The 67078-nt window shown below is 38.0% G+C and overlaps 2 protein-coding genes across 2 annotated transcripts; one reads left to right on the top strand and one right to left on the bottom strand.

Moving 5' to 3' along the window:
• Positions 1 to 9842: 9842 nt before the first annotated feature.
• LOC139738889 (protein Abitram-like) lies at positions 9843 to 18413 on the top strand (the record flags this gene model as incomplete). The annotated part of the gene is made up of 3 exons (XM_071649520.1): positions 9843 to 9972; positions 12730 to 12876; positions 17892 to 18413. Coding segments are annotated over 3 exons (472 nt in total), but the record flags the coding sequence as incomplete, so codon positions are not given.
• Positions 18414 to 24694: 6281 nt separating this feature from the next.
• Positions 24695 to 43736, bottom strand: LOC139738888 (growth/differentiation factor 8-like). Its single transcript, XM_071649518.1, has 3 exons — positions 43205 to 43736; positions 27891 to 28270; positions 24695 to 26838 (listed from the first exon to the last, which is right to left on the bottom strand). Exons 1-3 carry the CDS (start codon positions 43734 to 43736, stop codon positions 26455 to 26457), a joined length of 1296 nt encoding a protein of 431 aa, XP_071505619.1. The 3' UTR covers positions 24695 to 26454.
• Between the last annotated feature and the right edge of the window lie 23342 nt (positions 43737 to 67078).

The raw sequence follows: 67078 nt of genomic DNA, 5'->3' as shown, positions 1-67078 counted from the left end.
TTCTTCTCTTAGACAATATAGCCAGATATCCATTCATCCTATGAAACCTAGTTCAAGGAAAGTGAGCGTTCAACACATTTGTGACAAACATGTCATTTAGATATTTTGCCAGTTATATGAAACTGTTGTGAAGACATACCATAGACCTATTGGGAGAACCATGCATTACTGCGGAGCATACCAGTCGCCATAGCGACATTTCTAGTTTACTATGTGTTGATCCACAGTTGATTTGAAGCATTAACTTAAAATTTTAATGAAACAGACATGACCCTATCGGCACATGTTTCCAGTTTGTTTGCTTTTTTATTGTGTGTTTGTTTTTTTGTTTTTTGTCGTTCCGTGAATCAATCTTTAATTAGATATATGATTCTCGAACTCAAGTCATGCTTTCGGGTACTCTCGCGAGTGGATGGATTATAGTAAGTGACATCAAGCACAGTCCATGGTAAATTGTTTCGAAAAAAAGATTGTGATAATTCATCAATTGAATATGTCTGTTTTACATTCCGGTAGGAACCCAAAATATCCACGCTCGCATGAACAGGGTTTTTTTTATTTTTTTTATTTACTTATTTATGACAACAAATATGAACAAAGAAGTGAGTTAACGTCTTATATGACTTCCAATATCGTGCACTCGGCTGTACGTATGACTGCATCTGAATACGTTAATAGCTCCAGATATCTGTTTGACGATTGCTTAACGTATAGGTAATTTTGTTCGATAGCCATTTACATTAAAGACTATTATTTGTCATCATCGTTTATAGCTAAGTATACCCATATCCAACGATTACGACCTTAATATAACAATGGAATGACGAGGAATCAGTTAAAATGGACATCACTTGGTATGACGCTAGGGAGATCTCTGACTTCCGCCATTAAAGGCATTTACCATTTGCAGATGAAACAGAAACCCAGCTTTAGTGCTTCAAAATAGTTCTAAAATGTGAGTTAGGGATAGAAACAACCAATGTAAAAATTTTGATCTGTTTGATTGATGTTAAGTATTGTTGAATATACAATATGTGAACAATCGTTATGATAAAATTGTTTCTCTAATAAAAAATAAATAAACCGTCTACAGTTATGGTTTATTGATAAAAAAGCAGTGATACCTCCTTATATTTCAGGCTTTATCGCAAAATTTGTATAAAAAAATGGTAGGATTTTTTTTTTTTTTTTTTGGACAATTGACCTACACATAATGCATCAAATGTGATAACTCGATTTTTTTTTCAGTCACTGCTCCCAATGGTAAACAGTACCTTTAGGAAATGTAGGTCTCATGTATGATTTTGTTGCTCTTGATAAAGTGCATCGAGTCTTTCTCTCACATCGTTGCCGGAATTTCGAAAGTCTATCATTTCTCAATGTCAAACCGAAATGCTTTGCAACATGCACTGACAAATTTTACGTGTTCATGCATGATTGTCTTTAGTATTTCCTTTTGTCACGTACACTTATTTAAAGGTGAGTACACTATCTTAAAATAGGAGAGTTCCTTTTGTAGGAAAAAAAAAAGGCTTCCGAAACCGCTCACATCTAGAGCTATGAATATTGGTATAGGTGAGTCTGATGAATGGAAAGGGTGAACGTATAGTTGTTTATGCTTATTCATTATACCTTTACAATATCTTAGACTCACTGTCTTAACTTTTGTTCTTGCTAGTTCCGAAATTTGCAAATTTTAAAAAAAAAAGTTTTTATTTTTCCCCTTTTTTTCGGGGTTACCACTGTATCTTAGATCAACCTTCTGACGAGAAGGAGTCGAGAGTATTGAAAGAGGGTGTATCCCTTTGGCACGTTCAATTTTTGTTCTGGCCATGTGTATATTACCTGCTTCTCTTACAAAAGATTGGACGTGTGAATCGACTTAGCACGTCTGTATTTTTTTTTTCTTTTTTTATGTATGATGTGTGAAGAGGCTGAGCGCGTGGGCACGATTTCCTGGATTGTCGCAAAGAAGGAGGAAGAAAAGAGCAAAGAATGAGTGAAGGACTCGATCTTACACGTTTAGTAGTCGCATTCTGTAATTTGACGGCGCCGCAAGTTGTGTAAATATAGCGTCGGGGATTATGTGCTGATGAAGATGCTACCCCAAAGACCAGTGTAGACGGTGCCGGGGGGGGGGGGGGGGGGGGGGGGGGGATGGGGGATGGGGGAGGCGGGAGTGGTGGAGGATGGTTGTGTTGATCTCTAGGGTCGGGAAGACATGGTGCTTTTGAAAGACGTCGGGTTGGAGCGCCATACTGCCTTATAACGCCATATAGGAGAACTTCGCCATCACAAATCTGAAAGAAAAAAGGGAGACGCGTGATGATTTGCATATTGATATAGAGATTTGGTGGAGAGGGTCGGCCGAAATTTGGTGGGATGTATGGGGACGTGTATGACGTCAAAACCCGTCATAGTGTTGATGAAACTCCCTCTCTACTGACGTCACTACACTGGTGATAAAAGAGACTATACATTGTACATTTTGATTAAGAGCCATTCAGTAGCTCCGTCCTCTACACATAAATGGATGGACAATATATGTATATATATATATATATATATATATATATATAGCGAAAACTTTGCTCAAAGTTTTCGCTATTTATTATTACAATTGTTTCTGGTCAGTTTTTTCCTGCCTTGTTTCAAAATATATTACAAAAAGCTGCATCGCTTCGGCGATCCCTCACATTTATTCCAAAGTTGATATACATCATTTGGGTTTATGTCAGGTTAATGTGTGTATGTGTGTGTGTGTGTGTGGCACACATACACACACTATAGCTTCTGACCACACGAGCAAAGAGAGTTAAGGGTTTGGGACGAATACCGATCTAGGGCTTTCAATAGCTCAGTCGGTAGAGCACCGGTCTAGTAATCCGGAGGTCTCGGGTTCGAATCCCGATGAAAACCCATTTTCTTTCTTGGGACGTTTTCGCTATTTATTATTACAATTGTTCCTGGTCAGTTTTTCCTTCCTTGTTTCAATATATATATATATATATAACAGTTTAGTACCCCTGCCTTTCGTTAAGCCCAGTACCAGTGTCATTATCAACTTTATTGTGTTGTTAAGTAGCCACGTGCATGTATCTTTTGTTTGCTTGCTTGAGTGCACCAGAGCCGTATGTCTTACATTGTACTTTAACAAGAAACTGATTTAGTTGCTGACGAGGCTTCGGCCGAAACAGACTGTCCAGCTAAGTCACTAATAAAGCAACGCCTTCGATCCTACTATATATTGTACTACATGGGCTCCTATATAGTTGAGCACTGTCAGCCATATTGCAGTTCACATTCTACTTACGTATATATATATATATATATATATATATATATATATATATATATAGTACAACTCCTATCTCCTCCCCCCCCCCCCCCAACGCGCACACACACACACACATTAAAAATAATGATAATGAAATTACCGAGTAAAATGTTCAGCCAGAGCAGAGAAACTTGCGTTACTGGGAACTAGGACGCGAATATCCTTAAAGGCAGGAACATTCATTCAATGTGTCGCCAATGGTTTCTCTAGCTACAACTGTACCGGAATCCGCTATATGCCACTCTGAATTCGACAAGAGACGGAATCAAGAGGAATAAATCGACTGTGACAGGTTCATCAAGCACAGTTGATAATTAACCTAAATATTTTATTACTTGCGTCTATCATCGTTTATACCAGGCTTTGGAACGACATAAACGGGTCACGGAAAGCCCTTTTTCCCTTTCGGTACATACAATTTTGGGGATTTTTCTATTATCCTTGACATTTAATTGCATTTCCCAAGACCTCGCAACTACTAGGGAGCGGGGGTGAAAGTGCCAACTGCCAGTGGTTTATAAAGAAATTATCAAGTTTGAGAGGATATTACAATTTATTGGGTGGTTGCACGTGGCAGATGTTGTACATTGGATTCTTAAGAATTTTAATCTAAACCTCCAGAGAAAATGCCATATTTTTCCATCGAGATGAATAAAGGTACAACCATCAGAAGTCAAAGAATAAGTAAGCAGTGGCTAGTTGAAGGGAGTTATCGATACGAAAGAAAAGTGGATAATCTTTATCTATTAAACCTGAAGAAAGTGTTTCCATATAAGTTTATGGTGTGAAAGGCCACTCCACAACATCGACAGGAATACGCAACAAGGAATCCTTATTTCATATTTCACGGGAGCAATTTATGTTACTCTGGAGTCGAATTATATAATCGTTTCATAATTATGCAGGCTTGATAATCATCGATCAACTCGAAATCATGTTGTTTCAGGTAAAATCATTTTCCACTTTCAGTGAATGGAATGATCCAGTCATTAAAACATAAACAGATTGAATTAATGTGATTTAGGTTTAAGTATGAAAAGAAATAACCGGAGGGCCAAACCCCAAAAAGTCGCTTACTTAACGAGTGAGTTGCACTCTCTCTACAAACTAAGTAGACCATTCTTATTTTCAAGTTTTTATTGTAACAAACAACATTCCACTGGTCTACCTCAAAAAATTTGTTGCGAAAGCCTCCAAATCCAAGATGGCGTCCAAGATGGCCGCCATATTTACTGAATTTGTTATTTGAAAGATAGAATTTGATTGAAAGATCAAATTTCAACAAATGTGATGTCATATGAAAGAGAAGAAAATTTTCTACAAGTTGATACCATTTTTGTGGGTTATTAGGATAAGTGGATTGAGATTTTAAGGAAAAAACACTCATTTTTTGATATTTTTCTGAAAAAATGAAAATCATGAAAATGCTTGATTCAGCATAAATCAAAGAAGGACTGAAGGATTATCTTGAAACGTTCTAAGAATTTTGTTTGACATATAATTAATATTTGGAGAAAATTAGGGGTCAGTACCGTTTTTGGTTCAGGAGTTATAATGTCTCAAACTTGAAAACTCACTATGTAAAAATGGCCACTTTAGTTGTGACAATACCTTGTTGGTCGTAAAAAGAGCCTGCGCGCGCCAAGACTACTACACGCACCACTGACACTGGCGCTTGTAGCAGTGCCAGTGGTGCGTGTAGTAGTCTTGGCAAACGCAGACATTTTCTTTGACAAACAAGGGTTTGTGCCTGCAAACTAACTTTTCATACCAAGTGGTAGCTCAGGTGACGCTGATTGCTATTATTTCAAAGTAGATTGTTCTGAAGCAGATGAGATGAAGCAAAAATATCTTTCAAATAGAGGTAGAAACTTGAAACAACCTTGCTATAGAAAGTTTAAAACAAAATCTGGATCAATCACTCAAAAAATTCAAGATTGCAGGCCATCAAAGCTGACATAGTGTATTGCGCCAAAGTAAATGTATCATTTCGATTTTGATACAATTTTGTCTGTTTTGCTGTCTATTTATATGGTTTTTATATATTCTGAACATTTTAATGCTATTTCAAACCATCTTAGGTTTTTACGGAGACATTTTTTTTTCAGAATGCACAATGAATATTTCTCTAAAAAGTTAGAAAAAATTACATTAAAAATGTTTATGAAAACCATGCAGAAATTAACATCTTTCCCATATAATCAATATTTGGAGAAAATTAGAGGTCAGTATTGTATTTGGTTCAAGAGTTATAATGTCTCAAACTTGAAATCCCATTTTACATAATATGCATTTACACGCATCTGTTCCCAAAGACGTCACAGAGGGTCAAATCCAAGATCGTGCTTACTTTTCGAGTTCCACTCTCTCTATAAACAAGACCATACATAATATTAAGCATACTAAGCAATGTTCCGTAAGTACACCTCAATAGATTTGTTGCAAAAACCTCCAAAGTACAGATGCAGTCCAATAGGGCCGCCATTTTTATTGAAGTTAACATTTCAAACATAAAATTTGATAGAGACATTGGATTGCAACACATTTGATGTCATATGAAGGAGAGTAAAACTTCCTAAAAGTTGATACCACTTTAGCTGTGTATTGTGATAAATTGGGGGGGGGGGAATCCATATTTTATATTGTTTTGAAAAAAGGAAGAAATGTGAAAATGCATGATTTTAGTATTTATCAAAGAAGAACTGAAGAATTATTTTGAAACCTGCGATTGAGATTGAGACATAATTCATATTAGATTTTCTGGAATTACAGGCAATATCATACACTATTGACAAGTTAACGTCTAAAACTTGAAAAAATTACATTTATGCATTATAAATTTTGCATACAATGTGTTTACATGGTCACATGTAATACTGTAACGGTCTAGTGACTTGCAAGTACCTGCAAACTAACTTTTCATGCCAAGTGGTAGGTGACGCTGATCGCTATTACTGTAGCATTTCATCATAGTAGATTGTTCTGAGGCAGATAAAATTGAAAAGAAAGTATTTTCCAAAAAAGAGATAGGAGCTTGGAATTTGGCACAAATTTTGCCAATGTGAAATTTTGCCAATGTGTAATATTTAGCGATAAAAATAGTATCCACACAAAATTCAAGATGGCGGCAATTAATCGAGGTTGTCGTTCAAGGCATTATTTACCATTAGTGCACGTAAAACAAAAACCCAGCTTTACTTAATTCCTCAAACTAGTTCTAAACTGTGAGTTAGGGATAGAACAACTAATGTACAAACTGAAATCAGTATAATTAATGCTAAATATTGTTAGATATACTAAATAGATCTGATAAGAATTTTTTTTTTTATATACTAAATTGTAAACAGTTATGGCTATGGTTTCTCGAAAAGCAATGGTGATATCTTCGTATGTTTTAGGCTTTATTACAATTTTTTTACATGGTAGAATGTTTGGTAATACAACTAACCTGCACATATAAATCGAATGTGATATCTCTCCCAATGGTAGAATACCTTTAGTGTGTTGCGTCAAAGTTAAATCTCAACTTATAACTTATAATTTGATATATGTTTTTAATCTTCTTATATTGCTGTCTATTACATGTTCCAATACATCCAAACGATATTGTGCTAGTGTAAACCATATTGAGGGTCTTTTTTTTGGGGGGGGGGGGAGGGGGGATGGAGCTCATTCCAGTGTTAGGGTAAGGCCCAATCTTTGATAAAAAAGAAATGCTTCTGTATCAAAGATATGCTTTTTTACTTGTATGTTACTCTGCTGTTGTAGAAACGCCTGATTGATGATGGTATATGTGTAATAATGTCTGATCCGTAGATGTCCTTGAAAGCCCTTCTGATCCGAACCCCCCCCCCCCCAAAAAAAAAAAAAAAAAAATCCGACATGGCGGCAATTTCTCAACTTTGTTGTGCGAAATGTGTTGTGCGAAATTGCTTTTCAGTATATTGTTCGTATAAAATTGTCCAAATTGATTATTCGTGCTGTATATTCACATTTACAAATAAGCATGCTGAAACTGTATTTTCTGTTACCAGATTTTTCTTACATTGTTTTTAGGCTGATTTCATGTGGGTTATAGTGTCACAATTGATCTGAGCTTATGCCATTGGTAGATGCTTTCCCATATTAGATATCAGGATCACTCGAGAGTGAAAATGTTCATTTTCATTCATTTTAGAGTGACCTCGGGATCACTCGAAGAGTGACAAGTGATCCCTAAGGCAGGGCTCGACAATAACGGTGGTCCGGTGGCCCGGGGCCACCAAAATGTCAGAAATGAAGAACATAGGTGGCCCGATCGGGCCACCAAAAAAGATCGGATATTTGCCTTTGGGCCACCAAAAATAAAAGTTAGTGTGGAGCCCTGCCTATTAAGGTCACTCTAAAATGAGTGAAAATGAACATTTTCACTCAAAAGTCACTCCAATTTCACTCTAAATTCACCGTTTTCTTGTTATTCACTCCTCACATCAAAAGCAAAAACTTCCACTCGATTTGGGTTGGTTTTTTTTTTCTTTTTCGGAGAGTAGAATATCACTGGTTCTATAAATGTGTCCATAAAAACCTTAGACGGTTTAAGATAGCACAACAGACAAAATTGTATCAAAAACGAAATAATACATTTACTTTGGCGCAATTTTATACACTATGTCAGCTTTGATGGCCTGCAATCTCGAATTTTTTGAGTGATTGATCCAGATTTTGTTTTAAACTTTCTATAGCAAGGTTGTTTCAAGCTTCTACTTCTATTTGAAAGATATTTTCGCTTCATCTCATCTGCTTCAGAACAATCTACTTCGAAAAAATAGCAATCAGCGTCACCTGAGCTACCACTTGGTATGAAAAGTTAGTTTGCAGGCACAAACCCTTGTTTGTCAAAGAAAATGTCTGCGTTTGCCAAGACTACTACACGCACCACTGGCACTGCTACAAGCGCCAGTGTCAGTGGTGCGTGTAGTAGTCTTGGCGCGCGCAGGCTCTTTTTACGACCAACAAGGTATTGTCACAACTAAAGTGGCCATTTTTACATAGTGAGTTTTCAAGTTTGAGACATTATAACTCCTGAACCAAAAATGGTACTGACCCCTAATTTTCTCCAAATATTAATTATATGTCAAACAAAATTCTTGGAACGTTTCAAGATAATCCTTCAGTCGTTCTCTGATTTATGCTGAATCAAGCATTTTCATGATTTTCATTTTTTCAGAAAAATATCAAAAAATGAGTGTTTTTTCCTTAAAATCTCAATCCACTTATCCTAATAACCCACAAAAATGGTATCAACTTGTAGAAAATTTTCTTCTCTTTCATATGACATCACATTTGTTGAAATCTGATCTTTCAATCAAATTCTATCTTTCAAATAACAAATTCAGTAAATATGGCGGCCATCTTGGACGCCATCTTGGATTTGGAGGCTTTCGCAACAAATTTTTTGAGGTAGACCAGTGGAATGTTGTTTGTTACAATAAAAACTTGAAAATAAGCAAGGTCTACTTAGTTTGTAGAGAGAGTGCAACTCGACCTCTGTTTTTAGCTTTTGGCCCCCCGGTTAAAGCTTGTTGCTAGGGAAAGGCTGAATGAGAAACATGATTTTTTATGTGTAATGTATATAACTGCGTAGACAAAACGATGTGTAAGTGAAATTTTGATCTTTCAGTTGGACAATTTTTTTCTTGTCTGTACAGAAGTATTCAGAATAATGTACACTGTGTATGAAGCTGCAGCAGTTGTTAATGAATAAATGATTGTTATGGTCATATTATTGTAAATGATATCATATTGCAATGGTGTGTGAATGGTGCTATCAATATCACTACATCAAATGATTTTTTTTTATTGCAGCCATACCCAAGTGGTATTAGCAACTTCCCTTTAAAATATAGATCAGGGTGGAAAATATGAAGTTTTAGTTAAAACACAAAAATCAAAAGCATATGGTTAAGATTAGCAAGGTCGTAACATGTCCGTAACTAGGGCATACAGAAAATTAAGATTTTCTTTGAGTATGTATACTGTGGATTCGTCCGAATTTTGACTCGAAATTAGGCTAAGTGAGATTATATCATTAAATAATATTGGCAGTCTGAAAATTAATTTTGAAAGAATGTCTAAATTCCATGCAATATATCCATACTTGGCTGTTATCGAACCTAACTACTGCGCTGGCACATTTGTTTTATTGAGTGAATTAGCAGAATTTGTCAGTGAGCAAAATTTTCCACAAATTTCTACCTGTTCGCACGGATTCACCTAATTCAACTGAATCGACACACCGCCTTTACAAGATACAGATACAAGGGAGCAGTAATTCTGATGCACTTATACTTGTCCAGGGAGCGTCTTCAATTTAAAGTCTATAATTATGTAGACCTACTTCTTCTACCTTATTTCTACATTAAGGATTAATCAAAAGGAAAGTAATCAATTCTCCCGTCATCGCTTGTCCGTGTTTTCTAATGTCGTACATTCTTGGTGTTTGCTCCCCCCCCCCCCCCCCATGCAGGATCTGTGTCATAGCTCTCGCTAGAGGGCACCCTATATTGCGAGACAAACACTTGGTGGACCAGGTAGACTTCCAGGTCAGCCCAAACACCAACAGAATAGACAACAAGGTCATCGGAAAGAGCAAGAAGGTCGGTAGTGCGATAGCGCAGCCGTGTGAATACTTGCGCGAGCAAAAAGACATAGAAATTGAAAACATAATGACGTCATGTCTGTTTATGTCTGTGTTTTACTAATGTTCAGTCCCTTTTTGTTTTGCTGAAAAAAAGAAGTATTTTGTTTTTTGATTATTTGCTTTTACTGTAGTCTTCGATGCATTATCAGATGTTGCTAAGGCTTCATGAAAGGTTGTCTGTATTTTCAATGTCTTTGACTCCAGTTTCCTTCTTACCTTTTTTGTTATTTGCTCTACTTTAATCGCTTCGTGGCAATGAAGCCTCAAATTCCAATCTGGGATCCTTTGTTTTCTCACGAAAGCATCAAACGCAAACACGGGCGCACATAATTATACACACACGTACGCAACACTCTTATTGAGCATTCGTTCACTTTATACAGACTGACCTAATATGATGCGACTGATAACGTGACACAACCCTTATATAAAGATCCAAAGATGTGCAGCCCGCCCGCCTACCAGTCGTGCTCAAACCAGGTTGTGGAGATGACTTTCACCCTTGCCCCGCCCATCGGGTTGATAGCCTTGGCTGTCGCCCGTCCAATGGTTACATTTTATCACGTCCTCTACTGGCAAGACAAAATCCGAGCAGACGGATGGCCAAAGAGGAGCGAAAGAAAGAGGAAAAAACCGCCGAGATCCGCACGAATAGCCTTGACACCACGAGTGCTCATTAATGCAGAGCACGACGCACTGCAGATGAAAAATTCACACCAGTTGCCATTATTACGCTGTTGGGTAAACCCAGTGGTAAAGACGGTCGTAAAAATTGCGCTAAAAATAAACACTTCTCCCCCGGGCAACATAGTCTAAGTGACACTAAAAGGTTGTTATGGCATTATGCCGAGTCATCTGTGCATCAAAATGTACATGCTCGTGACAATGTAGTGCTTATTAAATGCAACATATTTTCAAGATGAAATCACAGCAGAAGATGTGCGCCTGTTACAATTCGGTCGGTATTTGGATTTCCTTGACAACGCCATAGCGACTAGTTCATCCTCCAATGCATCATCGATTATAGCAGTACGGTATTTGCGAGTTCCCTGTGGCAGAAACCTGCGCTGTAGGGCTAGGGATCCAGACACGTCTGATACCAAATAGTCAAAAATTCTCAACCTCACACGACGGTATATAGGCCTACTTCAGTCAGTGGTCTGAACACCACATGATAGTTGATACTCGTGTCTCTTTATGAACTTAGTTGAGTTTCGAAACCGCCACTGCCCCCCATTGCCGATGTTAAACAAATTAATTGCTCTGAAACGTTTATGTTTTGAAATGATGAGATGTATCAGTGACACTGTCATGGAACGTGAATAAAGCTCATTTTCAAGATCAGCTTTTTAGCTGGTATGAGATTGAGATGAATGCCTGAAGTGAGCCATTGCCATCGGTCAATGTCCGTCGTCCGCCGTGCGTTGTGCGTAACCCCCCCCCCCCCCCCCCCACACACACACACATTTTCATATTCTTTGAAAAACGGGTGGCTCAATTTGACCAAACACGGCAGGAATCATAAATTTTTTATTATCATCACCTTCTTGAGAAGTGGTAGTTGGATTATGACCAATCATGGCAGGAATCATTAAGAGGGAGGGGATTGTATGTACAAAATAATGGTGGCGGCGCCGCCAGGGGGGTTTCAAATGACTCCAAATTAAGAGGTTGATGCTCAGGAGCCTGCAACAATCCCCAAATGTCCAGATTTCTTGACATGGTTTTCCTCGGGAGGATTGCCCAGAAGGCAGAGTGCGATGCTCAGATGAGCGTCGGACCCGCTGGTCTCTTCAAAGAAATAACGAAGGTAGAGAAGCATAATGGTATACGTTTCATTTCAAGTGAACATCATAAGAGAATCTTGGATTCTTTTTGGACATGTTTAAAGGGATGTGGTATAGTTTTCGTTGAGATCTGGGTTTCAGATTTCAACTGTTTGCGAGAATATTTGAAACTACTTATGATAGCTTGCAATTCTAAGAGGCATTGAAAATTTATTTGATAAAAATCGATTTCGAAATGGCCGAAATATCCAAAAACGAAGTAATACAAAGTGGTCCTAATGAAAAGTAGGTCCCACCTTTTATTATGACCTCTTTGTTTTTGGATATAGCAGCCATTTCAAAACCAATTTTCATCAAATAAACTTTGACTTTCTCGTAGAATTATATGCTCTGTCACATTTCATAAGAGGTTCTCATTATCTCACAAACACAGTTGGAACCGGAAGCCCAATCTCGACGAAAACTTCACCATCCCTTTAACCGAATCGTAGCATATGTGTATGTGTTCAGATGAGGTGATGATACCATCAAATTATAATCACTAATTAGCTTGTACATAAAAATATGAAATCATGTTAATCATGATAATTCTTCCCTTATATTCTTGAAGGTTTCCATGGCATGAGCCATAGCTAACAGGTTATTTCTTGTCCGCCATTTATTATGCACCGAATTCGTCCTGGAGTGAGAATTGGTCCATTTCAGGGCCGGTGCTTGGTGGATGGAAATATACCTAAGTCTTCTCCCCCCCCCCCCCCCCCCCCTCCCTTTTTTTTTCCATTTGTCATTGATACGTTTCTAGATCATTTTTGTTGTTGCTGTCGCTGCATTTTATAAACGTCATCTACCGTATGTTTACTAGAAATTCAAGTGATATGCATGCATGAACTTTTTATTTTGTTTCCTTCACCTAATGCATAATGTAGGGCGCTCAGTATCTTCACGAGGACTCGCCACTCTGCACTGTGCGATGTACTGATGGCGCGTCGTTCGTCGTTTATCCATGTGTTCGCGGGAAATTGGTGGAAGTCAATGAAATGCTCGTGCACCAGCCACAACTGTTAACAACTAAGGTATGCATTCTTGATCAAAATGTCTTAAATTGATGAAATGGCGAAGGGGAAGAGAATCGGAAGTTATGGTTGAGAAAGTAGATGATTTGGTATGTGTTTGAGCGTATGTATACGTGTGTAAGTGTGTGTGTGTTGCAGTCAATAGAATGCAAGCGCCACTCACGGCTAAAATAGTAATGAAAGGTCCGTGCATGTTAAAAAGTAACCTTCTTTGTAGATTCATCCTGACGGTATAAATAAGAAGGAAGGGAAAGAAGGTGAGTGGATGAGGAAGAGCGGTGGACAAATTTTTGTTGGATTAATGCGTTAGCGTGTGTGTGTGCGTGCGCGCGCGTGGAGGAGTTTCTTTTTATTATACAGTCAGCCTCGCCTAAGTTGAATCCAAAAGTGACAGGAGAAAATCTTTCGACTGACATGAATTTCGACATTACACAATATCAATTACACAAGTTTTAAATGTCTCCATCCGGGCATACTTTACTTCGACTTTGATAGCTTTAATGTTTCGACTTGTTCGAGATCGACTGTATAACCGTGGCGGTTGAGTATATCCTTTCGTGTGTGTTTTTATTTTTTATATTAATATTTATATTTATATTTACATCTACATTTACATTTACATTTACATTTATATTTATATTCATATTCATATTCATATTCATATTCATATTCATGTTCATATTCATATTCATATTCATATTCATATTCATATTCATGATATGCGTTCGTGAGTCCATCGTTCATATAGAACTTTCGGTTGAATGACTTAAACAATTTTCTTGTGTAAAATCAATTTCAAACCATGTGCTGCTTCAGCAGCAACAAGATTTTTTTTTATCGTAGATTATCACAATATATATCTGAAGCTAAATCATTTCCAACGGAAGAAAAAAAATGCACTTAGTTCATTTGTAATATCAGAAGGATTTTTCAACTCTTTATCAAATATATTTATATACATACCATCAACTTTATCATATGATCTTATTTTATTTATTATTTCACTTATTACTTTCCAAGTTCAAATTATATCACCCTCTGACTTTTGCAATTCTTTTGAATAATCCATTATCTTAGATTTATCAGATTTTTTTTCGTAAGCTTATTTTGATATTGTTCATACTTATTCAATTCAAAACATTTGTTTTACACATTATATAAATCATATAACTGATTTTATCGTAATAATCTTACTCTGTCATTTCCCTTATTACTTTCTATGTTGAATTCATATTACCTCCTGCTTTTTCCAGTTCTTTTATACAATACATTATCTTAGATCTACGAATTATTTCATTAAGCTGATTTTGATATTATACTATTATTCAAAACATTTGGTTTACACATGTATAATTTGTAAAAGATATTACGGGTATTCATTGAATTTAACATTCATTGTGTTATCAAAGGGATTTAGGGTATGCACTTTCAAAACTGAAATAGTATGTATCAACATTTGAAACGGTGTCACTCATCCAACCTTTTGCTAAATGTTAAGTTTAACACTCAAAATGTTGGATTTAACATATCTGAAATAGTAGTTCAACATAATTATTTAGTGTTAATTTGACATTATCGGTGTTAGATTTAACATTTTACAAAAGGTCGGAGGAGTGACATTTATAATTTTGATTTACTATTTCATTTTTAGAGTATTTTTCCCCGTGACTGAGTTTTACCAAAGATATGTTCTTATCATAATATCGCTTTGTATTTAGCGATAAACTTTTACATGCTCTATTACATTTTTTTTTTTCGTCATAGACATTCAACCACTGTTCATATGCCAAGTCAAAGCTGTAACATTTTCAATCCTTTCTCTCCTATACATCCCAGCTTGGTTTGGAATCAATGGTCCTTAGAAGTAATTGTGAAGATATAAGAAAAACGTGCAAATGATCGGATACATAATAAAAGGGACCACTATGATTATCTGTGTCAAAAGTATTGGTAAATATTTTGTCGATAAGTCATGAAAACGATGTGGATATCCAGGGTTTTTTGTAATCAATGGTTGGAAAAAACTGCATAGTATATCTGGAAATTTACTGTTATCATTAACGTTTTGATCAGTTGAATAAATGATATTTAACAAGGTTTAAGAGACTTCTGAAACCAAAATCAACAGATTTTGTAAAGTCAATATTGAAATTTCCCAGGAGAAAATACGTTTATTTTCTCGGGATATTTTATCCCAAATTTGATCAAAATACCCCCCCCCCCCCAAAAAAAAAAAAAAAAAAAATCACGTCATTTCTTGGAGGTCTGTATAAAGCTCCAACTATTACATTAATTTTTGCTAGTCATTCTTTGTTTCTATAGTAAGACTTTCAATTCCTTATAAACACACATCTTTTCTTATTTTGAAATTAGGTGGGTGTGTGTGTATGTTTGTATTTACGTACATACAGAGCAACACATCCTTTTCCTTTGTATTTCTATCGATATGTAACATTTCATAATCCGGAATATTGTATATGTTCGGAGAAATTTGGTGGGGCCAGGTTTCAAGTCTTCCAATAACGAAAAAAAAAGAAGAAGAAGATATTAGATAAGGAATGAAGGAGGGTTTCAGATGAGTCAGTTTTTTGGAAATAATTCTTAAATTAATCATCCAAAATCTAAAATTATCATAAGAACAATCTTTGATACGATTTGCATACAGGTAAGTACCTCGGATATGTCGTAACATTAAAAGTGAATTTTGCTGGTCTCATATCAAATACTTTTCATATTGATGATAGGGACAAATAAATATGACACATCATTCACATTCTGTACGAGCATAACATAAACCCTACAAATAGTGTATATTTGAAATGTACACGTACTATTGATGACATTGTTCTCAAATATTTTGTGAATTCAGATTATCAATCATGACGGCTATATATGTGTACAGACTTGGTGCATCCTATAGGGTCATAAAAGACTCGAATTGATAAGAACCGTAATTATATGCACATGTAATTACAGACATACAGAAGTAGCGACTTCAATGAATTTGAATAAGATATAATTTGACTTCGAGTCAAGCTGTTTCTATGATTAAAGGTTTTTGCAAACTCTCCTTCAGGACTCGTTCAAATGAATCGTAGACATTGAAGTATATTTACTAAGTATTTTCCCTTTAAGGGCAAAGTCGTTCAATCTTGACAACATCTTGTCATTCCCCGCCTTGTTCATTTCATTGCATAATTTGATTTGATGTATCGTGAACGCATGCATTCGTGTTGATTAAGTGCACCACCTGCATGCTTGACAATATGTGCAATTCTGTCTCGGTTAATCTTTAATCATGTGTACACGGAATGTGCATGCGTATTGCAGTTTGAAAGTACATGTATGTCTCGTTCTTCTCTCACTAGAGACAAGTAGATAGGATGAGTCACACTGGCTTAATTGATATACAGCGAAGAACGTCAGAAGGTCTGTGAGGATTTCTTTCGCATTAACGAAAATGATTAGGCTGTCAGCATGATGTCTACCAATCCCCCTCGATATATAGTACTCTACAAAAGAAAGCTTTTTTCTTTCTTTCTTTATGTTATCTACTTGAGGGGCAATCAATTGAAACGTTCTTCTTCTTTTTTTTTTCCTCCTTGAAAAAAAAAGGAAAACTCAAAGCCTTGTTTGTCAAATCTAGTCGACGAGATATCATCGATTAGCTGGCCTTTGTAACGCGATACCCCATTGTTGGTTTTCTTCAAAGCCAGCCAAGAGGTGTATGTGGCAGACCCTGGGCATAAAAGTGACTAATAAGTTGAGATCAGCACGAGGGTTTGACTCTGCTTGGGCACTTGTTAGTTATGCACTCAAACCGCATAACGGAATCAACTAGTACATCAAATGAAACTGAACATTTTTACGCTTCGAGAAGCAGTGTTCCGAAGTGTTGCAAAATATTATATATTTATTATATACATATAAACTTATAAATTTCATATGCAACTATATGATATGTATCCGTAAATGTATAGATATATGTATATGTATATATATATATATATATATATATATATATATACATTCTTCAATGTTATTTATATAGATATATATACATATATTTATTAATGTTATATGTATAGATTATGCAGTTTGTGTGTGTGTGCCTGTAGCATTGGTGTAAACATGAACGATTAATTGCATTGCCGAAGAGACGGGGGTCTTCCTCGAGTCATTGAAAAATATCCAGAAGCTGTTGAATATATACTACATCCGATTTGTCATTCTTTCGATAGTTTTTGCTTTGTTTTGTTTTGATTTTTCTTGGGGGGGAGGACAGTGCATTAGTAAAATTATCAGGTGCAGATGCGGAAGTCGCCTTCTAGGCCGGAGTTAAATCCTATTGTCTCATTCCATATCCTATACCTAAATTCCGTAAAGTAAACCGGAGTACCGCAGACGGAGAAAGCGTCAAGCTTAAAGACTCATTCTGTGTCGAGGTCCGGGTTGAAAATCCGACCCTTAGCCACAAGCCTTTCCCATTTCCTTTCAGTGATACCGTAAACTAAACAAAAAACAAGCCAAACGTATCAGACATTGTTGAGCAAGAAATAAATTTCCCCGACTACTGAGCCTCACTAAATATCGCCTTCATTCCTATTATAGGTTGCATCTAGTGTTTAACATTTCTAATGTAACATAGAGTCAAGAAAGAATCGACTGGACTTGATTTGTGTGTGTGTATTTCAGCAAAAGAAAATAGGGCGATTCATGGAATACTCCTAGGAAGTAATTGGCTTTTTTATGCAAATACTTTCACCCTCCTTTTATCCTCGTTTGGACCCTCCTCTTACCCTCCTTTTATCCTATTACCCGCCGTTTTAATTACAGCATAATCCATTACGTCATAAAATGATAACATGGACTAATGATTATGGAAGAGTAATATCTTGAATATGAGTTTCGATTGCCTTACATTAGACGGCTTGCTCATTCAGTCGTAATCATGTGCGGATTTATGGTCTCATTTTTTTCTTCTTTTTTGTGTCACCTCCCATAAAATTCAACAGCCAAACACCGAGGGATATGTGGCCATTGTCCTACTTCGGCTCGGCGATTGCGACCAGCAGTTGCAGGGTCTTCTCTCCGAAGAGGAGTATGGGCAGATCATGCTGAGACGTGAACGTCAGACCACTGAGACGCCAGATGCTCCCGGCCAAGACGCTCCGTCTTCCCGTGGCACCTGTGCAGCATTACCGAGCTGACAACGTCCTTAAGGAAAACAAAAAGCAAAAACACAAACAAACAAAAAACACTTCTTTGACCAGCGCACCAATCGTTGAGCGGATCTGAGATGGATCCGTTCGGAGAGACCCACATGAACTCAGTTGGATACAGTATAATGGGTGCGACTTTACACCCATCCAGAGGAGTTCCTGTGTTAGAAATCTCGCACAGCGCTTCCATCCTCGGACAAGATGTTGTAACCACATAACTTCTCCTTGAGACCCAGGCGTGTAGGCGGGTATCTTCTTCGATGCCCCATCCAGGCTGTTCCCTAGGGACACTTTAAACTGATTTCGGAATGTCTGTGCCAGCTTCGCAATAACGTCTTAAAGTCGTATTGATTCTCGTGACGTAGAAGGCATTGTTCAACAGTGATTCCATATTCTAAGATTTGATCACTTTTATGATGTAAGCGTCTCTGATATTGTATAATGATAATCCATGAAAAAAAAAAATGTAAATGTGCGTGAGATGCTTTAAAAATGCGTAATGTAGGAACTGACTCACCATACTAAACTAACTTTGCAAACGTGTTCGGCTCTACCATTTCGGAAAATGTTTACGAGCAAGATGATGTTTATTCACATCTATCTTAATGAAGAAAGGACTTCCAAGAGTTTTGAGTGTTCGACTATGTCTTTATCATGATACAGCTCAGTCAAAAAAGTTTGACAATTTACGATGCCTGTGCCACAATGTTTAATAGTGCTCTTGACAGAAGGATAGGTCAATGTTTGATCGCACTTTCGTCGTCATGATATCTCCCGAAATAACTACATATCGAGTTTTACATGGGGACTGACGCGAATGAGTAATTCATGTCGCACAACCGGGTCCAATTAGTGTTTGATTTGATGACATTTGTAAATGGTAGCAGCACAACGAAAATTTTGTTAGTTATTAATGTTATCAGCAAAGGACGAAATGCCATCGAAGTTGCCTTTCTAAAACACACTTATTATAAACAAACAAACAAAAAGTCAGAGAAACGATGCATGTGTGTTTTGTCTTTTGCGTAGCAAACTCGTGTTGTCACTTTCACCAAGACTTTACCCCACGGCCAAAGAAAACAGAGCAGCGGATATCAGTGATCTCGCTTTGCTGTTTCTTGTTTCAATATTGTTGAGCTAATTTTGGCTCGATTTCGTGCCACTGTGTTAAGTACAATCACAGCCCCTCCAGAGTGAGCTGACCCATCATTTTTTATTATTTTTTTTTTATTTGTTGGTTGATGTAAGACGTCGAGAAACTTCCAAATTCATTCCAATACGTGTTTTCGTGCAGACACGGATACAGGCTTCTCGCCGCTTCTCTTAAAGCTATTCTTTACTAGTGGGAGCAGTGATTTAAAGAATGTTCGAGTTATCACATTTGATGCATATGTGTGGGTCAGTTGTATCACAAAACATCTACCATATTATATTTTGCAATAAAGCCTAATATGTAAGGAGATATCGCCATTTTTCTCAGTAAACCATAACTGTAGATGATTTATTCTAGAAACAGTTTTATCATAACTATTGTTCACATTTATTAACATCTACATTGGTTATTTTTACCACTAACTCACATTTTAGAACTAGTTTGAAGCAAGAAAGCTGAGTTTTTGTTTCACTTGCAAATGGTAAATCACGCCTTTAAAGGAGCAGTCCAGCGTAAAGTTACATGTATCTCATTATGCCGATCACTGCATGTAACATACTACTCGAAGAACCGCTTGCCCTGACTACTAGTAGTGTTTGTCTCGGGGAAACAAATGCAAATGAAGATGCAGTTACTTTTGAAAAATTGCTAAGCTTCTCGTCCACTCGTGTGTGGTTTCACCATAAATAAAAACAAACAAAAATAAATGACCAAATATTTAGGAGTACAATGCAAAGTAACGTCTTGGTCGTGGCATAAGGTATTTCATGAAGTAAGAAACTTCGGCATATGCACACCCGCACACTTTACTCCAATTGTATGTTGGAATAAGTTGAATACTATAACAGTTTCTTTCAAGAGAGTCAGATTACCGTGATCCGACGCCTCCGCTTTGCAATATGTTTTTGAAAAGTTATAAAATTGTTCCTGATGACTTTGCATGCATTGTTTAACAATGTTCAGAATTTTCATGTTGAGATAAGAATTATTATTTAACAAAAATAAATAAATAAAATCATGGGGTTGTCATTCAGGAGAGTCAATCCTTAAATGTGTGACACCAATCCTGAATTAGTATATCAAATTTTCCTCTTCATTATTTTGCCTGCCGTCGATAATGTGAAATGACTTCAAGTCGAAATCTTGAATGATGTTCTTTTTTCTTTTTTCTTTTTTTTTTTGTAGGGGGATGGGAGGATTTCCCTGTCACTCTTTATGATGGATGTCGTTAGGGCCCGAAGGCATTGTCAGCGTAATTTTGTATGTAATCTTGAGGAAAAGAAAAATATTCGACAATAAACACTTTTTTATATAATGCACAGTGCCTGTGATATTGTATTTTGATGCATCAAACAGTCATATTGTGTGTCGCATTCAATTTCTTTCAGTAGGTATCAAGATTCGATGTCAACGGCAGATATTGACTTGTCGTGGCTAATGTGGGGCTTTCGTCTCGGTATTAAGAAGATAAATGAATCGTGACTCATACGCATTTTTCCAAATGAACAGATAAATACTCATATTACGTTCGTCAAAGAATGACAAACAAACAATCAGATGATATGTTGAATGCAACAGCAATTATTATTTCAATGACATTACATGAAAAACAAAACAAAACACGAAGTTAACCCCCACAACAGTTTGGGCATGCTCAGAATGTAAGATGGGAATATGAAGAGACTCTACCATATAGGACCTTATGATTTACGTACGATTATGGTCATTTTGCTCATTCTAAAACTCTCCTTTACAGAAAATAACTATATTTTGTCACTTCTAGTATGCGATCTATGTGGAGAAAACTGGAGGAAAACCTTTAATGGGAGTAACGACGGGCATCTATATTGAGGTAAACCCGAACCTTACAATAACCGTGATGATTTAAGAAAAACTTTGTACGGACGGATGCCCAAATTCGTTCATGGTTCCTTCATATTTTCCATCATTATGTCCAAATTACGGGAAGAAGTATTGTGTATAGATATCAAAATCGCCACGTATAGAATACCTCGATTTCGCCTTTAAGTGTGTCAGCTAGATGTGTTAGTCTGAGTCACTGCTTGCTCTGTACGGATCAGGGCCATTCCGTCGCGTCACGTTTAGCTGGGGTCGCCACCGACATCCATCGCGTATAAAGGGGGTCGCCCCGCCTCTGGAGGGCAATCAGCTGTTAGCGTCTCAGAGCGAACAATGGATGTTTACCGCAAAACCGTCACGGGGAGAAATTCTACGGGCCCTCAGGCGATCTCCATATCATAATAATACCTATCAATATATCCCTTTACTGTAATCTCTCTCTTTCTCTTCGTCTATATATCTGTCTCTGTCTTCTTCTTTTTTTCCCTGCCTCGGTTTCGAAAAACAGACGTGTAGATGGTTGAATATACGTACCCCCTCTTGTTCTATTTCTTATTCGTAACCCTTTATGGTTTCTTCGTCATGGTTCATTACGAGGAAGCAATAAGAGCCGTAGACAAGGGAGAAGCGATACGCCTTTATTTCAACGTGAGCCATCAGCCCTGCCTTCATGTTTTGTCCACTCTCTTGTTCAATTCCCCAGAGGGCTGTTTTGTGGGCACGGTCGATTAGAGGTTGTTTGTAAACCGTTTTAACGATTCCTAGTCTTATAGAAATGAATGTCCATTGGATTGATTCGGGTCCTTTGTGTTTACGACGGCTGATGCTCTATTTCGTCATGTTTAGTCAATTCAATTCCTACTGATTATCTATGGGAGATGGGGAAGCTCCTTTCGTCACCCTCCCAGGTATACGATAATTTTCCCTCTTTAGCCACTTTTAGCGGGAACAAGAGAAGGCAATCAGTTATACAAATGTATTTAGTTTGTTTCGTTGGAGATAAAGTTGTGTCAATACTTTTCAGATTGAAGAGACTATTAAAGATGTGTATGCATATTATATAGTATATATATATATATATATAGTATATATATATATATATATATTATACAATTTGGACGTGGTGAGTTCAGAGGCATTCTTTTTTAAATTCAAGCTTAAATGCCTCCACTTTTCTCCTTCCATGTCCGAACGAAAATGGTCAACCCTCCGTAAATGCTGAAGCTGCCCGTCGCCCTTTCCACTGCATTGAATGTATAACAAAGGTTCTCTTGCGAAACTAACTCGTTAACAGCTTTCTTTCTCTTTGCACAAACACACACACACACACATATATACATATATATATATATATATATATATATATACGTGTATATATATATATATATATATATATATATATATATATATATATATTCATATTTGATTTGGCGCATTAGGCAATCTTTTAATTACTAATAAGCCAGTATGCTTCCACTTTACTCCTTCAATGCATCGATGATTACCGTCAACCCTTTGTCAATGCTGAAGCTGTCCGAAGCCCTTTCTATTCCATTGAATGTGTAACAAAGGTTCTCTGGCGAAACTAACTCGTAAACAGCTCTCCGTCCCTTCCACATTGAATTATTTTGTCAATAAAAGCAGTGCTTGCCCAGAGTGTATAATATGACGACCTTTTGGAATCGCCGCCTTTGTCTCGAAATTGTTTTTGTTGGCTTGACGCCGGCTATAATAGAATGAGGTTATGGGATCAAAAAGTGTGTGTGTTTTGTGTGTGTGTTTCCCCCCTTAGTTGCTTTTGTTGTCCTTAGTTTGGAAACACCGTGGTGTGGTGAACCAAAAAAAAAAAAAAAGGAAGAAAAGAAGCCAAGTTCATCTGATATAGAAGCGCTGCATATTACGTATGAACTCACGTGGTCGCATCCTTCGTTAAGCTGCATACATCTGTTATCCAGCGTGCCACATGTCATTATCTCAGGGAGTCCCGTCTTTTATATAGGTGGATAAATATTAATTAACCTTCCAAGTTGATAAGACCGCAACATTTCTTGTTCTTTTTTGCACAAGAAAGTCATGTTATCAAACAATGGACACATACATCGCATTTGATCAATATTTATTGGGCGATTGCATTTTTTTTTCTTTTGCATTTGTTAACATTTCCTATGGTAACATTCCACAAGACAAACCGGCAATACAATTATTTAAAACTTCTCATCATTCACATTTCAATCATGATGCAACAGTGTTGAAACACTTCTTAATTTCGATCCTCTTCTTAGGAAGCATATTACATAAAAGTCATCATGCATAATACTAGGTAAAACAGTACTCATAACAAATTTAATGTTGGCGTCGATATAGTAACGAAAATAAAACTTTTTTTCGTCAACTCAATCCTTCTCAAGGATGTTCTCTAACAAATGAGACTAGAATACATTTCATACGAACAGCGTTATCACAAAAATATTTAAGGCAGGGAATGCTGTTTTCACACACATATCAGCATAATAAATGATATCCAACAACATTAAGAGAAGTTTTTTATTGTTGTCTGTACTGTGCATCTTCTTGAGATAATTTCTAATGAATGATGCATGATATGTCTTCACGATTACATTCCCACCACAGAAAACATTTTTGTCATTTTTTACATCCTTTGGTAATGACGTTACGATTGGAATACCTCATCAAAGTTTAAATCAAAATGAATTATAAGGATTTATGGTAAAAACATTATTATAAACGTAATGAAGCTGTCCTCTTAATCATCCTTTGTAATGATTTGGGTAAATGGTGTCGCACGATCACGGGCGGACGACAGTGTTCAACGCCAGAGTACAATTTCACACACCATGTTTATGATTATGTTTATGTTTCGATAGATAGATTAAAGTCTTGCACACATTTGGTGGATGTTGTATCTAAACAATGAGACAGTTTTTAGTCTTTGCAGTTTACATGTGTAAATAAAACGTAATCATTTTGTTTCAGCCACTGTGACAATAATGAGGTGATAATGTATTTACCTCATAAAAACTCCATTTATCTACAAAAAAAAATCATAAAGTTTACTATTGTGGTGGTGATGGGGGGGGGGGGGGGAGTGTGGCATGACGTAAATTATAAAAGTTCTAAACCATCAGGTATAGGAGCGTTGTGTTACCAGCGGTACCATCACCATATCTAACAACCATTCTACATCAACAACCTATAGTTCTGTTCCGGGAAAATTTATAAATTCTTGATTTAATCAATTCATGTGCGATTTCCACAAGACTTCTGTATTTCTGTGTGTTTGGCAACACTATTTTTGTTAAAGTTGTCTTGAACATTATCATATGGAGTGTCTATGCACTTATGAATGAATACAAATTGGTATTTTTTCACAAAATTCGCTGACCAGGTTTTTGCATTAACCCGACTTCCTCGCCTACCTCAACCCCGCCTACCCACCTACCTATCTCCATCCCCGCCCCTCCAAAATAAAAGTAAGTGGATAAAGACAAAGAAATTGCTTCGCAAAGCTAGGCTTTTGCCTGAAGTGTCATTTAATGACAATAATTGTTAAACTGCACTAATATTTGATATCAAATAACTTCATTCTTTACTCGACAATAATATGAAATTCAATTTCATGTTGCAGAGTTTTCTATAAGGATATCCATTTATATTATGGGTTCCGAAAGGACAAAGATTGATTCCTAATTTTGTGATTCTCAAGCATTGCGACAAATAATAAGAATATCTACAAAAGCAGTTGACACTTCTCACAGTATCATAGTAAGTCATTACATCATTGCATAGAATGAAAGTTAGTAACGACCGAATAGATGACAAGATTTAAAGAAAAAAAAGTAGGAAATAGGAAATTACATGGCAAAGTCAGAATGGCATACTTGGATAACTTAAATTCATGGTAAAAGGAAATTGCACTTTATGCCACGTTAAGTCCTCACACATGGATTTTTGATAACAACGAAACCATATCATCATTACTAGCTACTAGCATTTATTCAGATACGGTAGAAATCCATTTTTTCAGCAAGCAATGATTGCCGAAGAGTTCATTCCTCGTCAGCTCTCAAATAGGGTTGGCATATCAAAATAATGACTACCCTAGCATTTTGCTTTAGGTAAAGTTCGATATAAAGCAGTTTTTAACAACCGCAAATCATTTCAGTTACCACTAGAATACATTTCATATCAAGAACTCCTTGCCTCAATAAGCCAGTTCACAGTATAAGCTATGGTCTGCAAGAATCTCTGAACCATATACTTTTCAAAACATGGATTAATCTTCTTTATAGAAGAGTAGTTGAAAACAGCCAAGCAGACATGATTTACATGTATGTTACATGAATGGGTTTTTATTTAAGAAACAATACGCATTCACGTGTGCATTCCGACATGCAGCTAGTTCATACAATAATATTTATATCATAGTTTTTCATGAAGACCTATCCTAATTTTCAAATACTGCAGTTACAAGTCAGTTTCAAGAGAAGGTCTGCAATGACCCAGATTGTAACTGTGAACTAGCTTATTATTTGTATTAACGGAGGTTAAAGTTTGAAACTGCATTGAACTTGCTTCACTTCTCCATTATATACCTCAAATTGAAGCTTATTTGTATGTTAACGGCTTCATTTTGAGTCGATTTTGAGATATCATTTGATGTTGCTTCAATTTTGCAAACTTTTACGCTGTACTAACAATCAGTTTTAAAGGTCGCCCTTCTTCATGTTTAATACTGCATCATAGTCTTTCGTCTGAACTTTGAACACTTTTCAGATATTAATGCTCAACGATTTACATTTGGGCTTTCTTCATTGCTAATTTATCTCCTTTTACTTTGCAGCAAAGGTATTCGACCGCGGTTGCTATAAAAGATCATAATAAACGACCAAGTCTTTTACAACTTCAGGAAGGGTATGACTTCAAGCCTCGCTTTTGGCAGCGTATTGTCACACACACTTATTATGCTCCATGCTTGCATGTATTTAGAATTTTGTTTTGAACCAATATCACTGAATAGATATTTTTGATACATTGAATGTGTACTTTTTCCTCGGAAAGCGTATCATAATAACATGTTGGTGTCTTTGAAAGCTTGTCTGCTCGTCAGCTAGGGAGGTGAACATTCTGACCTGTGTTTTCTATTGTCAAACGCAATAGAAAAAGTCGCACAGTAGCTGTGATTACTGATTGACTTCACCTCATATTTAAGCATCAGAGAAATGATTGCTAAGTGATCGACAAGTCCGTGATGGGTGCTGCTGGAGATGTCGACGTTGCAACCAACAATGGAACGGATGTTCTGATGGCAATCGGGCCGAGATTCTAGGAGCAGCCACAGCTGTCGACCACCATGTCGCGGACTTCTGCGAAGACGATGTTCATGTCATCGTCGAACATCAGGATCTGTATGGGGCTCATGACGCTTGGGGAGCAGCAAGGACCCGTCACGGCCATCTGGCCCATTTGGCTGACCAGTTGGGTGTGGGGGTATTGGTAGCTGTAGTGGTTGGGGCAGCTTCCGGAGCAGTAGTTGGCGAAGTACTGCCGGGGCGAGATGATCCAGTCCCAACCGATTTGTGCAAAGTCGACCAGCAGCTGATACTTGCAACAGTGCTGCTCAATCGCGTCCTCAGAGCACGTGTGATCTGCTTGCCGCCTCTGCCTGTTTCTATGGGCATCTGACAAGCTCAGTTCCAAAAACGGTGTCTGCGGTCAGGACAAACAGATAGAGAAAGTTAAAATATGACAATAGAGGGCAAGTTGAAGAAATAATCGAAATTGAAAATGAAATAATTCAATACAACCCTAACAGGCAGCATGACAAAGGACTCTTAGAGGTGTGTGAATGCGTATGTTTGTGATCTGTGTGTGTGATTGTTTTTATGTACTCTCGGGTATCTCCCCTGCAGTTCTGCTGGCCGCTGTGACTACGGTAGTGATTCGATGATTTCTGCTTTCTCTTTACGACTATTGTTTTTATAACCCAACCTGGATATTCCCAACCGGGTTGATCTTTGGCCGCTCGCTGATCCGGGTCTTGCTGGTGTCTTCGGTGGGTATAGGCAATACATTTTCCTGTCTCTGAGACCTGCTTTTAACTTTATATTACTTTCCGCTTTGTTCACTTTTTTTCGTTTTGCATCACTTAGTTAATTTATCGGTCTATAGTGATTTTCTCACTGATTTTGTTTTTTTCATAATTTCAGTTCAATCTGTGATTTATAATCATGTTTGATTTACCAATTAAGCACAAGTAAAAATGACTTTGTGTTTAATTAGATAGGCAATGAAGTTTGTTAGGTTTCAGAATTTTGAAGTTTCAGAGGAGTGATGATTTCTTTATTAAAGTGATGAGACACTAATTTAGAGAGCTACTTGTCGCATTAAACAAGTATTTATTACAGCAAAAGCTTAAACTTAAACATTTCTAAAGAAATCGATCAGATTTCAATATCGAACTTTAAAAAGATTCTTTATATTCAGAAGAGACACGGGGTATCTTTGACGTATCAAGAGGAACGGCCCGGACATCTGTGTTCATACAGTAGTTCAAACTAATGGATGGTCCATGGGGTGTGTCGACCATCTTTTTTTTTTTGTCAATATTTCACGAGTCTGCAGGCTGTCTGATTCAGAGGTTTCTAGCTCGTGGTGGCATTTCTGATTTCCATCATTCTGAAGTTAAACAGGAAATACACGTAATACAGTATTTAGGATTTCCAAAGATTGCTTCCGCAACAATGGCGCCGTGGCCTCACCATTGGATCTTCAGGAGTTGTGCTCGTGATAACCACTGGGTTACCCCCGTCATCATAGAGCTGCAGGTACACGCCCATATTGGTATCCGGGTCGGCCGCCCATCCTTGGACAACGTTGGTGAAGTCAATGCTTCTCCATTCCCCCCTACGGAGATTCAGGGGGACCTTGACTATGGCTACCGTGTGGAGCTTGGCGTTGTTTTCCCCGTTGGCGGGCGCCATCACTTTCTCGACCGTCATCCGGTGCAAGGTGGTCTGAATCACGGCGGCTGGTGCGACGTAATAGTGGAGCTTGGCACTCGTCACCCGGTAGCCCTTCGTCTTCTCAGCCACGTTGAAATATAGACGGTGTGAGATCTCGTTTTCGTATGGCTGTGGCGCTGCAGGAGGAATGCAGAAGTTTTAAAAGAATATTCAAATAAACATTTTGAATGATTAAGCTCTTTGAAAATAATCACTTACAATCTTACTTCAAATATCAGAGACAATGCCATTACTGTTCTTTCTGCGAGGCAAAAACAAAATGTAGGCAGTTTCATGGCCCACTGTAATTCTCGCCATGAGTTGCGCATGCGATGTAAATGAACAATTACAAGTGCATTATTTTTTCACGTTAATTTCCTCAAATTGAGGCTGGAAAAGAATTATTGTAATAATGATAATAGGGTTCTTACTCATGTCCCTTCAGGTTAAATACAATTTCTTCAATGTATTTATTATCCAAGTTGCGAGATATTTATACGCATCTGTTTCAAGAGGGTCGGAATAGCTAGAACATAGGTCCTGAATTTTCAAAGATTTTCTCGTCGTGGTGAATACGCCAGGATTCTCATCCTCTATAATACAAAGAGAAATGATTTAAAAAATGAAATGATTTCATTGGAAGCAGTAGTAGTTATTGTTAAAGATCTATGTCTAAACATGCATAAGACTTTCCTAATGCTTGTTCGCGAAATTTATTGCCCCAATAAATTATGATTTCAATCTATGCATGTTTTTTATATTTGTCTTAATGCTATCCGGCCATTTCTTCTAAATGGGGGGGGGGGGTGAGAACGGTGTTTGTTCACCAGGCCAGCTTCTGCAGGGACTAATCCTCCTAGATCATGTAGATGGTACACAAATCTGCCAGAGCTAGGTCCTCAAATTCACATATGAACGACCAAAATGACACATAATTCTGGAAATTTGCGATTCATCATAATCATGAGTGTTATATCATGTCTGTATTGCCTTTTACGGGTCATTTGTTCGATATTCATCATCAGCGAAGCAGCACAGAATTCAAACAACAAGTGAGTGAATAGAGCGGCAGAATAACCATGTTAAATGGAGTTTTCCAACATCGCACAAGAGACATAAGTTATCGTCATTGCAGTGTGACGAACGCACCTAATAATGGTCGGTGAAATTTGAGGAAAGACATTTTGCCTGTCTGGAAGCATGAATGTGTTCTTTCTTTATCTTAATGATGTTTGTGTCTCAGTGCGTTCGAGTCACTCTTACACAAGCTTTCAGAGTGACCGTCAACGTTCTTAATGGTCAACAAAGGCTCATAGAAAAAGGTGTATTCGAACATCAAAAAGATGAAAGAGAGAAAAAATGCCGCAGCCTGTATTCCTTGATACGTGATGTCAGTCAAACTGTTCCCTTCAGGGCAAACCAACACCTGTGCATTGTTTTCTTCCTAACAGACACTAATACCGTTAAAGGGTCTATCACATCAAATCTATTGACGTCTGGCCTGAACAATAAGGGAGAATTTAAAGGCAAACAACGTGGTAACCATTGATACTAAAACGATAAGCGTGGCAGAGAAGGGATCCTGCCATCCCATTCAACAGACGAGGACGGTAAATACAGCACAAACAGGAGCCAGAGTGACAGTTTCTGGAGAATAGCTGTCAATTCTCATGGTTCAGAAGCCAACAAAGACGCACAAAGCCTTTTGTCCAGTGCTACGGTGCTGGGAACGGATTGAGTACCACTTTCCATAAATAGGAGAAGTCAACAACAGGCGTTGTTTGTTTGAAAACCGGCAAAGATGTAGCGCATTCTAACTGCCATTAACTCCGCCATTTCAATTGAGACTGTTGTAAACAGATTACCTAATCTCTGAACACGTGTGGTTAAGTACCAAATGCGTCCTCGACTACAGATCTGGATACCCTGGGTATTCATTTTTGGCGGGAATTCATGCTGTCACTCTTGCACACAGAAGAACATTGCACTCAATTCAACAGTCACACGTGCATAGATGATTTTTTTAGATGATTATTTCGTGTTCTTGCATAAAAGAGAAATGCTTGTGATAACTATTATTGCAGGTACGGGACCATTCTTGACACTTTAAGAGATTTTAAAACGTGTCAATACAAAGTCAGTGTCCATTGTAGTATATTGATTATCCGTCCTTGAAACATTTCTATACCTTTATCTATGCATCAAGGAAGTAGACGTACCGGGGTCATCCCACGAGCCCGACATCGACGAATCATACTGCCCAAGAGTTCGACACTATGCAAAAAGGCCCACCAGTTCGACACTTGGCAGCTAAGAACTGTCACACTGGTGAATAATCTTAACTGTATTAATTCAACCGAGGAGGGATGCCTTCATATATTCAGCTTATTCTTCGTTAAAAGCTGACAAGTGGATGAACAACCTCTGAACATTTGTTTCTTTCAGTCATCTACAGCACGTCAGGGAGGAATTTTGTGAAAATCATTCTGAAATCATCGCAGATGTGTTCCATTTACTGTATACCTTTTCAACAGCAGCGGTCCGTTCGTATTGATAACTTGATCCGTATACATACACCGCTTTTAGTGAGATAACTCTTCATGGTGTATCAGACAATATCCCTGACCTGCTGGTAAGGTGGTGCTGTTTATCGTAACCACACGCCTCTTATCAATATTTTACAGTTGTCGGTTATTGTGCAGGAAATCGGCTGCGATACGAATAATACGATTTTGTTTTCTCTGTAATGTCAACATATTGCAACATTTTGTTCAACTTAAAACAAGAAGATTTCGTCATCATTCGTAGTGGTATTGCGTGTAGTTCAGGAGGCAATACCATTTTCATTTTCAATGTAGGTTCAACACCCTCCCAGTTCATCAGTTCATTTAGGAAGGCTTCTCACCTCCCTGGTTCATTGCTGCTTTTCCCGTGGGCGCGTCACGAACTCGACACACCCACGAGCTAGACACTAAGCGAACAGCGCCCACGAGCTCGACATCAACTAAACAGGCCGACGAACTACATACGGTCCACGAGTTATAGACTAGGCGAATGAGACCCATGAGCTCGACACCATATGAGCAAACAAGGCCCACGAGCTAGACGCTAGGCAATAGATACCCACGAGTTTGACATCATGGGCTCAATGTACGTAGTGTAGAGCTTGTTAGCTTTATTTGCCTGGTGTCCAGCCCATGGTCCTGTGTTTCTTAGTGTCTAGCTAGTTGGTCTGTTTTACTTGGTGTCTAGCACATGGGCTGTATGACTCATGGACTTTTTTCCCCCCAATGTCTAGCTCGTGGGCCGTATTACTCGTGGGTGCCGAGTTTGTGAGATGACCACTTTTTCCTGGACAAGATCACCTAAGATTTTCAGGTGAAATTATACTTTGTTTTGTAATCTGTTATTTTATTTCCATTTCCATGTAGAGCATGATTTTCTTGAGGTTTTCAAGTGAAGAGAGGGGTAGAATAGGAGGTGTGATCAACAAATGACTATATTAAAATAAAGATTTCATATGCTACATCTACAATCCTAAAACGGAGAAGAAATATGTGTATAAATAATTCTTGACAACTGCTAGTTTCAGGCAAATCCCAGGCGCGTGATTTAGGGAATTGTTTTTCTTTCCTGATTTAGCTGGGTTTATTGGCCATTTGTGACACTCCTATCCTTCGCCCCCAACCCCCCCCCCTACCTACGAATACATACACACACATTCACAAATTCATACACACACACATACATATACATGATGCATTTTCGTCCAGCATTGTGGAGTTCGTGATTGCATGCACACACAAAAAAAAATATTAAAATAGAAATGATATAATATTTCTTGGAAAGACTAACATTGCTACAAAGAAGGTGACAGCTAGGGAATATGTCTCTGTAACCTTTGTTCTCAAATGGGAACAAATCTCGAACTTTATACTTGGAAGTGTCATGGTTAGGCCTACACCTATATAAACCTCCCCTGTTGCATCCCATAGTTTTATAAAACGAAACTGAAGTCGTATTATGAAAAGAAAAGAAAAATCATCTGGCAAAGAAAATGAAAGTGCAGTCTTTCCAACAAATTGTCTAGTTGAGCAAAGATCAACGACTTTTATTTGGCCGAGTGAATGAAAACATCTTCAGCAATATTTCGTTCAGTGCCTTGCTTTTGAATTTTTGACCACAGTATAGAAGGTAATGCAATATTTGTGTTTTGTATCTTTAATTGATTTATACTTATACTGTCTCACAAAGCAGAAAGATCAATTTTGTTATTTTGGTTGATACATGTATTTTGCAGTTTACGAGGGCTAAATTCAGAATATTTAATGTATATTTGCTGATGTACTCCTCAAAGGGGACTTCTCTGAATAAGTGAACTGAATGATTGAAAGGATGAATAAATGAATGAATTAATTAAGTAATTCAGTAACAATTCTATCAATCAGATCAATAATCTCTGTATTAAACACATTTTCATTAATCCTGTACCGAAGCCTACAGTCTCGGTAGATGAGTAGGATTGAATTCACCTCATATTTTGTGAGCATATGGGGCAGTTTTGATAACCGGTCTTAATATTATTATGGTCGCTCTCCGTACTCAAGTTCTTCTCCTTCTTTCGCTTGGAGAAAAATTCGACCTACAGATCATTGAATTGGTCTTTAAATCTCAACTTGCCACTACCTCAATTAGAACATTACTATTGGGAGTGAGTGCCGATTTGTGTGCTTGCGCGTTAAAGTACAAATGTCTATATGAATTGAGATCGAAATGAGGATTGCTTCAAGTGAGCAAATGCAAGATTATGCCATGAATTCGTGATAGTTTTAATTGAGCAGTGTGGGAAGAGAAAATTTAATTATGTAGAATGTAAACAGGCATTCTACATAAAGCATATTCAGTCTTATTCTGCAGGACAATTCCATTCATTTCTTCCTTCTTTTTTATGCAGCATATGATTCTTTTGCATTGGGCCGAATTCATAAAACAAGCAATTGCTTCAATTGCTTCAAGCAAAAGCACAAGCTCGTCTAGTGAAAGGTGTATCTCAAGTAATTGCTTAAATACATATGCATAATCTTTTGCTTGTGCACATACCTTTTGCTTGCATTCAGCAAGCAATTGCTTAGGGTTCGAACAATAGCGTCACGCTTGTGCGAACACTGTACGTCTGAGAACAAAGGCGTGTTTCATATTAGGTATTTCATAGGGGCATGCGTGAGCTGGAACCTGACATAGCAGTATAGTGATCATAACAACGCTCATATGAAATACACACACACACACACACACACACACACACGCGCGCGCGCGCTTATACCTTTTGCTTGTCCCGCACAAGCAATTGCTTGCGTTTTCAACAAAAGGGACGTCACGCCTGTGCGAACACAAGAACAAAGGCGAGTGTGGCAGCGTGCATTTGAAAGGGCATGTGTGTGCAGAAACATTTCCTGACATAGCAGAAGAGCTATGAAATGACACTCATAAATGCACACGCAGACGCACACACACACACAACTATACACACACTCGTATTACTGGCTGATTCCCACCACTGCTTACAATAGCCCGCATCTGCCAGATCGCACGTGGAGAGACGTCTTCTTGCTCTCCACCGAAGTGAGACATCCTACCTGTTTTTCATCAAATTTTGCGTGCTAACCACTGGACATTCCCGTTGTTGAAATGAAAAATTTCTTACTCTACTTAAGAGTTATTTCTTGTAGATTTATAATACTCCTTCACAATTGTTGTCTTTCTTCCATGAATATGAAAATGATACTTAAAAGGGAACGTCCCAGATAAGCAAAAGCTCAAGCTCATTTTACAAAGCTTGGAAAATCGTAAGCAATTGCTAGCAAGAACTAGCAAAAGGTATGTTTTATGCATACGTTTTTAAGCAAATGCTTGGTCTCTAAGCAATTGCTTGCGGACAGCAAGCAATTGCTTGTACTTGCTAGCAAGAGCTTCTGCTCGCAAGCAATTGCTTGTTTTTATGCATACGGATTCGAGTAAAAGGCTAGCACAAGCAATTGCTAGCGTTTATGCATCCGGCCCATTGACAGTGCCTTGAAAGACAGTGAAAAAAGATTATCTTTGATCAATCTGAACGGAACCACTCCGCAATAAGCGGGAGTGCGCTTCACATGGGACTATAACTCAAGAGTGCGAGAGACGATTACATAACGGTGATATCCGCACATCAGCTGATCGGTACATAACGAAACGCTCGGGCCTTGGGGTTCGCCCACGATGCGACTGCATTGCGACCTCGAGCACATCCCTTGTTCAGCTGGGATTTCAGAGGTGCTAAATGAGGGCACATATCTAATCAAGTCGAGCTGTCTGTCTGCCGACTTGACTAAAGTTTTATTTTTAGCTTGCCGTTATACCCGTCTGCCGTTTATGACGTCATTCACCTACCATGACTTCTCACGCGCACACGCCATCCAGATGAAACTAGCTCGACAAAGGGAAAGCGGATTCCTTAAAGTACTGATTACTTAACCTACGTGTCATCGGATGGTACCCAATGTAAACGTCCTTATTCGTTTAGGGCGCCACAGATGAAGCAGATCAGTTTGCTGTACGGCGTTCATTCTTCGAGGTTTTAGTCTACCGATGGGCGCTGCCTAAGTTGTCACGTACGTTCAATCTACATACATAATACCTTTGATATCACTGGGGATGGGGATGGATTACACGCGTATCTTAATACGCTGTTCTTGTTTCTTGTTTCTTTTCTCCTTTTTGCAGTGTCTAACTATATCTTGACGCCACACTGGTCAGACGCCACACTGGTCACGAAGCTTTTTTTTTCCTGCCCTACTCGCTTCCATTGTTAATTCCACTAAGTTAGCACAAGACAAGTTCATTGGCATATTGACGTTTTTCTTTGTTTTTCTATATTTCTGAAGCTGTCATTATACTATCAAGCATCTGCTTTAGATGGCTGACTCATGCATTTTTTTTCTCTCTCTCTCAAACTGGAATTAAGTATATCGTTGACTTCTTTCATGTCACTGTATTTGTTCAAAAACTTTGAGGATTTGATGGACATCGTGCTGTGAAAACTGTCATGTATATTTTTGTTCAAGTACATGTTGCGAAAATTTTCATGTTTGATTTTCAAGGACACTGAAGAAATCAGATCAAACTGAACTGAACGAATTAAGCAAACACCTCAGATCTTATAGACTTTCCCTCTTCTTTTTTCTTATCTGATTGATTTTTTTCATATTTGTCATTTCTACATAATGGCACCATGCATTGTGACATAGTTACCCACTGCTTCCGGGTATTTTTCATGTGTCCGATGTATAAAATCCACGAGAAGTTCTAAATTCTGGTGTATTAAATTCCTGAGAAGTTTCTACATTTCGGAGGCCACGGACTTAAAGTATATAATTCACCAGTCTGTTTATACAGCTGTCGATTTAAAGGAATTATATAGTATTGGTTGAGGTGAGGATTTAGCTTTTAACTTTTTGCGAAATACTTAGAAACCACTTTGTGAAATGTTAAAGAGCATACAATTCTAAGACGAAGAATTCAAACTTTATATGATGAAAATCTGCTTTGAATTGCCTGAGATATCAAAAAAAAGTAAAACAAAGCAATCCTAATAAAAGGTGACACCCACCTTTTATTAGGATCACTTAAGGATCACTTTGTTTGGGATATCTAAGCCATTTCAAAACCAATTTTCATCAAATAAACTTGTAATTCCTCTTAGAATTATATGCTCTTTTATAGTTCATAACAGGTTTCACATTATCTCAAAACATAATATCCGAAAACGTAGGAAAACTGAAGCCCCATCTCAACCGAAATTGAACCATCCCTTGAACTAGCTTGGGGCAATGACAGAAGTGTGGATATGGCTTCAGTATCAGTCACCCTGGGTATGGTCACTTTTGTTTGTTACTGCTGCTTTTCCAAAGAATTATTCCATTGCAATTCAAGCACAGTATTCACATGTCCATTGTTATGCTGTTTAAAATCAATAAAATCATTTTATAGAAGTATTGCCAGTTATCACATTTACACAGCTGTGTCTATAGAAGGGCATCACTGATAACCATGTTGTCAAAGGATTGACGCACTCGACCTCAGGACTCGAACTAACGACCGACCGTCTAAGTGTCCAACCTACTATACCACAGGGCACTGAAAGAGTGGGTTTTACAGTCTCTGAACCTAGCTAGTTTTGAGTACTTCGTCAAAACTTCAACTTGAACTCGGATCTCCCTATTCAGTGTTATAACTTCATATAACCTCATATAACGGATACAACCTCTGAACTTGGTTTGAGTACTTCGCAAAACTTCAACTCGAACTCATGGCCTCCCGTTGTCATAGTCATAAGTGTAATAGCTACTGTACCACAGGACTCTCATAGAGTGGATACAGCTTCTGACCCTGGTTTGAGCACTTCGTCAAAACTTTAACTCGAATTCACGGCCTCCCGTTTAAGTGTCATAGCTACTATACCACAGGACTCTCATAGTGTGGATACAGCTTCTGACCCTGGTTTGAGTACTTCGTCAAAACTTTTATTCTATTTCATGGCCTCCCGTTTAAGTGCCATAGCTACTATACCGCAGGACTCTCATAAAGTGGATCAGTTTCTGAATCCGGTTTGAGTACTTTGTCAAAACTTCAACTTGAACTCCGGACCTCCCGTTTAAGTACCATATCTACTATACCATAAGACTCTCAGGGAAAGGATGCAGCCTCTGAACCTGGTTTGAGTACTTCGTCAAAACTTCAACTCGAACTCATGACATCCCGTTGTCATAGTCATAAGTGTCATAGCTACTATTCCACAGGACTCTCATAGAGTCGATACAGCTTCTGACCCTGGTTTGAGTACTTCGTCAAAACTTTAACTCGAATTCACGGCCCCCCGTTTAAGTGTCATAGCTACTATACCACAGGGCTCTCATTAGAGTGGATAGGCCTACAGCTTCTGAATCTGGTTTTAGTACTTTGTCAAAACTTGACCTTGAACTCAGGACCGTCCGTTTAAGTGTCATAGCTACTATTCCACAGGACTCTCATAGTGTGGATACAGCTTCTTACCCTGGTTTGAGTACTTCGTCAAAACTTTTATTCTATTTCATGGCCTCCCGTTTCAGTGTCATAGCTACTATACCGCAGGGCTCTCATAAAGTGGATCAGCTTCTGAATCTGGTTTGAGTACTTCGTCAAAACTTCAACTTGAACTCAGGACCTCTCGTTTAAGTGTCATATCTACTATACCATAAAACTCTCAGGGAGTGGATGCAGCCTCTGAACCTGGTTTGAGTACTTCGTCAAAACTTCAACTCGTACTCATGACATCCCGTTTAAGTGTCATAGCTACTATACCACAGGGCTCATTATGAAGTGGATACAGCCTCTGAACCTTATTTGAGTACTTCATCAAAACTACAACTCAAACTCATGGCATCTCGTTTAAGTGTCATAGCTACTATACCACAGGACTCTTATGGCGAACAATCTCTGAACCTGGTTTGAGTACTTCGTCAAAACTTCAACTCGACCTCATGGCTTCCCGTTGTCATTGTATAGTCATAAGTGTCATAGCTACTGCACAGGGCTCTCATAGAGTGGATAGGCTTACACCTTGTGAATCTGGTTTGAGTACTTCGTCAAAACTTGAACTTGAACTCAGGATCTCCCCTTTAAGTGTCATATCTTCTATATCACGGGACTCTCGTGGAGTGGATACAGCATCTGAACATGATTTGAGTACTTCGTCAAAACTGCAACTCAAACTCAGAGTACTTCGTCAAAACTTCAACTCGACCTCATGGCCTTCCGTTTAAGTGTCATAATTGTCTACTATACCACAGGACTCTCACACAGTGAATACAGCCTCTGAACCTGGTTTGAGTACTTCGTCAAAACTCAACTCAAGTTTAGGTGTCATACCTACTATACCACGGGACTCTCGCGGAGTGGATGCAGCTTTTGAACCTGGTTTGACTACTTCGTCAAAACTTCATTCAACTCGAACTCAGGACCTAGCTCTCGTTTAAGTGTCGTCTACTATACCACAGCTCTCATAGCGAATACAGTTTCTCAATCCACCTTTTGTGAGATCTTCGTCAAAACTTCAACTCTAACTCAAGAACTCAAGTTTTGGTGTCATACCTACTATACCACGGGACTCTCATGATGTGGATACAGCTTCTGAATCTGGTTTGAGTACGTTAAAAGTTTCAACGTCCATCCCCACTCCCCCACCTACCCCAAAAAAGAATAATGAAAATAACAAATAGATAAATCTGGACCAAAAAGATGAATTTGTCAATATATGATCGATTACTCGCATCGGTAGAATATTGCGGCTGCCCTCACAATCGGGAGGTCGTGGGTTCAAACCCCGGCCGCGTCATACCAAAAGACGTTAAAAGATGGGAGTTGCTGCTACCTTGTTTGCCGTTCAACAGTTGAAAAGGTTAGAGCAACGTCGATCTGGCGCTGCTCAGTGGCTGCCGGGCTCACGATCAATTGGGCAAAATGAATTTCCATTCTTGGACAATAAAATTTGGAGTTTATATCCAAAACAATTATTATTATTATTATTATTATCATTATTATTATTATTATTATTATTATTATTATAATCACAACTTTGATAAGATTATGACAGAGAAGAATCAGAATCTGCATCGTGTGGTTTTGATGGCTGTCGATTACCAAGTATCCTGAACAATACTCATATGTATTCATCGTTAAAAAGCAGAATCACATATCACAGCACATTCATCAGCTCGAATATGTTCCCCTTTCCATACAAGACTGCTTCATTGCTACCTTGGCGTGACGTAATACAACTATTCCTCATAGTACGTATTTCATCCGAGCTCTACCCCCATCCTTCTTTTTTCTTTCTTTCTTTTTTTTTGATGGTGGCGGTTGACTTTTGTTTTCCAGTGTAAGCATGGAGCACCATGGTGTAAGTATTAAATAAAAGTGAGCGTCGTACACGTGGTTTCAGATGACTTTGCAGTTTTAGCGCGTCTGCACTGTCGTTGTTCTCTTTCATACTGTTCTCAATCATTTTGGTTAGGTTTGTTTTTTAGGCCAAGATGACTTTGTATCCAGTTCGCCATCCCGAATGGGAGTTTCTACACGAGGTCAACATCCTTTGGAGCCCTTAAAAATACCTATGGTTGCCTTGGACATTTGAATAGAAAGATAGAAGTGCTTTGCCGCAAGAGGGCTAATGGTTATGGGAACATGGTGAACTGATTCGAGAAGGATATTACCGGATAAAATGGGGGGGGGGGTGGAGGTGGGGAGAGGGGGAAGGGGGTGGTTGTCTGGTCCCGCCCAAATGATAGGCAAACGGTTAATGCGGACCTGTTTGTTGACCATCGGCCGTGAATCGCTTGGAGACGATGCTCGCTGTTCTACAAATGCTGTCAAGTGAAACAACTCGCCATTCATCGCTGGCAATACGTGACAAATAGCCGTTTTGATGCGCCGATTGTCCGGTTGACCTACACGTCTGAAGAACGTTGACTGGTATCTACCCATCATGGATGCTCCTCTTTCAAAAGCGTCACTAGCTTTTTTTTGCCAGCTGCTATTTTCCCAGTCTCATTCAGAAGTTACATTTAAAAAATGGTTTTGTAAAAGCCCGTTGCCAAGTACGATTACCTCCAAACGTAGTTTATTGCCATGATTTCAAGCACTGCATTACACATTTTTCCTTTAGGAGAAAAGAAATATTCAATGACTCAGTTTTTAGTCTGTGTAACCCAAGTTTGACAAAAGCACGTGGGCCTAACACTCTTCTTTCTCATGATGCAGGAATCAAATTAAAATGTTAACTTCTTTCGAATGCAAGGACCATAAGCAATCATAAAATAGTTATGTGGTAAAATGATAATTTTGCGGCTACTTCTCGCTGGTCGAAGTGAATGAGGTCGCAGACGTCTAAAACTTGACAAGTACTCATCCAAATAAACTGATGTATACATCTGTCTACTTCAGACAAAATGATATGCAGCAGTCATATTATCAATTTCCTTGACAATACTACATAACCAAATAAAGTTCTGTTTAAGATCCCATAGCTGCATGTTCCCCTACAGCAACCTCTCGCAGTATTTGTAAATCTTCATAGTAATTTGAATTTCATGAATATGGCGATATTGATTAGCGGCCTCTCTTACTCAGCTGAGGACTCGGGGAAAACCTAAGGCCTCTGTTGCCCCTGGTTACAGACAGTACCGGCGTTTCAAGGAGAAGATCCTGCCTTCTACAGACATAAATCCGGGCTATACAAAATGTACGGCATCAGACAAACGCTAAGCTCCGGATCTTACAAAAGGATTGAAATTTGGTATAACCGAAGCGATCTCATTTTTCGTGGACATTATCATTTCCTCCTGTCAGAACAAAATGATTTATGCAGCGATTTTCCTCCATATACCGGTGGCAGAGAGGGTTACTTATTGTATATAAGGCCTATATATATATATATATATATATATATATACATGTATAATTATTATTTTTTAATCAGCACATAAAAGATATTTGTGCTCATGCGGTCGAGTTTAGTACCATTATCTATTGAAAATGTACTAAACAAAAGTTCGAAAATGGTGCCTTTATTATCAAATCATTGCAAAATCAAATCATATCGAAGATCACAGAGCTCACAGCGAACTGAAAACGGTACTGCTACTGCAAATATTTCAGTGAGGTTATCATTAAAGTTACCTGGATTTGGTTAGAAGAGGTGACACCATGAACAGTGTCGCTATGGAAAATTTCTCTAGGATTTTCACCTTTATTTGCCAAAGCCTGCGTACTCATGGAGCGGCACTCTACTTGAATGGCATACGTGTGTCTCAGTCAAGAGAAAATTCATAAACACAATAATAATGGATTCTGAAGTCGCTTTCTCAAGGTCCATCGACTAATGAAAGAAGGCAAAGATCCAGTTCCCTCTTTCTGTCGCCAATTCTCTGGCTTTGTGTCCATTGCATAATCGCTTGTTGACCCTGGGAATGATCAAGGCAAGTCGCCGTACTCTAAGACCTGGTTTCGGAACGAAATCGAGGTCTTTCTATTTGTTTGTTATTATAACTTTGATAGGACTTTACACATGAAGGTTTTAGTCTCATGATTGCAGTAGATAACTATGTCTGTGTGTTTACACACACATATTGTGTAAATATGTAAATATACTGTATATGTGTATATATATATATATATATATATATATATATATATATACAAAACATACAATATATACTAGTAATATGAAGAGCTTGCTTCCAAACGGCGCTAAATCCATTGAAAAAATGATGGATTTAACACCTTTTGGAAGCAAGCTCTTCATATATCACATGTAGTAGGAGTAGTGGTTGTATGCAGATAAGTGCGTGTGTGTATGTGTGTGTGTGTGTACTGGTGCCTTTGTACATTGTACATATCCGCGTGCATGTGTATTGACTGCTGCACTTATTGGAATTGTCAAACTGAATCAATGACAATAACAAGTGGTTATCATAAACAATACCTAACCTTCGTCTGAAATAAAAAATCAATTCAGCTTTAAATCCAGTCTACGGACTCCAGAATTAAAACCGCAACCCGACGGCGGAGCTTGGTCGGTAACAAATAAAAGCACAAATAAAAGCGACAATGCGCTCTTGCGACCCGAGATCTCCCTCTTTCGCAAAATGGAATGACCCGTCGACATGTTTCCCCCGCGATTTTTCAAAATTTCTCGAGGCACGACGATATGACCTGGTAAACTGGCACAACGTTCCGTTTACGACTTATACACAGAGGGAAGGGATTCCATTGTTTCTCTTTTAGCTGTATTTATTCATACTTCGCTAGCAAACTGTTTCAAAGTGCCTTCTCAAAAAAAAAATCGATTTTGCACTTATATACAAGTACTTCCTGCGAATGTTTAAAGCTTTGTAATTTTGCATTTGCCTTTTATCGAGCATTTACCCATGTCTATGCAACAGAAGTACTAGCGTGTGTGGATGAACTAAGTATACTATTATGGGGAGGAAACGAAATGCACCACATTAGACAGCTAAAGTTGACATGACGTCAAAATTATACGATTTTGTCGAAACGAGAAATTTATCATACCATATTTTACCTTCGCTGAATTCCTTTAAATCTCTGCGCTACCCGGTATTACAAAGTCGCATGACTCCTGTACAGTATCCCCGCCCCCATTTTGCACGTCTTTACTTTTTTTTCAGTTTTTCAAAACGAAAAATATGGACATGAGGTTGCTGGTGATATGACTGCACGCCTGCCATAATAGTCATGTCTAACTTCATCAGAAATTGCTGGTGAGAAATAAAGCGTTCTTTGACACACACACACACACACACACACACACACACACACACACACACACATATGCAAGAAGTCATAATTACATCAATGAAGACTCGAGCAATAGTATTAAGTTTCTGCCTTTCCCGACAGAGTTACGCCGACAGTGAAACACGCACTCTTGTCATCGAAATGCCATTTTTCTAGAAATAACTTTTAAAGCTTGAATCTGTGAATTGATGCACTCTAACATACCCTATTACTCTAAAAGCCCATCAGAAGAAGACGAAAACAGACATTAGACATGTGATATGTCCCCAGATAAAACTGAAACTCGAAAGAAAAGAATCGTGTCAGCGATTCGTGTCGGCTGAAAAGGTGGATTTCTTGATTGATGAAAGTAGCGGTCAAAGTATAACCAAATGTAACTATTTCGGTCCTTTTGACAACATAACTTACAGACAAAGAGGGATTTTAGTCAGATGGTTCTACGAGGATCGATTTGGCTCCCAGGGAGGTAAAAAACCCAGTACTGGATTACGGAAGGGATGCCTGGATGCAAATCATACCAGGCAAGTTTCGTTTACAGGACACAAGTTCAGCCTCGTATTTAGAGATAGCAGGCACATGAGCACAGAATAGTTGTCAAATTATACTGTCTGAGGAATTTGAAGTTAGATTTGTTTGTTTGGTAAGTGTTTTTTTTATATATATATATATATGATACTCACGTTTCTTGGCGAAAAGGAGAATTTGTTCGTAGTTCACTTGCGACTGCTCTCGTGGCTCGTACCGCGGCCCGGGCGAATCCGACAGCATCGGGTCCTCCGTCCAACCGGTGTATCGACGGATGATGTGGTTTATGGCAGGATTGCTGAGTGCCTGTCGGGTGACGTTAGGGGGCTTTGTCATTTTAAACTTCTCGAGAATTTGTCGCTTGATGCTGTCGATACGGTACTGTTTCTGCTGCTGTTGCAGCACACATCTTGGGCAGGCCATAAACTGGGTGGTAGTCGTCTCCGATGCAGAGGAGCCACCGTCAGGCGACTGGTGGACGGGATTGGGGGTGTGACCGTCGTCCGTTGGTACTTCATCAGAGGCCTCAAACGTGGAATCCTCGTTGGAGTCTTCTGTGCGCGGGATGATGTTTGCGCTTCTTTCGTCCATGTGGCGACGCCATGACGGCGGATGGCTCGCGATCGTGATGATGACGAGCTCAACGATGAGTAGGAGGACGACGAGGAGTTGGCTGTTCTGGGTCATTGTTACAGACGGATGTTGGCGGAGGATTGTCCGGAAAGAGTGTGAGATTTTGTTGCCTGAATTGTGTATGTGTGTGGAGATCAATAAGAGATCTCCAGATTTTATTTCTACGGTGATAAGGGGGTGGAAGGTGGTTGTGAGTGAGTGTGTTTGCGGCTGCCACACGGTCGAGCAGTGACGATCAGCTGATCGCCTGGACGGTGTCATTAGCTCGGGCCTGCCCCAAGTCTGTACGGTGCTTCATCCTTATTGGCTATCTTCGTCCACCTCGCACGCGCGAGGCTGTCTTGTCAACCAATGCGAGCCGCAACAATCGTGCGCATGTTCAAAGAAGCTTAGCGCCTAGATATGCCGTGGCAACAAGCTTTTGATCCCTCAACAATTGTCAAAGGTACCCCGCCCACATCAAACCTCGTCATCTTGCCATTCACCCCATGACTCTCCCATAGGAAATCGATATGCATATGTACTATAAAGTATATATATATATATATATATATATATATATATATATATATATAATTCATTCATTGTCTTCGTGCATGGATCCTCTGTCTTTCATCTTTGATATGTCGCCTCGTTTTACCCTTTCCTTCAAACAGGCAGACGAGCAGGGTGCACGTGTAGAATGGTTAATGAGGTCCGTTCGCTGACTTTATTACGTCACATCCAGCCCGAGGTCCCTCCCAGCTGATCGTCAGCTGAGCGGCAAGTCCCGTGCGAGAAGGCGCCGTTTCCTCCCTCCGAAGCCCGTGGATTGCTTTGCTAGCGTGCGTTATGTATGATTCTTCCCGAAAAGAAAAAGACAGAGAGAGGGCAAAGCAGGGGAGAGAAAGAAATAGAAAGAAACACGTGTAAAGGGGGTGGGGGAATCACACCGTACGTGACGTTGGTGTGCTGCGGAATGAGCGCCTCTTTTCGCGGTCCTTGAACTGCTCGCACAATGGACTCTCACCTGATCCGAATTTAATTATTCTCCAGAGTTGCATGATGGATGCAAATAAATGTCGGAATTAAAACAAAGGTTCAAACCAGTTTATAACCACAAACATGTGGAAAAGATCCTGGCAACGATGTACCAACTGGGTATTATATTTGTAAAGTTAGTACAAGGTATGCAAGAGAATTGGATGCGTTTTGAACTCGTGATAGGTTTGCTGTTCCTTTTCTTTCTTTCTTTTTTTCGTTAATCAACTTATAGTGTTTTTTCGAAATGTCATGTTTTTGGATGGAAGAAAGTTTTCTTTGTTAAGTCAGTCAAAGTCCCATCCAATGCCCATTCTTTATCATAATTTACCATCCTATTTGGTCAAAGATAATACAATCCTGAAATTTAGAGACATAGAGATTAAATTTCTAGATCACTCTCACCATAGCCTCAATGAAATTGATTTATCTTATCGTATCTGATGTCAACACGCTGCGGAGGTTGCAACCGATTGACAAATTGCCCTACATCGACGAAAATAAGCACTGAATTGATCAGTGCTTTCGTAGTAGCCATGATAAAAGAAATCATGGGCGTACACGCTCCAGGATTTGAACCTACGACCTCCTGATCTCCGGACAGGCGTCATCTCCACTAGACCACCGAGCTACCACCGGACAGCAAGTCTTGGTTCTAAAATACTAAAACACTGATCAATTCAGTGCTTATTTACGTTTATGTAGGGCAATTTGCCAATCAGTTGCAATGAAAACATCTCGACGGAAGAATTTCATGAATTTGAATTCTGCGGAGGTACTGTGCGTGTGTGTATCGCATTTCTGTGTGTAGGTGTGTATATCGATTTGTTTGCTCATACACTGCATTCACGCAATGAGTATACAAAAAGAAGATTATGCACAGACAAATGAAAGTAATTTCTATTCCATCAATTCAGCTAATGAAACACTTGAGTAATTGTTGGAGCATATGCACTATTTTATGGTAATCGTCAGTGATTACTCGTCTGTTTCATGATGTGCGTCTTTGTTTGTCGTCATTTTGAAGTCACTTTGCAAACGTAAATGCATCCACGTACTTATTCAACACAAACACAATTTTAGTCTATTGATAACGCCTGTATTACGTGAAATTATATTACAAATATAATCAATATGCAATCTCCAAGAAAGTTTCTCATCTACAATAACACAGGAATTTAAAATGCGAAGCTCTTTCTAAATGAGTATCATCCAGAACTATGACTGTACTTAAAGTGCCAACAGTATTACTAAAAAGCATATATTTCGTTTTTTGAACATTCAACGAGAGCTTATTAGCTCTAACCCAATCTGTTACTTTTTTCAATTCTCTATTAAGTTCTTGTACAAGAACATCAATATCACTGTGAACAAGAAATACATTAGTATCGTCGGCAAAATGTATAAAGGAAAGAGCTTCAGATACATGACAAAAATCATTGATATAAATAATGAATAATAATGGCCCTAACAGACTTCCCTGAGGAGCCCTACATTTAACTTCTCTAATAGATGAGTTATCATTCTTAATTGTGACAAACTGTCTTCTATTAAATAGATAACTCTTGAACCACTCCAAGCATGTACAGGCATGTACAAGCAAACATCCAAATCACGCTCTGTCCTCACACGAAAATCAGTATGCAACTTGTTTGTTTGCTTTATGTTACTGATAACAGTTATCAGTATGATTATCAAGAATTTATTTCCAAATGTATCGTAGCCCTTATTTAAACATCAAGTGAGTATTTAATGCAATTCCAGCATATAACCTTTGCCCCAAGTCGAGAGAATGTACATTTCAAGAAATATAGAAAGCGTGTTGTTTTTGTTTTTCTCTTTCATTGTACTACTCTGACATGATAGGTTGGGGTCCCGTCTGAATTGGCGGCACTGTGTCAAAACCTGCAATTATGCACTACTGGTAAACAGGTCGTCCGATTTCCCTCAAATTTTCACTTAGTGTTTTATCAATTTTTCTGTAATCTTTAAATCCACATCTCATTTCCTTTAGGAAACTTCCCTTTTTATAATTTAGTTATTCTGATATTTGCTACTTTTTTGGCTACAAATTGCAAAAGCGATGTCAATATTTAGCAAAATAACAAATTATCACTCTATCTTCTCACTTCCCTTTCTTTCATAAGTGTAAAGAAAGTGAACATGAAGGATCAATATTTTTTTGACAATTAGAAACACTCTTTAGAAATCGAAGTTTTTTTTTCAGAATTATCATTTGACTGATTTTGCTATTGTAAAGTTAATCATAATGTTAAAAAACAACTTCCACAAAAAGAGCACGCTATATAGCCATATTTCTGAATTTAGGACCTTTGATACTATAGATCACAAAACTTGAAATGTGAGAATCATATTCTACGAAGACTTATTCATGGTTTAAATGTTACTTATAAGAAAGGCAACAATTTGTATGTACACACGTTCACGAGTCAGCTACGTCAAATACCTAACGTAGAGTCCCCTGTACTGATTTTATGTATAATACATATTTAAATCATATTATAAACTTAGGTCTGATTAATTGTGTTCCCGAATGACACTACTATTTAGCTTCTCATAAGAGTCATCAAAACATTATTCAGCTATCAAATTATTTTTGTGAAAATATCATTTTGGTTCAAATGCAACGAATTATCTCTGAATATTTGTAAAAACAAATTTCATGCAATTTCAAATTTTCCTATGTTGCAATCTCTTATGAAGGATTGTGGTAAATAAAAAATGAAGAGTTTAATTCTATTTTGCAATAAAAGGCTGCAAGAATTGGTACAAATTCTTCTCTTATTAAACATACTGATCCTTCATTTCACCGATTAACAGTTCTTGAATTAGACTATGTCAGTGTTTTTCATAAAACAAAATGTATGTTTTGGAAATACTCGAAAACTCTCATCTTTCATTTTTTTTATTATATTCATCAAAAACATTCGTTCATATGCACCACGTACCCGAAAAACTAACCCAAGCATCCTAATAGCTTTTAAAAAAACTTAAGGCACTATGGAACTGATGTATGGAGTGTTTTCCCTAACCATCTAAAACAATTCAAATCTTTCTTTTAAACCTTTTGAAGAAATTACAAGAAACGATGATAAATAGATAATTATTGCTTTAACTGAATAAATAAACCTACAGAAAATACATTACTGAAAACAGTATTGTATTAACAAGTTCCTGAGAAACACATAATCGTTTAAATCCATTATATTTTCAAGCGTAATCACATTATCAATAATTTTCTTTGTACATAAAATCAAACGAGGTTACCCATGACTCCTCCCCCATTGCACCTTTCTTTGTGTGTGTGTGTGTGTGTGTGTGTGTGTGTGTGTGAGTGTGGGTGTGTGTGTGTGGGTGTGTGTGTGTAAATCTCAGAGAACAGATTTTAGTCGTTTTGTCATGAGGAAAAGACTGGACCATTTCATCAAACATCGTTATGTATATGCTTCTTGTTACTACCCCTGCAACAGATTTCAGCTATGTTATGGAAAAGGAAAGTCAAAAATTTTCTGCATATTTTTTTCTAAATGATTTGTTAAGTTTGTCTGTAGAACTTGATTTTTAGTAGAATATTTGATTTAACCAAAATTTCTTTGCTATTGTAGTATTTAAGTTTATATATCGTATTCCTTAAACACGCACAAAACAAAAGTTACAGAAATAAGTTGATAGAGAGGTTGACAATTATTGCAATTTATGATGTATGATCTTTTCCAAGATTTAAGTCAAACTTTATGTGAAGAATATAAATGAGAACTGAATTTGAATCTTAAATGTATGTTTTTCTTTGCATCTTGAAATTGAGATTATAATATCTTGTTTAGAAATAAATATAATTTTACGATTGTTACAGAACTTATATAAGCTTACAAGTAATAGATAATAATCGGGCAACACTCTTGCTAAAATCACACTCAAGATTTGAAAAAAAAAATGATACAATTTCATGTTGCCTTGTAACTGTAATTATTGAAGATGGCTAATTATGATTCTGATATCATTAAAGTTCATATTTATACATTGTACCCACTAAACTACATGACGTAATCATGTGTTTGCCTCATAACTCTCCAATAGACGCACACATAAACGTTTGCGAATCCTTGATGATTGCACTATGAAATCGAATCTTTGAATTCTATTTTTCCATTCCAAAAATAATGAAATGTGTCGATTCTATAAAATGAACGAAGATGACGTATGACAGGCGTACTGCTACACTGTCCACCAAAAATGTCCTCTCTAGAAAATGTCTACCGTTTTTTTTTTCCTTATGAAGTGTTCATCAAAAATCAAAGTTGAACAATTAGTGGAGAATGGGTGCACGCCACGGGCTGGCCACCCACGAGTCCTACAGCCCACGAGTAATAGTACCCACGAATTGTACAGCCCACGAGCTAGACACTAATTGAACAATTATATGGCCTACGAGTATGACATTAAATAAACTAGAGAAGCACTCTGAGAGCGCAGACCTCCGCCAAGCATGCTAATCATTTTCACCACTGATCTTGTTCTTCCATAGAGATAATTTTCCACCTATGCTGTGCTGAAAGTCGCCGATTTGCCAATCTATAGAAGCCTCTGTTTCGTCATAAACCCTCAGCTGCACGGCGCGCCTCGCCCTAGCAGTTTGAAGTTTGAAGTTTGAAGTTTGATTTATTACTCAACGACCCTCATAGGGTATGGGAGTACAATGTCAATTAAAAATACACAAAATAGAAAAATTTCAAATAAGAATTAACATATATACATGTATAATACAAATATATACAAGATATCAACATACTTTTCAAATATAATTTGCATAAAAGTATGTTATAAATAATATACTATACAAATGTAAATCTATCACATGAATTACGAACGATGCAGGCACTGCCTGATGCAAATAATTATGCAAAGGGTATATAAAATAAACTAAATCAAACGAAATAATAAAGTGCAGTAACTAACTAAAAAAGGACATTAGCAGAAACTAGAGCTCGCACTTTAATGCGCGCATGCTAACCTCAAATACGCGCAGCCTGAACTCCCAAGTTCATTGACCCTACCTGCCAAAATATCAAAAATCCTTCATAAGTTCCCCAAAAATTCTCGGATCACCACCACCAAAAGTTAATCGTTTGTTACATGCGTCATTCTCACCCTTTCCTGCAAGTTTCATCTCAATCCGTTCACTATTCTTTGAGTTATTTTGCACACGGACAAACGAACAAACGAACGAACGAACGAACGAACAAACAAACTAACGGTAACGAAAACATAATCTCCTCCCTTGGCGGAGGTAAATAGGACTATGAGCTAGACACTGGGGGGGGGGGGGGGCATCCCACAAGACCGACACCCATGAGTCATACAGCCCATGAGTTCGACACTAAGTAAAAATAGCATACGAGTTCGACATTACAACACAGGGCTTAGTGTAGCGGTCTCGTACGTTAGGCCTTGTTTCCTTAGTGTCAAACTCATGGGTTATATGACTCGTGGGCTGTATAACTTGTGGGTTGTATGACTTATGGGCTGTATGGCTCATGGGAAGTATGACTCGTTGGCTGTATGATTCATGGGTTTCAAACTCGCCTCACTAGGCCTTATTTGACTAGTGTCTCGTTCATGAGCCTATTTTATTTTAATAGTGTCTAGCTCGTTAGCCTGGTGTTGCGGGCTGTGACTCATGGATGTATGACTCATGGACCTTTATTTAAATGTCTAGCTGTATAACTCGTGGGCGTCGAGCTCATGAGATGACCCCTTTACTATAATCGGTGATTCGGCTTTGAAGTATATGATTATGTATGTCAAAGTCAACTTGAACATAGACGGGCATTTAATTTAATTCAACTCAATTCAATTCAAATTTCAGTTCAAATGAAATTTTATTTCCAATTGCACATTCTTGTTGATACAGGTTGAAAGGAAAAGCAATTCAATATAGAAATTATGTATTTTTTCATATTGTTCAAACTGAAATAAGACAGATAATGCCATGTTGAGATCGTAACAGAATACTCTCAATCAGTGTTGATATCTCTGTATAGAAACTGGGGTATACATTATAAAGATACACACACACAAACACACATATGTATGTATATTAAATTCAATGCCGTAACTTGACCTCACGATTATTGTGAGTACAACTCCACTTGAACGCATTTCAAACTATGACTTTTGCAAATGACCGCTAAAACTTGCATTTCATTTTCTGATAATTTATTCACGAGTCCTGGGTGTTAACGACAAGTCGCCGTGCGCTATGACACGATTGCTTTGCTGCACGTGTACGTATCTCAGATTCTTTAGTAATTTTCGAATTCGGATGTCGTAATTTGTACACTTTTAGACCACAATTCTGGGAAATCATTCCAAACACGTGATCTGAATTTAGTCCTAACGACTTTAATTAAAAGTAATTTGAGACATGACTATTTCCATTAACATGTCTACGGTGAAATTAAAAGCATCTAGGAATCGTAATACACTGGCATATAGACTAACATGTCTGAGCACTACTTTTTTGTCGTTTCGCTGCTCAACGATGCATCTTTGGATAAATTCAAAGCATTGCAATCATTCCAGACGATCCGTCTAGATCTAGATCGATTGTAGATTTCTCCCGTCTATGAAAAGCTCTAGAGCAGTAATCCCGGTATGATTAACATTGTGGGGGACGAAATTCGATGCTAAGAAGTGCAATCTACATAAGATGGGGACAGTAATGTGATTGATGGTTCTTACGGCATGAAGAATCTGTAGTGCTGCTGATGGGAAACGGTTTCATCCAATTTGATTTAACTGCAAATTAACGACACAAGCTGACATTCTTTGACAGAAGAGAATCACACCACAGACATGGGCTTTCATTATTTCACCTCTTCGATTTATGTATTTATGTGATTCACCCACATTTATATTCCAGACATGTCAAAAGTTTAAAATCAATTCAATCGTCTAGAATCATCGTTATCTGCATTAATGAAAATTACTCCACGATAGTGCAAGAGGTCAGCATTAAAGCCTCGTTTACACCGGAGCCGAACCAGCTGCGAATCTACCCGGATACACGTATTCGGGTGGATATGGGAGCATTCTGTTCTCCTTCCCCGAATGGGCGAAAATTCGGGAGGAATTCTGGAACATTCGTGGAGGGATTCGGCTCGTTTTGAAATGTTCAAAACCAGCCGAATACCCTCAAAACTACTCCCGAATTTGGCCCCGACAAATTTCATTCCGGACACATTCGGGATGTATTCGGATGGAATTCGGTTGGATTCGGGGAGGCATTCGGGGCATTTTGGGCAGATTCGGGCATATTCGTATCATCAGGGAGTAACGGCCCGAATAATCTTGCCAAATAGACCCAGATATCACTAACAGAGCCGAATCAGCCCAGAATGCCCCGAATACTTCCCCGTATCCATCCGAATCGTTACCCGAATACAGAGCAGAATACAGGCGAGTGAGCCGAATAGGCCAGAATACGGCCGAATAGCAGCCGAATAGGTCGCTCGATTGAGCGGCCAGAATGACTCGAATAGCCTCGCGAATATAGCCATACTAGAATTGGCGATTTCGCTCCGATTCGGGGAGCTCAGAGAGGAATAGGTTCCGAATACACCGAATCCATCCGATTCAGGCCATATTCGGGCAGAATCGGTCCAAATTTATTCGGGAGAATTCGGCTTTGGTGTAACCCTGACTTAATGTAAGTGTTTATAATGCGTGCATTATGTTATGTAATCTGTCGATGTTTTCAGGTATCGTTTTCTGTAAACTAATAACAGTAATTACTATAATATCAGTCGTCATAATTTCGTAAAATGTGAGGCAGCAACATCAAATATGAACTGCATTGTCATAAGGCGATCGATAACATGACGAAATTGCTGGTTCCTCATATTGTACTTATCCTAGAATACATGTAAGGTATGGGGGCACTAGTCCTTCTGTTGTTAAAGCCGTCAAGTCCGGATACATGTCACGAGTTCGACACCCACGAGTCATACAGAGCACGAGTCATACAGCCCATGAGTCAAACAATTCACAAGTTACACAATAGCAATTAAAGCCGGTGAGTCCGACAATATATAGGCAAACAAGGCCTACGAGTCCGACACTTGGCCAACAAGGCCCACGAGTCCGACATTGCATCACGGAGCTTAATGTATGCAGTTTTTTGCCTAGTGTCGGACTAGTGGGACGTGTTTACCTAGTGTCGAACTCATGGGTCGTATGGCTCGTGGACAGTATGACTCGTGGGCTGTACGACCCGTGGGCCTTATTTCAGTGTCGAGCTCGTGGGATGGCCATCGTGGGATGGCCCCTCAATTCCTTACTGTCCTTGGGGTAATTTTGCAGCAGAAATTATTATGTTGTCCTTTATTGTTCACATCGGTGAAAAAGAAGGTTGAATTTTGTTGATTTACTCTATACTCTGCACAAAATCAGAAAACATTTTACCAAGAACGGAAATATTAATTGCAATAATAACATTGAAACGTGTTGCCGATTTAAGGAATACGTGCTAATTTAGCCATTTGAAGGTGTTTGATAATTCTACAAAGAAGAATGCTGTTTGTTTTAATTGTGATGAAACTGGATCTCAAATAAGAGTAATTTGCACTTTACCTTATAGCCCTAACAATGAAAAGTTCATATTATAAAATCCAGATGCCGCAACAAACCACTAAAATGTGTTCTTGTTTATGTCTAGGATTTGATGGCATAAAATGGAGTTCTTGTCTTCAGGAGCACATTACACACTGATGAACACTCTGAGGCATTTCTGGAGGTGTTATACTCAGTACATTACATCACAGACTCCAAATCCTGAAAACTCCTGTTCGAGTCCACGCATCGCTAACAGTAATAGGTTTTCCCAGCCAATTTCGTAAAATTGACATTCATTTTTACATCAAGTGCAATCACATTCGTATGCTTGAAGAAGTCGAACGATTTCACATTTAATGCTTTCAGATTCGTTTTTAGGCACCCAAATTAGTGGTTATAAGTTCAAATTGGGATGTAAGCATTCAATTTCGTCTTTTGGCATGGATTTCCATGTTTGTGGAATCAAATTCGTGCGATTGGCTTGATAAGCACTAAAAAAGCACTCTCAAGCGCATTCAATTTCGTTTTTAAGCAAACGAAGTTTACAATTGAGCATTCAATTTCATAATGCACGTACATTAATAAATAAGTAAGAGTGACTATGTCCAGCTAATAATTGAATGAGACTTTGACTTTTGATCGTAAATTTCATCGTCATGAGCAGTATTTGTTAATTTGAATATTCATATTTTTTCTTTTGCTAAACATCTTGTAAACTTCAATACAAAATCCTTATTTCGTCACTCATCACATGGCACTTTCTTTATCTCTAATTTACATTTTTATTTTCATTAAAATCATTATGAATTATTGTGCTTATAATTTTGATTTGACGTATCTATTGTAATCATGATCATCATACTGCTTTGTGATCTTCATTTTACATACTTATTTGCATCATTGTATGAGCCACATGAGGGTGTTTTTAACATTCAACTCAAAACGCAGTACAAGTAATATACATTTGATGGACATCATACAGGTTTAATTTGAATGATAGGGCTACTTTATGAATTGTTTTGCCCATGTGCCAATTTGAACGTTCGGAAAGAGGTGGCGACAGGTGGAGACGAAGTTGAATAACAATTGCCGAAAATGTATGCCCATTCGATGAATTAGAATGCACGAATGCGAAACCGGTTGCTGACTTCCGTGGAATTAGTCAATCAAGAAAAACGATTGTGAATGACAGTATCTCTATAATGACTGAGCAAATTTGACGAAAACGAATGCTTCTGATATGAAATTGAATGACAAAACAATGAAATTGACCGGGAGAACCTACAACTTGGCACGGTAGGTCTACTTCATCCGGTTACACTTCGTTATTCTGAAGGTTCGTAATCCCGAAAAAAGAGACTAAGTTTCGTTATTGCGAAGGTTCGTTAAACCGAAAATGAAATAAGGTTTGTATTCCAAAGGTTTCTTAATCCAAAAATTAAAAAGTAAGGTCCCTTAATTCCGAAAAGGAAATAAACAAAATATGACGTTGTAAAATGTCACGATATGAAAATTGAATGAAAACACACACAATTATACACACATACATAAAGAAACTAAGCACACTATACACACAGTAATTTGGTAAACTGGGATACAATCGCAGTTGGAATTGTATTAATTGATGGAAAAAAGTATTTTCTCTTTCTCCGAACCCCCCCCCCCCCTCCTTCTGGTACGTCATCAGTATAAGCCATGCATGACGTAAAAACGATTATTGTAAGAGGCCACACAAAGGCAGGAAAATACTGTACAACGAAATCACGTATGATCATCCAGTTTGAAAAAAAAAAAAAATCTTGCGCATATACGTCCCTGGTTACGATAGATCAACCCCTTGATTTCCACTCTTTATCAAGTACTCAACAGAAGTGACCCCCCCCCCCCCTCCCGTCCCCTCCTTGCTTCGTCATAGATTAATCAACTTTCGTATTCACGAACCTCATTTCATTTTCGGACTATCGAACCTTCGGAATGACTTACCTTATTTCATATTCGAATTAACGAACCTTGGGAATAACGCCTCAAATAATCGGATTAACGAACCCTATTTCATTTTCGGACAGACGAACATGTCACTTTAGGGAATCTGTGTGTTTCTAAATTACTGACCTTCGGAATAACAAACATGACCCTTTATAGACCGCTCAGAAGTAAAACTAAACATGAAAATCCGACATCAAACTTTTATAGTTCCTGATACTCCAATGTAGGACACAAGGAGATGGGTTTCGTTCATCTGTCCGCGTTTCAGTACGCACAGTTGCTGAATTCGTGTGTATGCATAGTCCTATAACCAATTCAAGGAATCCATAATTACCTTTTTTAGTACCATGTACAGGTTATTACTCTCTTTCAAAACAGTGTATCTCGAGCATAGCTTAGGAAAGTTACAAATGCTTCATTACAAATATTTCGGAATACAAACGAACCCTATTTCATTCTCGGAATTGCGATCATCACCCAAATCTGGAACATTCTCTTTATTTGAGATCCTTTGTAGATTAACATAACACATAATCCTTTAGAGTATGTTTCCGCCCCACCTTTTTCTTTCATATCTTTTTCTTTCTCTCCTGTGCCATATATTATAGGGTGTTAAATGTCAGATGATAATGCGTCATTAAAGTTGATTTGGGGTGCAAAGTGTCCTATTTGTATTGAAATCGAGTAATTTACGCCTACACGTGTGGCTTTCGACATCGATATAAATCAACAGCGCACTGTTATGCATACTCTTTATTGATGAGTTTTGACAGCAGGGTTCACGGGTTGGATGAAGGCTTCTGTAATGAAAGATGGGTTCTTCCAAAAGGATTAAAAGAGTCGCAATCAACGTGGCGCCCTGGTTTCCGACAAACTTTGGGACTTTAATGACTTTTTTTTTCAATTTCGAACAGAAGCACGTGATCAGCCCTTAGTGCGGTATTTGATTGCGTTATTTAATGATAGCGACCTTGTATAGACTCTTGAATTAAAGCTTCGAATTTGATAGCAATGCACTGTAAATAAAGACGATGAAGAGTTTGTTCGCAAAAACCGATAAGTCCATATTTGCCAAATGGAGATATTTGCGATTAAAGGTCAAGAAAAATAACGAGAATAATAAGAAAATGTTTGCTTCTTTTGACCATAACTTCGAAAATGTACCTTTATATGTAGTGACCAATATATCATTTAAAAGATATCATTTTGTACTTTATGACAAAGACCGTACTTCAAAATCTTCAAAAATGGACATATCGGTTTTTGCGAACAAACTCTTTAATTACTCAAAACGTCTCCACGACAATGTATCACCCGCAATTTTTTTCTTCTCTCAAAATTGTTTTTTGTCGTTTTGTTTGTTTGTTTGTTTGTTTGTTTGTTTGTTTCTGCTCTTAATCCATTGCGTGCTTTGAGTCTTGATCGACAAAGAAAACCCTGTAACACTGTACACAATGTGTGTGTTTTTTTAAAATCCAAGCACAGGAAGGACTGAAGTGCCAATTCATGTCGTTTAAAGTTGCTGCAAGAGGTACTTTCAGTAAATAGGGACCATGAAGCAAATGGAAGTTAAGGTTTCGTCAAATTCTGAAGATCATGATTTTCATTTTCATACCAGTTAGAGAGTTACCTGGTGTCATCATAGCTTTGTCTTTTTTCGTGTGTAACGTGACCAAGAGCACGGTAATCAATATTGTGACATTTCTTAAAGCTTGTTAAAACGAATTAAACTTCATCATCAAAAAAAAAAATGATTCTTGTTTTGCAATTTCAGAGATTCTTTAATGTCATTTTTTTTTACGCAACGGTTCCCCTACATTTTTACGATAAACAAGATTAATATCACGCACGTCTTTTCTTCACTATAAATGCTATTCATTTCAATGAACATCTTACATCTTTCTGTCATTAGTTCTTGCGCAACTGCGACAAATAATGACTGGCGTGAGTTAAGTTTCCAGAAGAAGGAGACTTTACGAAATCCAGCAATCATATCAACCTAGTGAAACAGTTCCAGACTGAAGGGCATTTCCTCCGGTATATATCTCGGATGATCGCGAGGATTTATATGCAACTTTAGTAGATTAGGGCTCTGTTTGAATACTTCATTCATTATAATTGAAATGTATGTTGCGTTGTCAATCCCCCACTACAGACCCATTTCGTATGAAGTATAGTCGTCTATAATGTCATACTCTATAGGCTCGAGTATATTGAGTATGTTTTTGTTTTGTTATTCTATATTTCCCAATGCTGACAGTCTGGGCAGTTCAGTCAGATGAAAGGTCTATCACATGTCTTCAAGGGGATCAGAAGCCCTTTTTTAGTCTGAAGTACCATGCCCGGTATTGTCATGGTCTTATATCATCTGTTGCCAGTATAAATGAATAAATTGATAGATAAATGAATAGATAAATATATGTACACACACACACACTCACACACACACACACACACACACACACACACACACACACACATATATATATATATATATATATATATATATATATATATATATACATATATATATAATGATACTTGTAGTCCGCGTGGTGGTACCAGTATAGAAAAGATGAAGAAGTAAAGTGGTAATGCATTTTGACAGTCCAACAGTGCTATTTATTCATACCAAATTTTCGACGAATACATTCGTCTTCCTCACGGTCGACAATGACTTTCAGAATTGTCATTGTCGACCCTGAGGAAGACGAATGTATTCGTCGAAAATTTGGTCCGAATAAATAGCACTGTTGGACTGTCAAAATGCATTACCACTCTACTTCTTCATCTTTTCTATATACATAATAGCTATGTTATCATGCACACAAACACATACACATATACTTATTATACATAATCTGGAGTATCTGTGAGTGCGTGTGTTCCACTGTCACGAAAGCACAGCTGGTCGACAACAATCTTTACTTTTTGAAACTTTTAGATTATGCCTATTCTTGGCGATCCAGTCATTTGGTAATGGTCTTAATTCATTTCCAAACCTATACGAAAGAAACGGTAAGAAAGCCACGATCATAGACTGTTTGAATTTAAAATGAGAAAGGGTCAAGAGGGAAAACGCACCTTTTTTTTCGTTTAAAGGGATCGTATAGTTTTGGTTAAGATCTGATTTCACGTTTCTAACATTTTTCGGTGCGATAACGAGAAACCTCTAATGAAATATGAAAGAACATGTTATTCCCAGAGGAATTCACCGTTTATTTGATGAAAATTGGTTTTGCAGTGGCTGAGATATCCAAAAGAGAGCGATCCTAATAAAAGTGGGACCCACCTTTTATTACGATCGCTTTGCTTTAATTTGTTTTTAGATGTCTCAGCCACTCCAAAACGGATTTTCATAAGATAAACTTGAATTCCTCTTAGAACACGTAGAATGATTATGCTCTGTACTATTTCATAAGTGGTTTCACGGTATCTCACAAAAAGGTAAAAGCCCAATCCGCATATCATTCAATACTATACTATCCCCTTAAATACACCAGAATAACATAGGTCATACAACTGAAAATATACCAACTTGCAAACGTCACAACGCAAACTTTCAAGTTCTGGCAGGAGGAAGATGGCAAATCAATATCCTGATCTTTTAAGAAAATTCAAATGCCTTCAGTAATACTATCTCCAGATAACAAAGTAACACATATGATAAAAACCTAACACGGGTAGAAAAAACGCTTCATCCTGCTGGGGAAGGCAGGATGAAGCGTTTTTGATATAAATGTATAATATAACATAATCGGATAACTGCTCAAAAGGCGTCGCTTTATATTAGGAAGCTGCAATTCAAACTGCCCGCCCACGTTGCATTGGTCGTGTATGTCACCAAAGATGGCTATATTTACTCCTCGGTCATTGAAGATTCCGAGCAGCCGGCCACTGTTATCGACGTTCACGTCCAGTCTCGCTCGGCGAGGACGTGTGGGACCTCTTCCAAGACGTTCGCCCTCTCACGGCGACGGATATATGTCCGAAGTTACGATGGGAACATCTCGCAGAGGAGTTCGGTTCAAGGGCGTCGTATGCATTGTAATGAGGCCGTCGTGCCAGAGATCTGTTCAAACTTTTGATAAGAGTGCAGTCTCAAATCTATAATATACTAATATGCCTACCCACGCCTTAATCGAAGGGAAAGGCTCCCCAAACATGCACTCTGGATGTGGTGACTGTGTATTAAAGAAGTTGATAAGCTCTGTTGAAAAGTGTGAGTTTTCTGAAATTCGTGTGAGGTCCATTCGACGATTAAGAATTTTGAAATTTTGGAAAATTCCATGCTCTGTCCTTTCTACGAGGGGAACTCTTCTACATTTTTATTTCAGAATTGGACTTTGATACCAAGAGAATAAAAGCATACGATAAACATTCATCTTGCAATTTGGGTAGATGTTTCAAATTTAAACCTTTACAGTTTAATGAAGCTTTTTGACGTTGTTCCGAGTTGAAGTATTGCGTTTAGGTAAAATTCAAGGCACGTTCAAGGTAGCTTTCCCTGATTACTTTCTATCTACTGACGAGCTTTTATTCGTTTCATTTGTATCTTAATAAGTGACTGTAAATAATTATGGTGAGACTCAGTTTTATCATTTGATAATAAAGTGTACTCCAGAGGAGGTAACAGAGGTCATAAATGTATCCTGAATAAAGATTGAAGTAACGTAGGGAACTACGTGGGCCCTGAAATATAATAAACTGTTGTTTACCATAAATCATAAGCCCCCTGCCAGGCCAGCACAAGCAGACTTCAACAAGAAAAAAAGAAAAGAAACAAAAATGTAAGTCCGAGTAAATCCACAATCAGTCTGCCAGTCTCTGACAGTGTTACAAATGGCTGTGATACAAGAGGAAAACACGAAGAAAGTGTTCGTCGATGTCTGAGCGCATAAGAGATGCCCGCATCCAGGACTTGATTGCAGAGCGATGGAGATAAACGACTCATCTTTTCTTCCAAATCCATTCAAGCGACTTGATGTATGCGTCGGTAGTGCGTCGATCATTGGCTTACTGTTATTTTGTTTTCTCCATGTTACAAAGAGGTCGCTTGCGGACAATAGCTATAGTTTGATTGGAAAAGTGTAAGTGTGTGTGTGTGTGTGTGTGTGTGTTAGAAAGAGGTCGCTTGCGGACAATAGCTATAGTTTGATTGGAAAAGTGTAAGTGTGTGTGTGTGTGTGTGTGTGTGTGTGTGTGTGTTAGACAGTGGCTGATGTAGGCATCAGAAATTGCAATTAAATACAGCCGCACAATATCCGCATAATGACCTTACTCTTTTGTTTTTTCCTTCTTTCCTCAGGAACTAACCAACAAGAAATGGTGCATATCTCTGACTTCACTTCTGAAAGGTCACTTGCGAGATGCCGAGATTATGTCAGTTCGTGTTCATTAGAGCTTTAGTAAATTAAGGCTGCGTTCATGCGAAACTAGAATTGCGTTTCTAAACACGTTTAGTCGCTAAACGTGTTTAGTTGCTTTGCGTTCATGCGATTTTTCCATTTAAACGCGTTTCAAAACGCCGATCTGAAACGCGGAAAATAGGGCGTTTTGAATCATGATTCAGCCAGAATCACGATCGCAGAAACCGCATGAACGCAACCGTGATTTCAATCATGATTCTATGACGTCATTGTGCGTTGTGCGCATGCGTGTCTCGAGGGGTATCCCACAGCTTCTTGCTCTGTTCGCGTGCTTGTGTACGTCTTATGAATCGTGTGTTTCGGTACCATACTTGCACTTATTTGTTTACGTCAACGCCATACACCGATTCTATGCTAGTATCTAACGTTAGCTGTTTAATATGATAATACATGTAATTACTCTCCGATTGAGTTGATAAAAGTAATGCCTGCTCATGCAGCGCTGTGTCTACCTAGGGAAACGATTGGAGAGACGAAGAATTAGGATTATTCCCTTCTGTGGGCAGAGCCTGAATGCCACACCTTAGTATCGGAAAGTATTCACTGAAATTAAAACGTAAAGGCCTATAATAACTGACTGATCAGTTGGCATAAGGAGGTCTGGCCCGAGTTGCAGAAACTGCGCAGTGCGCTGCGCAATGGCAAAGGATGAGCAGAGCCAGAATCAGCATTGCGAAAGCCCGCATGAACGCTCTTCCGCTGAGACCGTGATTTGAAACGCCGTTTTGAATCATGATTCATGTTTGTGATTCTGGCTACGAAATTCGCATGAACGCGGCCTAAATACAATGAAACAATTAGAAGCAGAGAATGTTATTGAACGGACAGAAACAAAGAAAATATGAGATTTTCAAATTTCTTTACATTTTCATGAAACAATGATGTCAGAAGCAATCACAGGATTTTGCATATTAGATGATGAGTTGATACCATGGCATCTTAAGGCTGTTATTCATCTGCACACAAACCTTGAAAGAATAGTAATAATTCTTGAAATAAAGGCAAAGGAATAAGTCTTTCCATTACGTATCATGTACGAGGGCTGCATGCAAATCAAGCTATGTTTAAGCTGTAGACCTTTTATATTATTCATTGTATTGCTGATACGCTTTGCTGTAAGGGTAGAGAATAGCGTGCAGAGAGATCGCTTGAAGGGGAATAATGGCTATGGTAGGAACAGCAGGAGAGGGTGTGCTAGACAGAGCGATCCGCGAGGCAGCAGCCCCTCAAACTGAAGTGGCGTAAATTGTCAAGGAAGAAATTGGAAATAATGACCTCGAAAGGGAAATGTGAGGAAAGGGAGATGGGGGGGGGGGGGGGGGTTAAGGAAAGAAGAAGAAAGTGATAAGATGATGATGAACGTAAACATGTCAAACCCCGAAGGGCTCTCATGACAGTACTCCACTAATGTACTCATATATCACGCATACATTTCTCTCCAACAGGCACAAACGTACACACAAACACACACACACACACACACACACACACACACACACACACTGATGAAAATTCATACAAACGCACACACACACACACACAAATCAACATACAGGCAGAAGCACTGCTCAGCATTTTTGAAACCTTTTCCTCAGGCGTGTCAGACAATGCAACAAATAACTGACTTCCTTCATTAAAAACGTCACGCCAACTGACAGTTGACTGAAATGACTGGTCATTGGTTTATACTGTTGGAGAGGTTCCTTTCATATGAACTCATTCATAAATACATGAAATGTCTGCTTCCATGGCCGAATTCCATACAGGAAGTTGCCCCAGAATCCAGCGATAGGTATGCGCATAACTTTAACGTCAAGTACGATGAGAAGTTTCACTTCAGAAATCTGTCATAGGAGTTTAAACCGACCTTTGAGTGAACTCTGATTGAACTCTGATCTATGAATGTGACAGGTCTGAACAGAATTTGATCTAAACCATAAGATATATTAAAAAAAAGAAATTCGTTTTATGAATAAATATATGAATGTGAAAGTTTTGAACAGAATTTGATAGAAATCATGAGACAAACAAATCCCTTTTATGAATAGATATATAAAGAGAGAATAAAAATCTATGGTATTCAAGGCCTTTATATCGAGAGTATGTATCTTACGTGCTGGATCTATATAAAGAGAAAGAGATACATACAAACATGCATGCACACAACATTAAAAACCAGGAAAGTGAATGAGCAAATCTGATTTCTAACTTCCCGAAATGAATTTTAGCGCCCAATCAGTCCCCTCTGGTGTACTTTCTTTGATTTAATGCACTAACTCTGAATTCTAAGGCACGAATTTTGAAACCGTATGATACCTCCTAAGAACGATCGCTAATTTTAATGCTCTGAATACAAATCAAATGCTGATGAAGAAAATTGAACAATTGAAACAATTGAAATAATGCTTTTCGATGAATTGATTTCAATGTTTTGGAATTAATTCGCATGTCTCTAATTAAATAGTATTTCATCAATGATTTCGTGTAGAATTTGAAAAACCGATATTTTTCGTGCTTCGTGAGACAATAGAGTCTCAATTTGAATGCATCTAAATGAACTTGAGTAACATAATTATGAAATTGAGTAGGGGAACCTACACTTTCAGACAAACTGTGCGAGATTACTAATTCAACAGTAGTGGTAAGCTGGATGTTGCAATTCTTTGACAATTTATGTACGAAATAAAGAGAATGCATCAAATTCCGGCAATTTGAGGAAAGACGAGCGATTAGAACTTGACTATTTTTCATCTCGTTTGCACCTTTGTCAAAAACAGTAACCTTAGCGGCTTGCTAACAACTTCCAAACATCCTACTGGGGGTCGTTTGGCTATATCATAATAGATATATGAGTAAACATAACTTCTTCACATCGCACTTTCGAGACCTTTGAAGTGTTACAAAACCAGCAAATGACAGGAACTAGGGAACATTTTGTCACCGGAGATCTTATTCAGTCATAAGACATCATAGAAGAAAAAATCCGATAATCACTGGCAATGAGATAGGTTTTCCACTGCCAAACAGAGGAGCTTTAACACCATCATTTTTTCAGAACTTTTTAAAAACACTTCACGGATGTGAACTCACACATATAATTGTCATGAGCGTCTTGTTCACTAGGAAATGAATCGTTTAGCAACATAGGCTTCTGTGATTGTTTTGACAAACAAATTGAGGTGTGTTACTTCTCTCAGATTTTCAAAAGAGGGCTGTTGGCAACTTAAATTGTTTGTAGAGCGAGGAACGTCCTGACGCATTGTCATCACAGCTGTATTTAACTAGGACAATGTTGCGACCTGGTTGGAGGATGGTACCAACCGGCAAAGAAGAATATTATACTACGGGTTACATCTTTCTTCGCCCCGTCCCCCTCTCTCTCTCTCTCTCCTCTTTCTCTCTCCTTCTCTCTTTTGCACACACCCAGACACACACACACACACACGCACGCACAAACATACAAAAAACCCACACACAGAAACAAACACACCCACACCCAACAAACCGCAACATTTTGTGAGTGTCGTGAAGAGAAGAAAAAAAATATGTTTCTGCGTGAATGTGTATATTATAACCTGTGTGTGCGTGCGTGTGTGTGTGAGTTTAATGATTCTAATGACCTGTAATGAAAACACCGTTGTTATTATATGGACAGCATTTTTTGTGTGTGTGTGTATGTGTGTGTGTGTGTGTTCTTTATCCTGCATTGGAATCGACATTAAATTTCTACATCTAGCACGCCTGGGTGTTCGGATTTTGAATAAGAGGGTTTTTTTTTTTTTTGTCTTTCATGTGCTTGAAAATCAAAATGACTGAACTGTTGCAACGTGGATATATACCAAACATGGCTTTTAACCTACGCTGAGAGAATCCAGGAATTCGTTGTTGATTGCACATGCCTAAAGCTGTTCCCGAAGGTCGGCTGATTTATGCTTTCTTTAATGGTTTTTAACGACATACATACATACATACATATTCAATACAATTATATGTATGTATATATATATATATATAGAGAGAGAGAGAGAGAGAGAGAGAGAGAGAGAGAGAGAGGGAGAGATTAAATTTCCTTGAATGTTATGTATTTGTATCTTCTGATATTGATATTGATGTTATGTTGTTGCATCAAAGTATCAAAGTGTATCAAAGTTTATTGCTATGTATGTATTCATTCTATATTTATTGTACCAATGTAATGTGTAATGTATGCAAACAAGACAAATTTCCTAAGTGGAGAATAGAATAGAATAGAATAGAATAGAATAGAATAGAATAGAATAGAATAGAATAGAATAGAATAGAATAGAATAGAATAGAATAGAATTGAAATGAATTGAACTGAATTGAATTGAATTGAATTGAATTGAGTCTAGCGTTAGCTTTAAAAAAGCCGTATGCGCGCCACTCATTGCAGCACACACATGCTATTGGCAAGTGGTGATAGATTGCAAATGTAGTTGACATGTGAGAACGTGCGGAATTCCATTGAACGAAGGATTCAGGTCAGGACCAGACGATCGACGCAGCTCTCGTCAACGGGTTCTCGACTCACGTAGACACACAAGAGCGGACGATATCCCCGCGCATGCACAGATCTTCTTCTTGACGTCATCATGTAGTAATTACTTGTGTCTCATTATGTGGGGAAAAAGCTCCAGGACAGAATGTCATCGCACTTGGCAAGAATACCGTCTAGGTAGTCAGGGCATAATTATCGCTATTACCAAATTTTTACAGTCAGGGACAAGCGCATGCGTACACCATAATGTTAAAAATACTGCTAATGATAATAATGATGACGATAATGATAGTAATGATAATAGTAAAAACACTTATAAATAGATAGAAAATTAATAAACAAATAGATAAATGAAATATCACATAGTTGCGAAAGCAATTGTGATATTCTCTTTTCAGCGCCTATTTTTCTTTTGCGTCGTTATACAAACTACATTGTGCATCCGTTATTCAAAAATCATATTATGTTGTTTTATGTTATGTCATGTCATGTTATGTTATATTATGTGATATTATGTTATGTTATGTTATGTTATGTTATGTTATGTTATGTTATGTTATGTTATGTTAAATGATGCTGTTTCCATTCAATCTTCCTGCACCCCCCCCCCCCTCCCCCGTATTCTGGAAAAAAAAATAGAGTGCATGTACATCAAATCATAATCATCGTATGTCGATGAATTATGAAGGCCATAAAAGGAAAAATGTAGGTTCTATTACTGTGTCTGCAGTGACTTAATGCTTCATTCTAGATAATTTTTAATCAATTTTATCAAGGAGTATGGGTGCCGGTCACTCTTTTGTGTGTAGGGTGAATGAGAATGAAAGGGTAATACTTAGGAATCCTATAGGACGTATTTATTGTGTGATTAGCTTTTACAGGCACTCCAGTATCCTGGGTATTAATCTTGATTCTGGGTAGCCTTAAAGCTCAACTGAAGAGACGTGGAAAAGCTGGGGACTACTTTTTAATTTGATTGGAAATAGTCAGAAATCCTTTAACGGAAGCAGAGTGAATATTGCACCCTTGTGAAATTGGCGCATCATAATATTGCAGCAGACCATCATTGCGGCCAACAAAAAAGGGTAAAGGATGAGTTATGAATAATACCTTGTGGCGTTATATATATATATACATACATATAAAACCCAAAAGAGCCTCCCATTCAAAATAGATTACATTAATAAATTCACACCCTACTTTATCCATAAACATCTCAAAAAGTACTCAACGACATCTTATAAAAACTCTTTAGAATAAAATTATCATATTTTATTACCCAGTAGGCATTTCTACGAACACTGCAGCTGGTTTTGCTTATTACGAATAGCTTGAAATAAAAGCCACAAGTTTCTTGATCGGTTGTCTATTTTTCTTGTCAACTTTATACAATATTTATTTTCATACATCAATCCTTGCCCCAGATGGTCTCTAGATTTTTCATCTATTACATGTATCATCGATTTTTTTTTGTACATAATTCTTTTCGGAAGGAAAGATCTGATGCTTGAAGTATGCAACCGTTACTCGCGATATCACGGCTGCCCACACACAATACACAAGCACACACACGCACACATTTTGTACATTTGTTTATACACTATATATATATATATATATATATATATATATATATATATATATATATATATAAATGTATATATATATGTATATAATGAAGATTTTAAATGTAAAACAGATGTATTTATTTTCATCAATTTGAAGTATTTAAGATCTGACATCTGAAAAACAGCGAAAATTGGTATAAATGTGATGATTTTACTATTTTCAGATAATATGTCTTGTTA

The sequence above is a fragment of the Diadema antillarum genome, unplaced genomic scaffold (genome assembly GCF_040938485.1).
Source record: "Diadema antillarum isolate AM-2024a unplaced genomic scaffold, OU_Dant_1.0 seq00000772_RagTag, whole genome shotgun sequence".
In the NCBI taxonomy this organism is placed as follows: Eukaryota; Metazoa; Echinodermata; class Echinoidea; order Diadematoida; family Diadematidae; genus Diadema; species Diadema antillarum.
This window is presented reverse-complemented; position numbering and strand designations above follow the sequence as displayed.

Coding starts and splice junctions, on each gene's coding strand:
- LOC139738888 (XM_071649518.1), bottom strand. CDS start 43,736: ATGACCCAGAACAGCCAACTCCTCGTCGTCCTCCTACTCATCGTTGAG. Junction 28,271..43,204: donor TCTCCTTTTCGCCAAGAAAC/GTGAGTATCATA, acceptor TTCCTCCTGCAG/CGCCACAGCCATACGAAAAC. Junction 26,839..27,890: donor CAACTCCTGAAGATCCAATG/GTGAGGCCACGG, acceptor TCCTGACCGCAG/ACACCGTTTTTGGAACTGAG.